General features: G+C 37.2%; 3 protein-coding genes across 4 annotated transcripts; all 3 read left to right on the plus strand.

Moving 5' to 3' along the window:
• Positions 1-8,485: 8,485 nt before the first annotated feature.
• On the plus strand, positions 8,486-9,720 carry LOC138907878 (uncharacterized). Its single transcript, XM_070198499.1, has 2 exons — positions 8,486-8,630; positions 9,089-9,720. The coding sequence occupies exons 1-2, from the start codon at positions 8,486-8,488 to the stop codon at positions 9,718-9,720; spliced, it is 777 nt and encodes a 258-aa protein (XP_070054600.1).
• A 15,328-nt stretch (positions 9,721-25,048) lies between these two features.
• LOC104084455 (phosphoinositide phospholipase C 2-like) lies at positions 25,049-31,855 on the plus strand. Of its 2 annotated transcripts, none has more exons than XM_009588305.4 (9): positions 25,049-25,556; positions 26,214-26,410; positions 28,905-29,040; positions 29,109-29,279; positions 29,378-29,604; positions 30,117-30,234; positions 30,883-31,035; positions 31,141-31,227; positions 31,396-31,855. In XM_009588305.4, the coding sequence occupies exons 1-9, from the start codon at positions 25,254-25,256 to the stop codon at positions 31,687-31,689; spliced, it is 1,686 nt and encodes a 561-aa protein (XP_009586600.1). In that variant the 5' UTR covers positions 25,049-25,253; the 3' UTR covers positions 31,690-31,855. The 2 variants fall into 2 exon arrangements, with proteins under 2 accessions (XP_009586600.1, XP_009586601.1); XM_009588306.4 differs by having other exon boundaries at positions 29,381-29,604.
• Positions 31,856-33,387: 1,532 nt separating this feature from the next.
• On the plus strand, positions 33,388-41,663 carry LOC104084456 (NF-X1-type zinc finger protein NFXL2). The gene is made up of 13 exons (XM_009588307.4): positions 33,388-34,663; positions 34,761-34,874; positions 34,956-35,011; positions 35,969-36,035; positions 36,963-37,055; positions 37,231-37,316; positions 37,401-37,563; positions 37,712-37,882; positions 38,078-38,268; positions 38,581-38,662; positions 40,695-40,901; positions 41,083-41,172; positions 41,252-41,663. The coding sequence occupies exons 1-13, from the start codon at positions 33,518-33,520 to the stop codon at positions 41,405-41,407; spliced, it is 2,622 nt and encodes an 873-aa protein (XP_009586602.1). The 5' UTR covers positions 33,388-33,517; the 3' UTR covers positions 41,408-41,663.
• Positions 41,664-72,089: the final 30,426 nt, after the last annotated feature.

The raw sequence follows: 72,089 nt of genomic DNA on the forward strand, positions 1-72,089 counted from the left end.
AAGGCCACTAGCCTATGAATCTTAATGTAAGGCGTGTGTAGAGAAAAAAAAGGCAAGAAAAAGATAAAATACAAATACTGTGGATATTCAAAAAAAACTCATAATCTTAGTAATTCGTGCTAGTGAGGATGTAAAAATGCTTAATTGGAAAAAACAAGGGGGGGGGGTATGTTGTGTATGATTTGTGGTAAGTGGATTGATTTGAGAAGAATATGTGCTCGACTAGTGAGTGTAGTGTATTAAAGTGCTTAGGAGGGTTAGTCACTATTCCTAAATGTATCATACCCATCCCTTAGCCTACATTACAACCCCAAAAGACCTAATTGATCCTAGACTAGGCTAGCTTAGATTAGCAGAGATGTACACTATAGGCAAGCTCATGGTATGACCACGGGATGCACATGAACTTCTTTGTGAGAGTAAGTGACTTTTGTTCAATTGTGTGATGTCCTTAATTTATGTTCAAATTTTTATTTGAATGTGTGGACTATTTCTATATTCACTCTCTCTTATTTGTTAGGGCACATGGTCTCATGATAGATTGGTGATGTTGTTAATTTCTCTTGTTGGGTGAGTGTGCAAGTTGAGGGTGCTCAGTGGTAACGAGTCGGTTCTTGAGGTAGGGTAGTTGTAGTAGATTGTTTGATTTGGTTGAATTGAATTGCTTATACTTGGGCATGTTTAAAATGGAAAGAATGTGAATTTCGTATGCTCATGCTTGATTGCCGGTATCGACCGTAGTCAAGTGTTGAAAAAATTAAATTGCTCCTCCATAGATGATGTGTAAGTTATTGGGGTGTAGTTGATCGTTCCATTGCTCGAGGGCGAGCAAGAGTTTAAGTGTGGGGTGTTGATATTTGGCTTAAAGTATGTATATTTATATGCATATTGCCTCGCATTTTACTCATGTTACATGAATTTCAGATGTGTAATGTAATGATTTATTCTAATTTGTAGTATATTTATGTGTAGGAGTCACTCGAAAGCAATGGGGGATAAAAGTGCATGAGTTGAAGCAAAAATAGAACAAAAGAAAAAATGGGATAGTGTAATGCCCGGGACAGCGCGTCGCACTGCCTGGGGTGCAATTTACAGTTAGGTTTTATTTACTATCTATGCTATGCTTGGGAAATCTAGGTCTGGATAAGAGAATAATTGAAGAGGGTGTGATATTAACTTTGAGTGGGAGAGGATTTGTGGTTAGGGTAGGAATATACCTTGTTACCATGCTTAATTGAATATCGTAATATTAATGTGTTCTTAATAGATTGATTCCATAGGAATATAGGCGTTAATCTATTTTGAATAGGCGAGTACTAATCTGGGAGATTGCGAAGAGAGAAATTACTCGATTAATTAGCAACCATGAGCGAATTGTATGAAAGAGAGAGTTATTTATAACACAATAAGATTGGTGAATCGATCACAACCCTGGAATGTTTATCTCTACTGAATTATCAGCAACCATTTTCTTCTTGATTAATTAGTTCCTTGTTACATTCATTGCTTAGCTATAATCACACTATTAAACTCTGATTGACTAGACTGAATAACAATTTGGGTAAAATTAGTAAGTAATTAACACAATTCTCTGTGGGTTTGACACTCTTCTTATCATTATATTACTTGTACGACCATGTATATTTGTGTGTGCGTTTCGGAGTAACACCGAACCTCATCACACCCTTCATGAATGCTACATCACGAGCCTTATGATCAGCATAACTCTTCTGTCTTGACTATACTTTATGAAGCCGGTCTTGAATCAACTTGACTTTCCCCAAGGCATCCCGAACCAAATCAGTTCCCAACAACCTAGCTACCCCTGTCTCAAACCAACCAACTGGAGAATGACACTCCCTTCCATATAAGGCTTCATAAGATCCATCTGAATACTCAATTTGTAGATGTTGTTGTAGGCGAACTCTGCGAGCAATGAACTGATCAAATGAACCCGCGAAAACTATAACACAGGCACGTAGCATGTCCTCCAAGATCTGAATGGTGCGCTCGGAATGCCAGTTTGTTTGGGGATGAAATGTCGTGCTCAGCTCGACCTGTGTGCCTAACTCATACTGCACAGCTCTCTTTAAATGCAATGTGAACTGCGTGCCTCGATCGGAGATAATATACAATGGCACACCATGAAGGCGGACAATCTCACGAATATATATATCTGCACTAGCTGCTCTAAAGAGTAGGTAGTCACAATTGGAATAAAGTGTGAAGACTTGGTCATCCTGTCGATAATGGCCCATATTGCATCAAATTTCCTCAAGGTCCGTGGAAGTCCAACAAGAAAATCCATGGTGATACGCTCCTACATCCACTTCGAAATATCAAGCCTCTGAAGCAAACCACCTGGTCTCTGATTCTCGTACTTCACCTGCTGACAGTTCAAACACCGAGCCACATACTCCACTATATATTTCATCATTCTTCTCTACCAATAGTGCTTCCTCACATCCCGGTACATCTTCGCGGCACCCAGATGAATGGAATACCGCAAACTGTGAGTTTTCTCAAGTATCAACTCACGCAATCCATCAATATTAGGAACACAAATCCGGCCCTGCATCTGCAACACCCTATCATCTCCAATAGTAACCTCCTTGGCATCATTGTGTTGCACCGTGTCCTTAAGATTAAGCAAGTGGGGATCATCACACTGACGCACTTTGATGCGCTCATAAAAGAAGACCAGGAAATCACGTAAGCAAGAACCCGGTTAAGCTTCGAACATCTAACCTCACGAACCGATTGGCCAATGCCTGAACATCCAATGCTAGCAGTCTCTCTCCAACCGAAATATAAAAACGACTCCCCATGCTCTCAGCCTTCCTACTTAAGGCATCGGCCACCACATTGGCCTTCCTGGGATGATATAGAATGGTGATATCATAGTCTTTTAATATCTCCAACCACATCCATTTCCTCAAGTTCAGATCTTTTTGCTTAAAAAAGTGCTAAAGACTCTTGTAATTTGTAAATACCTCGCAAGACATGCCGTAGAGATAGTTCCTCCAAATCTTCAATACTTGAACAATGGTTTCCAACTATAAATCATGCACTGGGTAGTTCCTCTCTTGGGGCTTCAACTGACATGAAGCATAAGCAATCACTCTACCATCTTGCATCAATACACATCCAATGCCAATTCATGAAGAATCACAATAAAAACTATTAATAATCCGATGTTGAAGACAAAACCAGAAATGAAGTTGTGGTAAAGAAAGTCTTGAGCTTCTGAAAGATCTCCTCACACTCGCCGGAACACCTAAATGGGGCACCCTTCTGAGTCAATCTAGTCAAAGGATCTACAAAAGATGAAAATCCCTCCATGAAATGATGATAATACCTGGCCAAACCTAGAAAACTCTGGATCTCAGTAGCAGAAGACGACATGGGCCAACTCTGAACTATATGTACCTTCTTCAGATCCAGCTTAATCCCCTCACTAGATACCACATGGCCCAAAAATACCAACGAGTCAAGCCAAAACTCACATTTGGAGAATTTAGCATATAGCTTCTTCTCCCTCAAAATCTGGAGCACGATCCTCAAGCGCTGCTCATGGTCCTCATGGCTATGGGAATACACTAATATGTCATCAATGAACATGAGGATGAAAGAATAAAGATATGGCTGGAATATGTTGTTCATCAAATGCATAAATGCTACTGGGGCATTGGACAGCCCAAATGACATCACCAAAAACTCATACTGACCATAGCGAGTCCTGAAGGCCGTCTTTGAAATATCTGAATCCCGAATCATCAACTGATAGTAGCCCGACCTCAATTCAACCTTTGAGAATACCCGATCACCCTGACGGTAACCTTGTTCAGCTGCCTGTAATTAATACACATTCTCATAGAGCCGTCTTTCTTCTTAATAAATAGAACTGGAGAACCCCAAGGAGAGACACTCGGTTAGATGAAACTCTTATCAAGCAACTCCTGAATATGTTTTTTTAATTCATTCAACTCCATTGATGTCATACGATATGGTGGAATAGAAATGGGCTGAGTGCCCGGCACCAAGTCAATACCAAAATTGATATCCCTATCTGATGGCATGTATGGTAGGTCTGTTGGAAACATATCTAGGAAATATCTCACTACCGAAATTGACTCAACGGTAGGAGTATCAGTACTGAAATCCCTCACAAAGGCTAGATATGCTTCACAACCCTTCTAAACCATTTCATGTGCCTTTAAAACGGACACCGCCTGCTAGGGATATAATCCAATGTACCCCTCCACTCCAACCGCGAAAACCCTGGCATAGCCACTGTCACGATCTTGGCATGACAGTCCAGAATAACATGATAGGGTGACAACCAATCCATGCCCAATATCACATCAAAGTCCACCATGCTGAATAGTAAAAGGTCAAATCTGGTCTCATAACCCCCGATAGTGACCAAACACGACTCATAACTACGGTCTTCAATAATCGAATCTCCCACAAGTGTAGACACATATACAAGGGAACTCAAAGAATCATGATATATATACAAATATGGAGCAAAGTATGATTATACATACGAATAAGTGGAACCTGGATCAAATAAAACTAATGCATATGTCATGACCTAAACCGAAGGCCCGCGACGGGCACCCGGTGCCTAACTCAACTGAGTACCAACGTAAGGTTCCAATACCTCCGTAGAGTGATTTTTGTCTTAGAAGCGTGTCAAGATGTTGATTTGGATGTCCATAGGTCATATCGGCGTAAATTGGCGAAAGTTGGAATGTTGAAGATTTTGCAAAATTTGGTTTTAATCGGAGTTGTTTTGGTATGAATCGGCATTAGATTTGGAATTCGGAAGTTCATAAGTTCTTAGGCTCGAATCGATGCGCAATTCGTGATTCTAGTGTTATTTTATGCGATTTGACGCTTCGAGCATGTTCATATGATGTTTTAGGACTTGTTGGTATGTTTGGTTGAGGTCCCGGGGGGCTGGACTTTGGTGCAATTTGGACCATGTTCAGCGCATTACGGATCATTTAGGAACAACTGAAGTTATGGTTTTCCTCGAGTCTGGTTTCTTTCTAAGCGATAGAAAGGTTTGGTCAGTGATCGCGAAGAGATATTTATGGACTGAAGGTTTTTAATCTATGCGTTCGTAGAGAGAGGGACGCGATCACGGAAGGTTGTTTCTCAGTGAATCGCGAATGCATAGTGAAGGTCGTGTTAGCGTAGAGGAATTGGGGGGCTGTAGGTTCGCGCACTTTTCTTCATCGCAGTCGTGTGGTGTGTTACGCGATCGCGTAGCTTGATGAGGCAATGTTACACGTTCATATGACGTTTTCCGTGATCACTGAGTGTTATTTTGGGCAGCAACATTTTTGTGCTTCGCGAACGTGAGGCATTTTCCGCGTTCGTGAAGAAGGAATCCCTGGGCAGTAGACTTAAGTTTCAAAATTGAGGGTTTATTCCATATTTCACATTTTGGACTTGGAGAGCTCGGTTTGAGGCAAATTTTCGAGAGATTTTAAGAGTAATTGTTGGGGTAAGAACTCTTAACTCGATTTTGGTTAAATTACTCGAATCTATCCTTGTTATTACCATGTAATTAGGGATTAGAGTTGGAAAATTGGGGGAAAGTGATAGAACTTCTTAGGCTATATTTTTGAGTTTTGAAAGGCGAAATGAGGTCGGATTTGATTAATTCTTGTATGGTTGGGCTCAATATCGAATGGCAGTTCGGTTTTTGTAATTATGGTCGGGTTTCGAGATGCGGACCCGGGGTGACCTTTTGGGTCGATTTTTCAATTCTTTGCAAAGATCGTAATTTCATTGTTTAAATTAGTTTCCTATAGTTATATTTATAGTATGAAATTATTTTGGCTAGATTCGAGCCGTTCGGAGTTGAAAAATCGAGGAAAAGGCAGTTTGAGATAAGTGAATTATCTAACCTTGTGTGAGAGAAATTCCCTTTAGGATTTGGTATTGTGTTAATAATTGTGATATGTGAAATCTGTGTACGCAAGGTGACGAGTGCGTACACGGGCTAAATGTGAAATATCTGATTTTAACTATGTAGTTCTCTTTCATGCCTTAATTGAGTTATTTTAACATTTTGTAGTCCTCATAATTAGTCTAATTTCACATACCTACTTGTCTTATCTCTTTTTTGCAACTTGTCCTACGTGTTTAGTTGAATTACTTTCTTTCTTTTATTCTGTATCCATTATTTAACTATTGAATTCTTACTTGAAATTGTTGTTCTTGGAATATCATGTTGTTGAATTTGGTATTGAGTTGCAAAGGTCGTGGTTCCTATTAAGGCAAAGTGTAAGTTGTGAGACATCATTATATTGAGTTACTCTCTCCGGTTGTTATTGTTGAGACTTGTGTACATTGTGGTTGAGTCATGGGCTTCTTGTTGTGAAATTTTTTTATTTTTGGTTTTCTAGTAAGTTGTGATATTTGGGCACTTGAGGTGCGAATTATGATACATTGAGATATTGATACGCATGCGGTGGTATAAGGTCTGGGTGTTGAAATGCATACGGTGAGATAAGGTGGGCTTGATACCCGTGGCTAGTAGGGGAACTACTAGAATCCATGAGGTATGATAAGGTGGGCTAAAACACGGGATGCTATTTCGGGAAAATGATTTTTTAAAACTAAATGTAAAGTCTCCCGCGTTGATATAAGTAAAGGTTGTGAGTTATCTTTATGATTTGGGACTACGAGGCGGTACCTAGGTAGTGGCCCTTGTTGATATTTCTTTATTTGTTGTAGTTGCTTTTGGTTGTTTGTTTTCTTAACATGTTAATCCTTGCTTCCTTTCGTATTATATTAACTATCTTGATTCTCTGTTGTTAATTTCCGTAAATTTCCTTATTTCTTTATTTCCATTGTATTTATTAGTATGTCATTTTATCTTTCGCCTTGTTTCTTATTATCTCTAGTAGGGCCTTCACCTGACCTTATCACTACTCTACCGAGGTTAGGGTTGGCACTTACTGGGTACCGTTGTGGTGTACTCATACTAAGATTCTGCACATCATTTTATGTAGATCTAGGTACTTCTTATCAGTCCCGGCATTAGTGAGTTGAGGTTACTTTGGAGACTTCAAGGTACACATGCTCGCGTCTGCAGGCCTCGGAGTCCCCTTCTATCCTGCTTTTCCTTATTTCATTACATTATCTTAGACAGTGATGTATAGGACTATTCAGAATTGTTACTATAGCTTGTGACTTATACTTCATCAGGTTTTGGGAGTTCTACATTTTGAGTTACATATTATATTTATGCAGTTGTTGAAGTTTTAAGATTTTTATGTTGTTATTTCAAATATTTCCGCATGTTAATAGGCTTACCTAGTTTTAGACACTAGGTGTCGTCACGACTTCTTACGGAGGGAATTTGGAGTCGTGACAAGTTGGTATCAAAGCTCTAGGTTCATAGGTGTTAAGAGTCACAAGCATGTTTAGTAAAGTCTCGCGGATCGGTACATATACGTATGTACTTATCTTCGGGAGGCTATGGAACTGTTTGGAAAAGCTTCACTTCTTTGATTCATTATCGTGCAAAATTGTTGACTTCGAGATTCTAAACTTCTATCTTTCTATTCTCTCACAGATGGTGAGGACACGCACAGAGGTCGGGGCCAGAGTAGAGGCCGAGGACGTCCATGTGGTGCAGCCAGAGCACCTACACGAGCTACAACAGAGGAGCCACAAGTAGCTCCATCTAGATAGCATGCACCTAAGACGCATGTTACTTCCCTAGCACTTCAGGAGACCCTCGCCCAGTTTTTGAGAATGTTCGGCACTTTAGCTCAGGCAGGGTTGATCCCACTTGCTCCTGCCATGTCTCTGGTCGGGGGAGGAGAACAAACCCCCGCCTCCCATACCCTAGAGCAGTGGGTCCAGGTTGACCCGGTCCCAGAGGTCGTACTAGTACAGTCGGTAACTCCAGTTCAGCCTGAGGCTAGGGCAGCAGCTTCTGAGGAGGAGCAGCTCAGGCTTGAGAGATACAAGAAGTACCACCCTCCTACTTTCAGTGGCTTGGCTTCAGAGGATGCCCAGGGTTTTCTTGAGGAGTTCCACCTTATCCTCTATACTATGGGTATTGTGGAGTATAGTGGGGTTGTTTTCACTACGTTCCAGCTTAAAGGAGCAACTTATCAGTGGTGGCGAGCATATGAGTTGGGTAGTCCGGCCGAGGAAAAATCACTCACTTGGCCTCAGTTCTCAGATATGTTCTTGAGGGAGTTTGTTCCCCAGAGAATCATGGCGCGCAGAGTTTAAGAAGTTGCACCAAGGTTCTATGATCGTATCGGAGTATGCGGTCTGGTTCAATGATTTTTCCAAGCATGCACCAACCTTGGTTGCTACTATTAGAGAGCGAGTTCGTCGATTTATCGAGGGGCTCAACCCTAGTATCAGATTTAGCATGGCCTGAGAGTTGGAGATGGACATCGCATACCAAAAAGTAGTGGAGATCGCTAGGTGATTGAAGGGTATGTGGGCCCAGGAGAGAGAGGAGAAGGAGGCCAAGAGGCCTCAAGATTTTGGCACATATAGTGGTGCTCGTGCCCCAGTTTCAGCTCGTCATGGTAGGGGAAATGTGAGCCACCCTGTTCATTTGGCACTTCTAGCATCCAGTGGTATTCCGGCCACTCATAGGCCCCGGGCTCCCTATTATGCATCGCCATTATCTAGTGAACCTCCTGCACGGGGTGCTTTCAGTGGCCAATCTAGCCGATCATGCTCGAGCAAGTCACTGCAGTCACGTCCTCCAAGAGCTTGTTTTGAGTGTGGTGACACTCTCCATATGGTGAGGGATTTCCATAGACTTAGGAGGGTGCACCTCTACCGACTACTCAGGCTCCGCGTATTCCACCGAGTCCTCAGGCTTCTCAATCCATGGTCATCGCACCAGTTGCCACTCCACCTGCACAACCAGCTAGAGGTGGAAGTCAGGCAGGTAGAAGTCGCCCTAGAGGGGGAGGCCATGCTAGATATTATGCTCTTCCTGGTAGGACGGAGGCAGTTGCATCTGACTCAGTCATCATAGGTATTGTTCCGGTCTATCATTGAGATACATCAGTCTTATTTGATCTAGGCTCCACTTATTCCTATGTGACATCTTACTTTGCTATATATTTGGGTGTATACCATGATTACTTGAGTTCTCTTGTCTATGTGTCCACGCCTATGGGAGATTCCCTTATTGTTGACTGTGTGTATCGGTCGTGTTTGATTGTTCTTAGTGGTTTTGAGACCATAGCAGATTTATTGTTGCTTAGTATGGTAGATATTGATGTTATTTTAGACATGGAATGGATGTCGCCCTATCATGCTATTTTTGATTATCACGTCAAGACCATGATGTTGTCTATTCTAGGGTTGCCACGGTTAAAGTGGAGAGGTACTTTAGATTATGTTCCTAGCAGGGTTATCAAATTTCTAAAAGTTAAGCGGATGGTTGAGAAGGGATGTGATACGTATTTGGCATATGTGAGAAATATCAGTGTTGATACTCCTACCGTTGAGTCAGTTCTGGTAGTGAGGGATTATCCAGATATATTCTTGGTAGATCTTTCGGGAATGCCGCCCGTTAGGGATATCAACTTTGGTATTGATTTGTTACCGGGCACTCAGCCCATTTCTATTCCCCCATATCGTATGGACCCACCAGATTTGAAGGATTTAAAGGAGAAATTGCATAAGTTGCTTGATAAGGGTTTCATTTAGCCTAGTTTATCACTTTGGGGTGCTCCGGTCTTGTTTGTAAAGAAGAGAGATAGTTCTATGCGCATGTGTATTGATTATCGCCAGTTGAATAAGGTTACAATAAAGAACACATATCCATTACCTCGTATTTATGACCTATTTGATCAGCTACAGGGTGTCAGGGTGTTCTCTCATATTGACTTGCATTCAGGCTATCAACAGTTGAAGATTCAGGAGCCAGATATCCCGAATACTGCCTTCAGGACTCGATATGGTCATTACAAGTTCCTTGTGATGTCTTTTGGGATGACTAATGCCCCTGGCGCATTCATGCACTTGATGAAGAGTGTATTCCGACCCTATCTTGACTCATTCATCATTGTGTTTATTAACGACATTCTGGTGTACTCCGAGAGCCGGGAGGATCATGAGCAGCACATGAGGACCGTGCTTCATACCTTGAGAGAAAAGAAGTTATATGCAAAATTTTCAAAGTGTTAATTCTAGCTTGATTCAGTGGAATTTTTGGGTCATGTAGTGTCGAGTGAGGGGATGATCCGAAGAAGATTGAAGTAGTGCAGAGTTGGCCCAAACTGTCTTCATCTATAGAGATCCGGAGTTTTCTTGGTTTGGCGGGGTATTACCGTCGATTTATATATGGTTTCTCATCTATTGTAGCACATATGACTAGATTGACCCTGAAGGGTGCTCCATTCAGGTAGACGGAGGAGTGTGAGGATATCTTTCAAAAGCTCAAGACAGCTTAGACTACAGCCCTAGTGTTGGTGTTGCCTTCGGGTTCGGGGTCTTATACTGTGTACTGTGATGCGTCGCGTATCGGTCTCGGTGCGGTGTTGATGCAGGACGGTAGGGTGATTGCCTACGCTTTTAGATAGCTGAAGGTGAACGAGAAGGACTATCATTTCCACGACCTCGAGTTAACCGCTATTATTCATGACTTGAAGATCTAGCGGCACTATTTATACGGTGTCCCTTGTAAGGTCTATGCCGATCACCGAAGTCTACAGCATCTGTTCAAACAGAAGGATCTTAACTTGTGACAGCTGAGGTGGTTGGAGTTGCTTAAGGACTATGATATCACCATTCTATATCATCCCAGGAAGATCAATGTGGTGGCCGATGTCTTGAGTCGCAAGGCGAAGAGTTTGGGCAGCTTAGCATATCTACCGGTAGCAGAGAGGCCATTAGCCTTGGATGTTTAGGCCCTGGCAAACCAGTTTGTTAGATTGGATGTTTCTGAGCCAAGCCGAGTTTTGGCTTGTGTGGTTTCTCAGTATTTTCTTTATGATCGTATCAGAGAGTGTCAATATGACGACCCTCATCTGCTTGTCCTCAAGGACATTGTTCAGTACGGCGATGCCAAAGAGGTCACTATTAGGGATGACGGTGTATTATGGATGCAAGGCAGACTATGTGTGCCCAATATAGATGGCTTGCGTGATTTGATTCTCCGTGAGGCTCACAGTTAGCGGTACAACATTCATCTTGGTGCCTCCAAAAGGTATTAGGACTTGAGGCAGCACTATTGGTGGAGGCGGATGAAGAAGGACATAGTGGAATATATATCTCGGTGCTTAAACTATCAGCAGATGAAGTATGAGCATCAGCAGCCTAGTGGATTGCTTCAAAGGTTAGAGATCCCAGGGTGGAAATGGGAGCGGATCACTGTGGATTTTGTTGTTGGGGACCCACAAACTCGAAGGAAGTTCGATGCAGTGTGGGTAATTGTAGATAGATTGACCAAGTCAGCTCATTTCATTCTATTGGTGACTACTTATGCTTCAGAGTAGCTGACTCAGGTTTATATTCACGAGATTGTCAGGCTTCGTGGCGTGCCGGTATCTATCATCTCTGGCCGGGGTACGCAGTTTACATCACAGTTCTGGAGATCCGTTCAGCATGAGTTAGGCATGCGGGTGGAGTTTAGTACAGCCTTTCACCCTCAGACGGACGGACAGTGCAAACACACTATTCAGATATTGGAGGATAAGGTTCGTGCATATGTGATGGAGTTTGGGGGTTCTTGGGATCAGTTCTTGCCGCTTTCGGAGTTTGACTACAACAATAGTTACCAGTCAAGCATTCAGATGGCCCCGTATGAGGCTTTGTATGGTAGTAGGTATCGGTCTCCAGTGGGTTGGTTCGAGCTGGGTGAGGCTAGGCTATTGGGATACAGACTTGGTTCATGATGCTTTGGAAAAGGTTAAATTGATTCAAGATCGGCTTCGCACAGCCCAATCCAGATAGAAGAATTATGCAGATCGGAAGGTTCGCAATGTTGCATTCATGATTGGGGAGCAGGTCTTGCTCCGGGTTTCACCCATGAAGGGTGTTATGAGGTTCAAGAAGAAGGGCAAGTTAAGCCCTAGGTATATCGGGCCTTTTGATATTTTTGAGAGAGTTGGAGATGTGGTTTACAAACTTGCACTTCCACCCAGTCTAGCTGCAGTTCATCCAGTATTTCATGTTTCTATGCTTTGGAAGTATCACGCCGATCCATCTTATGTGTTGGATTTCAGCTCAGTCTAGTTGGAAAGGATTTATCTTATATTGAAGAGCTGGTAGCCATTTTGGACAGGCAGGTTCGGAAGTTGAGGTTGAAGAACATTGCTTCAGTGAAGGTTCAGTTGAGGGGTTATCCAGTCGAGGAGGCTACTTGGGAGATCGAGCATAATATGCGTAGCCGTTATCCTCATCATTTCACCATTTCATGTATATCTCTATACTCATTCGAGGACGAACGTTTGTTTTAAGAGGGGGAGGATGTAACGACCCGGCCAGTTATTTTGAGTGTGTTAGCCCCGATCCCCTATTTATTACCTCCTCTGTGTTATAATGTAGTTACGTGACTTGTCGGGGTGGTTGGTTTTGGTTTCGGGTGAGTTTCGAAGTGAAATGGGACACATAGTCCCTAAGTAGGAGGTTTAAGTTGTAGGAGTTGACTGTAATTTGGCTTGTGTGAAGGTGACTCTGGAATTGAGTTTTTCCGGTTTAAATAGCTCTGTAGAGTGATTTTGGTCTTAGGAGCATGTCCGGATGTTGATTTGGAGGTTCGTAGGTCGCTTCGGCGTAAATTGGCAAAAGTTGGAAGATTTTGGAAAGTTTGACCGGGAGTGAACTTTATTGATATAGCGGTCGAATCCCGAATTCGGAAGTTGGATTAGGTCTATAATGTTATTTATGACTTGTGTGCAAAATTTGGTGTCAATCGGAGTTGTTTTGGTATGAATCGACATTAATTTTGGAATTCGGAAGTTCATAAGTTCTTAGGCTTGAATCGATGCGCGATTCGTGATTCTAGTGATGTAATTTGACGCTTCAAGCGTGTTCGTATGATGTTTTAGGACTTGTTGTATGATTGGTTGAGGTCCCGGGGGCCTATCCTCGGGTGCAATTTGGACCATGTTCGGCGCATTTCGGATCATTTAGGAACAATTGAAGTTCTGGTTTTTCTCAAGTCTGGTTTAGTTATATGCGACCGCGAGGTTTGGTCCGCGATTGCGAAGGGATTTTTGTGGACTGATGATTTTTACTCTACGCGTTCGTGGAGAGAGGGGCGCGACCACAGAAAGTTGGTTCCCAGTGAATTGCGAAAGCGTGGTGAAGGTCGCGTTCGCGTAGAGGAATTGGGGGGCTGCAGGTTCGCGCGCTTTTCTTCATCGTGGTCGTGTGTTGTGTTACACGATCGTGTCTCTTGATGAGGTAGTATTATGCGTTCTCATGAGGTTTTCTGCGATCACGGAGTGTTATGTTGGGCAGCAATATTTTTGTGCTACGCGAACGCGAGGAATTTTCTGCGTTCGCGAAGAAGGAATCTTTGGGCATCAGACTTAAGTTTCAAAATCGAAGGTTTATTTCATATTTTAGACTTAGAGAGCTCGGTTTGAGGCGAAATTTCGAGGGATTTTCATAGGATTTGTTGGGGTAATAACTCTTAACTCGATTTTGGTTAAATTACTCAAATCTATCCTTGTTTTTACCATGTAATTAAGGATTGGAGTTGGAAAAATTGGGGAAAAGTGATAGAACTTCTTAGGCTAAAGTTTTGAGTTTTGAAAGGCGAAATGAGGTCGGATTTGAATAATTCTTGTATGGTTGGATTCTATATTAATGGGTGTTCGGTTTTTGTAATTTTGGTCGGGTTCCGAGATGCGGGCCCAGAGTGACTTTTTGGGTCGATTTTTTAATTCTTTGCAAAGATTGTTTAAATTAGTTTTCTATAGTTATATTTATCGTATGAAATTGTTTTGGCTAGATTCGAGCCGTTCGGAGTTGGAAAATCGAGGAAAAAGCCTTCTAGTTGATTGATTTAGCGTGGTTTGAGGTAAGTGACTTGTCTAACCTTGTGGGGGAGGGGAATTCCCCTTAGGATTTGGTATTGTTGTGATAATTGTGATATGTGAAAGCCGTGTACGCAAGATGACTAGTGCGTACATGGGCTAAATGTGAAATTTTTGGTTTTTAGCTATGTAGTTCTCTTTCATGCCTTAATTGAGTTATTTTAACATGTTGTGATCCTCGTGATTAGTCTAATTTCACATGTCTACTTGTCTTATCTCTTATTTGCAACTTGTCCTACATGTTTAGTTAAATTACTTGCTTTCTTTTATTTCGTATCCATTATTTAATTGTTGAATTCTTACTTGAAATTGTTATTCTTGGAATATCATGTTGTTGAATTTAGTAATGAGTTGCAAAGGTCGTGGTTCCTATTGAGGCAAAGTGTAAATTGTGAGACATCATTTTATTGAGCTACTCTCTCTGGTTGTTATTGTTGAGACTTGTGTACATTGTGATTGAGTCGTAGCTCCTTGTTGTGAAATTTTGTTATTGTTTGATTTTCTGGTAAGTTGTGATATTTGGGCACTTGAGGTGCGAATTATGATACGTTGAGATATTGATACGCATGCGGTGTGATAAGGTGGGTTAAAATGCGGGATGCTATTTCGGAAAAATATTTTTTTAAAACTAAATGTAAAGGCTCTCACGGTGATATAAGGAAAGGTTGTGAATTATTTTTATGATTTGGGACTACGAGGCGGTACCTCGGTAGTGGCCCTTGTTGATCTTTCATTATTTGTTGTAGTTGCTTTTGGTTGTTTGTTTTCTTAACATGTTAATCCTTGCTTCCTTCCGTGTTGTATTAACTGTCTTGATTCTGTGTTGTTAATTTTCGTAAATCTCCTTATTGCTTCATTTCCATTGTCTTTATTAGTATATCATTATATCTTTCGCCTTGTTTCTTATTATCTCCAGTGGGGTCTTGACCTGTCCTCGTCACTACTCTATCGAGGTTAGGCTTGGCACTTACTGGGTACCGCTGTGGTGTACTCATACTACGCTTCTGCACATCTTTTTATGCAGATCCAGGTACTTCATATTAGTCCCGGCATTAGTGAGTTGGGGTTGCTTTGGATACTTCAAGGTACACTCACCCGCGTCCGCAGGCCTCAGGTCCCCTTTTATCATGTTTTTCCTTATTTCATTACACTATCTTAGACAGTGATGTATAGGATTGTTCAGAATTGTTACTAGAGCTTGTGACTTATACTTCACCAGGTTTTGGGAGTTGTACATTTTGAGTTACAGATTTTATTTATGTAGTTGTTGAAGTTTTGAGATTTTTAAGTTGTTATTTCAATTTTTTCCGCATGTTGATAGGCTTATCTAGTTTTAGAGACTAGGTGTCGTCGTGACTTCCTATGAAGGGAATTTGGGGTCGTGACAAAAATCTCACCTTAGGTATCGTGATGGCACCTAGTCTCTAAGATTAGGTAAGCCTAACACATAATGAGAATTTAGCCGGAATAATGACTAAGATATTAATTTAAACTGATAAATACCACAATAAAACCAAAACGGAACCAAAATCATACAATCCCAAAACTAGTGGTACAGAGTCATAAGCTCTAAAGAAGTACACAAGGAATCTCCAAATACAATACAGTTTTGATATGAGGATAAGCAGTAGTAAAGACAATAACATAAGGTGACTTCGAAACCTGCGAGTGTCAAGTAGGTATACCTTGAAGTCTCCAAAACGTTTGAATTAACTCACTGGCGTCCGACATGATAAAAAGTACCTGAATCTGCACAAAAATATATAGAAACGTAGCATGGGTACACCACAACGGTACCCAGTAAGTATCAAGCTTAACCTCGGTGGAGTAGTGACGAGGTCAGGTCAAATACCTATTAGACATAGAAACCTGAACAGAATATTAATATAATCTAACAACTGGAACTAAAAGCGCTAATGACAACAGAGCAAAAATATTAGTATAAGGCTAACAATGAAAGTAAAAGAAATAAATGACAACAAAGAGTGTACAAATAATAAAAATAACAAATTATCAAATCCAGTCAAAATACAAGTGAAATGAATTAAGGGAAAATAATAACCGTTAAAACCAACAAAAAGCCTTTCCAACATAGAATGTACAACAAGAATCACAACCGAGGTACTAAACCTCATATTCGCATTTCACAACTTACTATCACAATCTTTCTTATATCTCCGTGTGAGCCTTGTATTTATTTTAAAAGGCTAAATAGATAAATGACCCATTAAGTTGTCCCCAACGATCAATTAGACATTTTAACTAAGTCCATTTTTAGTTAGATACTTCATTTATTTTCAAAGAAGATCAACTAAACATCTGAGCGTGTCAACCCCCATCGCGTCAAATATACTCTCAAGATGCAAGTTGCATACCTAAAATTAGGTTTACCTTTTACTTTTCCTAAAAATAATGTGGACCTCACCTAATTTCACACTTCATTCTCCTCCAATTTTCTCCTCCACCATCTAACACTATCCTCTACCCTACATCACCTCTGCCACCATATTTTCTTCATTCACTTCACACTTTAACACTAAATTTTTTTAAGTCTTAAATCACCCATTTCATAATTCAAGACTCCTTCAGATGGCTTCAATGACTAAAACTTAAATTTTGTAAAACGTTATTCAACAAAATTCCTCTCACCCTTACCAACTACTCCGTTCATTTCAATTTATATGAACCTATTTTTTTTTTAATTCGCGTAAAAAAGAATGACATCTTCCTATATTTGGAAATAATTTACCTTTATACAATGATTTATGGTCACATAAAATATATATGTTTCATTTTACATCACAAGTTCAAAAGTCTACTCATTATTTTTAAACTCCATGCCCAATTAAATAGGTTCACATAAATTGAAACGGAGGGAGTATATATTTCTAATACTATAAAAAATTTAGGTTTTGACATTTACCCATTTTCTTTCTCAAACCTACCATTTTCTTGTTCCGCATACCAACCACTTGGCTTTCCATGGCTTGATTTCTTTTTATTCAATTTTTAAATATACGAACTTTTATGTTAACTAAGAGAACTTATGATTGAGTTTTTATTCTTATCCAGATTACCCATTGTGACAAAGAAGAAATTGAAGAGTGCAGTGAGCATTACAAAACCGAGAGGTCATGGAACTCTTTTTTTTAGGGGGGGAGAAGAAAGTGGGTAGTTTTAATTTAAAAACACTACTGTTCTTTTAAAGAGAGTTACTAGTATATTTTTACAAAAATAATCATCGTGTCATCTATTGCCTGGTTCGTTAGATATGCCATTCGTGACTGTAACTCACATATGAGGTTTATTAGACTAAGGTGTTTAATAGACACATTTTTGTGAATAAAATGTCTAGTTGAAAATGTGCTCAGTTGAAGTATCTAACCGGGCGTTAGGGACGACTTAAAGGGGCGATTTATGTATTTCGCTATTTTAAAAATATTTTTCCGAAATAGCTTCATGCACTTTATCCCCCTTATCTCGCCGTGTGCCTTCAATTAATTCTCTTACTAGCAACACACGCATAAATCCCACTTTATCTCGCCACATGGACATCAATATCACCACCCTTACACCGCCGAATGCGCATCACATTAAAATACAATAATCAACTCGCACCACATGTGCTCATATGCCACAATGTTTTCACAACAATACCAATATCACCACAACACATAGTGCATGACTCAACCACAAGATGTACAAGAATCTCAATATAACAAAATGAACGGGAAATAACTCAACAAGGAAAGATATTCCAATAACCAACAACTTCAACCACAAAACATGTGAATAACTCTCAATACTACAACTTCGATTCAAATGCATAACATAAACTCAATAATAGAGAATATAGCATGTAATAACAATTACGGCTAAATGCATGAGAATAACCCAATAATAGAAGAGATAGCATGTTAAAATAACTACTACTAAATGCATATAAGAGTAAACTTGACAATAAAAAATAAAACATGTAATAACAACGTCAAATAAAGTATATAAAAATAATCGTGACAACAAAAGATAGAACAAATACTAGCAACTTCAATTAAATTCTTATAAGTGACCTAAGAGTCCAAACCAGTAAAATTTTATACATAAACCCGTGTATACACTCATCACCTCATGTACACGTCTTTCACATGATTCAAATAGTCAAATCAAACCGAATCCTATGGGGTAGTTTCCCCACACAAAGTTAAGCAAGATAATTACCTCAACTAGGCCAAATCAACACTCAAAAATGACTTTTCCCTTGAAATTCGCCTCTTCACGGCTCAAATCTAACCAAAATGACTTAATATCATCAAACAGTGCAAGAGAAACCAATTGTGATTAATAAATCTAGGATCTTTATACAATTCCCCAAAAGCCAACAAAAGTTAACCTCGGGCTTGCCCGGTCAAAACACGAGTCCATGGGTAGATCTCGACTACCCCAAAACCCACGAGTCCATATATGTGTTTTGTATTCAAATCCGAGTCCAATTCGACTCTTCAATCTCAAATTCTCATTTTTCAAAATATAGACAAAATTTTCCAAAATGTATGTTCAAATTTCATGGATTAGAGGTTAAATCTCATAAATAATCATGTAATATAATTGAAAATTGATAAAAATCACTTAGCCAATAAATATAGGTGAAAATTTCTCCTCAAAATTGCCTTTTACCGAGTCTAGGGTTCTAAAATATAAAAATGAGACTAAGTCCCATTTTTCAGACCTTTTGTTTAGGTGCAGAAGTCACAATTACCACCCTGGGTTCGCAAATGCGAATAATACCTCGCAAATGTAGCGCCTGACAGCCTAGGGGAATGTTGCAAATGCGAAGTCAGCCGCAAATGCGACCTACCCAGTCTAAGCCTAAACTTCGCAATTGCGAGTAAGGCATCACAAATGCGATAACCCTCCCCGCCTACTTCACAATTGCGATACTTGAGGCACCAGCACACCAACAACCTGGAATGAGTTCTATCCAATCTGAAACGCGTCTGAAACTCACCCAAGCCCTCGGAGCTCTACACCAAACATCCACACAAGTCTAAAAATATCATACAAACTCGCTCGCGCATTCATAACATCAAAATAATATCCAGAACCATGAATCTGACATCAAAACGCATGAAATTCAAAAGGAAACTCAAAAACCATTAGAATTGCAACAAAGCGTTTGATTCCTATCAAACCAACTCGGACTGACACCAAATTTTGCCAACAAGTTCCAAAAGCAAAACGGACCTATTCCAAGTTCCAAAACTAAATTTCGAATTCGATAGCCATAAAGTCAACCTACGATCAAATCTAAGGAGTTTCTAATTATTCAAATTGCCAACTTTTGGAAAAAACAAGTCAAATCAACTTAGGGACCTCTGAATTCAATTTCGGGCATATGCCCAAGTCCAAAATCATGATACGAACCTATTATAGCCATCAAAATGTCGTTCCGGAGTCATTTTCACAAAAGTTTAATCTATGTTAATATTTCCAACTTAAACTTCTAAACGAAGAACCAAAGGAACCAAATCATTCCAAAACTTCCCCGAAACGAAATCAACCATCCCCGTAAGTTATAAAACCATAAAACAATCGGTCGGGTCGGGTAAACAAGGCTCAAATACATAAAACGGTCGGTCGGGTCATTACAAATGATAACTTTCGGGGTGCATAGTTGTAAGACCTCATTCCTTGCAACGAATTCACACATTCTATGAAACAATCCATTTCATCATCATCAAAGTTGAGTAAAACGGCTTCCAACATGTCACCAACATTGATTGTAGTACTTATATCATCAACAATAATATCGATAACCATCTCCCAATGGTATGTTTCCAAGTTCATTGTTCGCTATTTAGAACCTATAAGTACTTCAACAAGTTAGAATCACAAAAGTAAAAGAAGATATTTTAAGAAACAAATTCAAGTATATAGCTAACACCGTAAAATCCCCCGTCAACGGCACCAAAAATTGATCACGTCCAATTCACACCCCAATTAAGCGAATATGAAATGGTCGTCACAATAATAAACCCAACACGAGTCGGAGTCGAATCAATAAGGAGTTTAGAATGGGTGTTGAGGTAAATACGCAAGAGAGAAACTCGAAATAACTAGATTTTGCTTCCAAACAAAGATGGGTATAAATATATCTATATTAAACTACTAAGGAATTTGACTAACTAATGAACAAGTAATAACTGAAATATTTTAAAGGTTTTGTCAAATAGAGAAAAGCCTAGGGTTGTAACCCTAACCTAGGTGTAAACCTAATAGGCAGAGTAAATCTATATTTGCTTGGTATATCGGGGTTGTTATTACTCTCATTTCTGAAGTACTCACCCAATACCTCTTTGTTAAAGAGTGATTATGTTTAAATTGGCTCTCTCAAGTCCAAATGGGTAGCAATAAAAATAATTAAATATGAGTCCAAGTTGGATTATCATTATCTCTAATTTAAATTCTTTAATTAAACTAATCGATATTTCAACTAGTTCAATTTCTTGTTAGCCAAATTTTCTTAGACTAAATTCTTCTTTCTCAAGTAAGAATAAAATTAAATAGGCATGAACAATGTTTGCAACCATTATAATTCTAACTTTAAAGCATAAACAAGGCTAAATAGCATTAACCCAACCAATAGCAAACACTAATATTAAACACCCATAAATTTTACACTCATCACTAAACTTACACTTCAAGTATTCTGTATTTGACCTACTCAATTTGAAACCTTTTAAAGTCATTTTTTTAAAACATTTTTCTGACAAAAACAAGTTGATCTCAAATGCTACTGAATTTGTTATGAAATGGAACTTTCCCATTGGTGTCTCCGCTTTGCCTACCTTTGATTTGTCTTTAATGGAGCTACTTGGCCGTTCGACCACTAGTAAGAATCTTGAATGGTATGGAAGCGAAAGTGATTCTTCTTATTCTGATGATGATGATAATGACTTTCACCGTGGCGGTGGTGGTGCTTATACATTGTGAAACTAGAACAAAGTCCACTTTGTTTTCTGTACTTTTCATATGCCAATTACACTTTATTTTGTTTTGCCAGCAGTGAAATTGTTTGAATCTAACGTATTGAATCATCTATTTTTATAGTAGTTCACATAATTATTCTCTAGATGATTTGACAAACTGCGGATGATATACATTTGTTCCTTGATCTAGTTGGCAAAGCTAGCAATACAAAATGGAAATCTTAAGGAAATGTCCAAAATAAGTCTAAATTTACCGAGCTCTAGCCATTGAGCACATATTTATCAAAACTAGCCAAGCGTATATAAAAATAAAAAATCTAGATAAATAAAGATTCTCTCTCTTCAAGAATCAGACGCAAAGATCTCCTTCCATATTTTTAAGCACGATCAACAATATTAAATACAAGACGGAAATAAAATTTCATGAATGAGGCACCAAATATGACACAAAGAAAAAAATATACAAGATTCTAAAAATCTCAACAAAAAGGGATCTTTTTCAATGGGTATGATTGAAATTCATTGAAAATATATAGATGAGTTAATATACAAAATTTGAAGAAAATTGAAGGTTATTTGGATTAGTTTTGAATCAAAATTCGTAGTTAAAATCGAGTTTAAAAATTTATGTACGATATATGAATCAAACATGTATCTCACATACAGGTATACATGAATATACATGAGATACACAAGAAAAACATATTTGACAGACAAAGGATATACGGAAATACACATTGAGATACACATATCATCTTCTTTCGTGTTCATCTTGTGTACTTCAAATTTTGCCAAAATTTCAATTCAAACTACCTAAAATTTTCACCAAATCGTCCAAAAATTGAGATTCACACTCCTTAAAATATACCCAATTTATCCCAACAATACTCACTCGAAATAAATTCCAATTTTAAAAATCCAATTTTTTTAATTCAAGCTTAAATAAGCTTCAATGTTTGTCCATGACGTTTTTAGTTTAATATTTCGGCCAAATCCAACAAACTAATGTTTAATAGTGATTTCTAAATCGAATTAAGGTGCTCGAGTCTTTAAAACTCACTTTAGCTCATAGTATGCTTTACAAACTAACATTAATTGAAAACTGTTTGGATTAAAATGATATTTGGGCCTTTTCTGGTAAATATTTTGTTTTTAGGCTTGCTTTGGTTGAAATTATTTAGAGCTTCTGATATAAGTGGCCACTCGGCCAAAATATATATCAGTCGATGGCCATAGTTTTACATTACAATTTATAGCCGAAAACAAATAACATATGCTAACCACCAAATAGTTTTAAGCGCCCCTCCCTCCTTCACTACTCCTTTCCTTTTGACCAGCAATAACAATTTCCTGATAAACAATTAGTTGATTTTAGATAAAAACAAATGAAAGCATTTCAAAAACAGTAAAGTTAAATTTGTAATGAGAAATTACTATTTTGATGCACCTAACATAGAAAAATCAAAGGACCTATAACTCTTCCTCGTTGGCGGCCTTAGCCATTATCGATCACATTAATTTCTCTTTTACAATTCCATCTCTTCTTTTTTTTGGCTCACCAAAAATAACCCAAAAACTGAAAAATTCTCATAGTTAAAAGTCGTCCATCGTCCGCTTAGGTGATAGCCTTTAGATATTCCTGTGAGTTAGGCCTAATACTCTACTATATATGATATGATAGGCTCCTTCCTCTATTCTTTTTAATATACACTAAATCGAAAGTCTTGGTTTCAATGACTCTCCAAGCGTTGACCTATTTGATCCTTCAGAACCAACTTCAGCATTGAATAAAGAAAAGAAAAATTCACTATTGAATCCTTCGGCCGTTGTATGTATATATATGTGTGTGTGTGTATAATCAATGTATACTGTATAAAAACTCAAAATGCATACTTATATTAGGTTGGGTCATTCCTATTTTAATTTGGTTATTATTTGTTAGACTAAAAATAAACAAATGCTACCGAAAAGTTGTAGTTTTCGGTCATTATGTTTTTTGTGTGAGTTACTAGCAGTTTTTATGATTTTTATGTGAGAAAATATAGTTGTATGACTTTGATAAAAAAAATCATAATTATATGACCATTTGTGAAATTTACCCTTCACTATCACGAGCATGTCCTTTCTCCAAATATATATATAAAAGCATATCGTTGCATGGGAAAAATCCTTTATGTAAAAAAAAATGTCAATCGCTAAAATGCAAGTGTGGCAATTAGAGTCATTTTCTTTCAAGAAATGACCTAAATAGAGGAGTAGAGTATGAAAATAATATATATTAAATTAGTTTTAACTCTATGGTGGAGTATCAACGTGTGCAAAACATGGTTGCATCATTAATTTGAAAAATAATCTTTACTATACAAAACATACTATCACTATACAAAAGATATACTAAATATACTGTCACTAAACAATTTATATACAATATACTGTCACTATACAAAATATATACTTTGTCACTACACAAAAATATACAAAATAGATTGTCATTGTACAATTTATATACAATAGACTGTCACTATACAAAATATATACTTTGTCACTACACAAAAATATACAAAATAGTTTGTCACTATACAATTTATATACAATAGACTGTCACTATACAAAGTTTATACAAAATATATTGTCACTATACATAATATATACTAAATAGACTGTCATTATACAAAATACACTGTCACTATACAAAAAAAATACTAAATAGATTGTCACTATACAATTTATATACAATAGATTGTCACTATACAAAGTAGACTGTCATTATACAAAAATATACAGAATAGATTATCACTGTACAATTTATATACAATACACTGTCACTATACAAAAAATATACAAAAACTATACAAAATATGTACAAAATAGACTGTCATTATACAAAAATATATACAAAATAGACTGTCACTATACAAAAAATATATAAAATAGATTGTCATTATACAAAAAATATACAAAATAAATATTTCAGACTATTAGATGTAATATGTTTGGGCCGGATGGATATTTCGGGTCAATGAATAAAAATATGGGCTATTAAAATTTTAAGGGGCTATAGAAGGTAGTTTTCTCAATTATTTATGGAGTGATAGTTTGAGTAGTTTTTTATACAAAAATATATAGATGATTTAATATACAAAATCTGAGAAAAATTGCAGGTGATTTGGACTAGTTTTGAGTGAAAAGGAGCGTCAAATTTAACATATCTCACCCAAGTCGTCCAAATTTGGGCAGAGTTGGGCTTAAAATAGTTTATTCCATTCACGGATTTGTTTGGGCCCACCGAGAGAATGCATTGCTTTACATAGGACACGTGTAAGCTAGAATGAAGGAAGTCCGACGCGAATGGAATTCTTTCGAAGGGAATTGCTATTTGTCAACTCAATCAAATGTACACAAAGAAATATTGAATGTACCATTTGAAGCAATTTGAAATTCCAATATTGCTCTTGGTTGTCCAACTCTTTCCTTTTCTATGTACTCTTTCTCCGTCCCAATTTATGTAATATTTTATATTATTTAGTTAGTACTTAAAAAAAAATAAATTATATTTAGTGAAATAGTTTTTATCCATATAAATTTTTATGATTTATTTTAAATTGTAAATTTCAAAAATCTTTATTTATTTTTTAAATTTCGAATACAATAATCTCACGGAGGAACTAATAGAAATACACACACTTAACGTCCTCATGACCCCCATGTTAACTTGATTTTTCACATTAATTGCATGTTTGACTTCTATCATATTCAATAGGGACTTCTAACCCTTTTCGACCAAAAATGAAGGGAGATATAACTAAAATCCATTATCGAAAATGTCTATCAGTAAATCGGTTAACTATATTTTCTAGTATTATACAGTATCGTAGGCCAATAAAAATAGCACACTAGGCTTCTTATAGTCGGCATATGACAATATAAATGCAAAGTGTGTTATGTGTAGGGTCGATAAGTTGCCTAATTATGTTAAATGGTCGGTCGCCTTATTTTTATGACACGTTGAAAAGATCAACCCCAATTCATTTTCTTTTTTCAACTCCTCGCTCCCTATTAGACATTTTTTAATCATATAAAATACTCACGCATAACGAAAAGTTTGTTAAAAAAAACAAGTCTCACTACGATCGGATCATTCTTGTCTTCCTTTGACAAAAACGGTTGCATTGAAAATCTGGAAATTCATTTTCCGTTTCACTTAACAATGTCGAAACAGACGTACAAAGTCGGTTTCTTTTTCCGTCGGCAGTTTACGATGGCCGCCGCCGAGGCTCCGGCGGACGTTAAGAACACGTTCAGCCATTATTCCGACGGTGCCGGAGTCATGAACGTCGAGAACTTTCATCGGTTCTTAATTGAAGTTCAGAAGGAGAAAAATGTAACCTTAGATGACGCTCAGGCGATAATCAATAAGTACGGCGACCCTAAGCACACAGGCCTCCAACTCGATGCTTTCTTCAAATATCTCTTTTCTGATATTAATCCTCCTCTCGATCCTACACTCGGGGTACTAATTTAATTTTGTGAATTTTTTTATTTATTTATTGTCTTTTTAGTGTTTGATTTGGAATATATTTTGCACCAAAATGAGAGTAAAAGTCAGCTTTCTTTACAACAACAACAACAACATACATGTTCTAATTTCAATCAAATAGTTAGACTTTGTGATCAACATTTAATATCGAAAAATATCATCGCTATACCCAGTCCTATCAAATACTGAAATATGATCCAGGAAACGATTGTATAAGGGGAAACATTTCCGCCATACCAACCACACCTGTCTCAATTATTTATATATCACTTTAGCCCTTGTAGAATATTTGACACCATTCTATTTCTGTACGACTTTCATAACTGTCTAAAATTCAAAATTTTATTATACTGCTCAATTGGATTTCTGATCTGATGTTTCTTTTTTCTTCTAATATTGGCTTTGGCTAGTAGTTCTTGTTGTTTTAGTAGTGTTACTTATTTAATGTGTATGTTAAATTAATATAAACTCTTATTACAGTGAAACACTATCATATAAATGAGTATGGCGGGGTAATATATCAGAAGTTTCATGTATATTTAATGTCATTCTTCATAAAGTAGTATATTAGATGTATTCTTCTTCTTAATGAATTCACTAATGGAGTAATGGATCTTTTTTGGATTGCAGATTCACCATGATATGACTGCACCTTTGTCTCATTACTACATATACACAGGCCATAATTCTTATCTAACTGGGAATCAACTGAGCAGTGATTGCAGTGATGTCCCCATAATACAAGCTCTGCAGAGAGGTGTCAGAGTAATTGAATTGGATATTTGGCCAAATTCAGATGAAGATGATGTAGAGGTTCTACATGGAAGGTATGTGCATTAATGTATGAATGTTCTAGTTTATTTGTGGAATCTATGTCCCTTAGCTATGTATATGTTCAGTTGAGTTTATGGTTGCCATATGATCTGTCAAATGAATATATTCTCAAGTGAATTGGCTAGTTCGTGGATATTTCTTAGTGACAAACCAAGAGGTAGACTCTAAAATTTTGAAGAAGCTATGGGCACTTCATTCATTTTCACTTTCTTTGGCCGGTTCCTAACTGAAGCCCGATAAACAAGGTTATGCTTTTGCGCATAATTTACAGGCATATCTACTTTTTGTTGTTTCAGCCCGGTGCACAAAACCAAATGTTTATATAACTGAAGCCATTAATAAGTTTATGCATTTTTACAAATTTCCACGTGTATACCTGTACTAAGTACTAAACCAAGAGCACTGCAACTGTCACAACTGATTAGTGCAAGTTTACAGCTGGCAGGAATATGAACAAGTTCTACTAACAAACTCCACATTATGAGTGTGCTAATGCTTTTGGAAGTCTACATGTAACAGTCGTGTGCAGTGGCTTTAGGCGTCTTGTTTCTTTTGTTAATGAACTACTTCTTTTCATTTTTTAATCTTTGGGAGGAAATTTGCATTTTATGTTCCTATAACACATACCACGAGAGTTCCAGATCGTGATATTACTAAGATACTAAATTTTACCATTACCTAGTTAGATGAAGATGAGGAAATCATTTCAGAAGGGAAGCGTCAACAGATTATTAAATGAATGGAAGTGCTCCTCTCAAAGTACAGTTTAAGCTTTTAGATGAGGTGGTTCATTCAATTTAACTGAAATTAACTGAAAGTGCCTACAGTGACCATCTCGTAGGCACCTGTTTAGACTGTACAACACCCGAGGAAAAAGGGACCTGCAGTTATGACCAGACTGAAGCTGTTTGGCTTGTGTTAACTGGACACCATACAGTCAGTACAAGAAATTTCTGTTGATAAATAAGTCAGAGATGCAGTGTCCATTCAAATACCCAATGAACAGATAATAACATGGAAAATCTCTTCTTTCTTTTTGAGAAATAATGACATGGAAAATCTCATATAATGTTTATATCTAAGTTAAATGGTGAAAAACAAGTCTACTTAAGTTCATCTTCAATCTGGTGCGGGGGAAATGTTCATTAATTGCCTGCTACACGTGGTATGGATGGTAGGCATCATCTTGCCTTCACACCAGCAAGACTGTTGGGGAGGCCAAAAGGGGTTACTATGTTAACAAACAGGCATTAGGAGATCAGGGCAGTAGATTGGTGGTGAAGCAAAGTGGAAGGAGAAGCATTTCATTTTTTGTCACATGGTGCAATATAAATGGATGATTACAGGATGATCCTGGACGCACTTCCCGTTTAAGAATTTTCTTAAAGATGTCGTCATGATTATTGCTCGAGAAGAGTTGAAATATTAAGATTTCTGCAGAAATGTCAAAGAACAACATTCACAATTACATGCTTGATCCTAAGTTACTTGAAAGCTAGAGAAATGACAAGTTTTTTCTCTTATGACTCATAAGATAAAATAAAGTACTCCAATAGACTAATCAAAGCTGTGAATTTATGAATTTAAGAGCAACATGAGCTTTTCCTAATTGTAAAAGAGAATTATGCCTGCCTCTTTTGTAAAAGTGAACTACCAAACTGAGCAAAATACCAAACCATGTAATCCAGGATGAAAATTTCTAGTCAAGTGCTAGGTCAGTCATCACAGCAGAATTTAAGAATGTGATTTAACAAAAGAGTAGTTCTTATGCATACACGAACAATCTTTTATGATCTGAAAGAGAAAAGGAATAACTCTTGGGTTACCTTAATGCTTGAAATTTCTGTGAAATATGCCTTTCACCTCAAGTTTGAATTCAGAGACTGCTGCAGACTAGTAAAAAAATTTCTTTTATGTAACAATGTTACGAGTGAATTAACACAAGGAAATTAAAAATTAGAAAGAGAGGAGAAGATAGAGATAGAAATAATAGAATCTAATAGAAGAAACAACTAGTCAACCCAAGTAATATATACTTGAACCTGCTAAGTAGCAATTTATCTACAACAAATCAATCCAATGGGGAAGAGAAATTGAACTCGTACATGAATATTGACTAGAAGAATCCAAGGGAGGTTCAATTGAAGAGGTAAGGGATATTCCCGCAAAGGGATGCTCTCTCAGGAGAGTTCTTCATCAACAATTCATAAACCCTAAGGAGTCTATTTATTCTCTTGAGCCTTGGCCCTCCTCCTCATGTACATCCATTCTAGCGTATATGGACCTTGAAGTCTTCTTTCCATGCTCTTCTATAACATCCCAAGCTCTTGATGGTTGGATGGAGGATTCCAAGCCCATCATAGACACCTTAGGTGCTATCATAATGAAGTCTTGGGTCTTCAAACATGTGAATCTTGATATTAAGTTCCCCTTATAGTGCTTGTACTTTTTCATGTTGTAGTTTTAAGTGTTAGATTTTTTACACAGGACACTGACCACTCCAGTGGCACTCATCAAATGCTTGAGGTCTATTAAGGAGCATGCCTTTTCTGCTTCTGAGTATCCTGTTGTAATAACACTTGAAGATCATCTAACTCCAAATCTTCAGGCAAAAGTTGCTGAGGTGCGTATGTGCATTTTCTGGATATGATTACCGCCTTCTTTGATCATAATAATGCTTTTGTGTACTAGATGATCACTCAAACATTTGGAGACATGCTGTTTTCTCCTTCAGAGTGTTTGAAGGAGCTTCCTTCTCCAGAATCACTGAAAAAACGTATTATGATATCAACTAAGCCACCGAAAGAATACTTACAAGCCAAGGAAGTTAAGGAAAAAGATGACTCAAAGAAAGGAACGGAGGTGAAATAAATGCTCTAATTATTAAGCCTCTATTATTGAGCATGCCCATTTTTTAACCGACTTCTTTGTTTACCCTATTCTAACACACTTTTTCCCAGCAGGATGATTCTGATGAAGGAGAAGATGATGAAGATGATGAAGGAGATCCAAAGTCAGAGAACAATGCAGCTTCAGAATACAAGCGTTTAATTGCCATTCATGCTGGAAAGGGGAAAGGAGGACTATCTGATTGGCTGAGGGTTGACCCCAACAACGTAAGACGGCTTAGTCTCAGTGAACCAGCACTTGAAAAGGCTGTAGATACTCATAGCAAAGAGATTATCAGGTATAACTCTGTATTCATCCATCCGAAAGTTCCTCTGTTATTTGTGATGTTATACACTCGTGGATTGATCCATATGCATGTAGCTATAACATCTCAATGGCAGATTGGAAGTTGAATAATTAACGTAGAGTTTATGTCCACCTCTTAAATTTGCTCCCATTTTTTATTTCCTTTTTGTATGATCAATTGAAAGAATTAAGATGACCGAGTTCAACATATCTTATACTTCAAAATCTTGGGTTATACATTCAAAATCTTGGGTTACATCAGAAATGATTTGTTATACTGTATCATATACTAGTTGATTTTCAATGTACATGTACATGCATGTGAAGGTTTCGGCAATTTACTTATACCATGTATATGTAACTTACCAACTGTGCATATCTGGAGATAACTTTGTAATTAATTGTATAAGAAATTTACCCGTAGCATTTGTAACTTGCCAACTGTACATATCTGTAGTGAACATTTTAATTAATTGTCTGTATTCCTATGATGTTTCTTTTTAGGTTCACACAGAAAAATTTGCTGAGAGTATACCCAAAGGGAATACGTGTTGACTCGTCCAATTATGATCCTTTTGTTGGGTGGACGCATGGAGCTCAAATGGTAGCATTTAATATGCAGGTTGGTCTTCTGTCTCCGATTCTGTAGAAAAAATCTAGAACTGGGTATTATGAAGCTAGATTGAAAGAATAAATTCTCATGTGATTTTAGTTCTCCTCTCCTTGGTTTATCATTGCTGGTATACATTAATATAGATTCCAAACATGGCTTTTTCCCTCTTGAAGATTGTTTTTCTATTATCTCGATGCAACATTTGATTCTTAGAAGAAAGCGGTAGTATTGATCCTTCCTTGTTTTTTCCAAAGTGTAATAATATTATAATAACTACGTATAATTATTTTTTTAGATGTCTATGTTGTGAGGATCTAGAACTCAGACGTTGTGGGTGTTGAATGAGAGAGTAGGTCCTCCAATGTATGTGTAACTTTATATGTACTTGTTCTTCGTACATATATGTAAGCTTTGATCTCGAAGCACTAGGTTTTACTGAACCTGCAAACCCACTACCACACTCTCCATCCTTCTAATGTTTAAGCCGATTAAAGAAATCTTTGATTAAAATTCTATGGATTACGTGAGTCGGAGGGTTTAATTCCTGTAACACATGAATTATGACATGATTGGTGTTGTCATTCATCCTCTATTCCTTTTAGTAATTACTTACCAAATTTCCGAAGAAATAGGTACTGAATAAGTGTCCTGCGGCAGGGTTATGGAAGATCACTTTGGTTGATGCATGGTATGTTCAGGGCTAATGGTGGCTGTGGATATGTTAAGAAACCTGATTTACTATTGACAGCTGGTCCCAACAATGAGGTCTTCGATCCTACAAAAAAATTGCCTGTCAAAACTACACTAAAGGTACATGGGGAATGGTAATTTGCTAGTTGACTTTGTAGGATAGCGTTGTTGTTTCTCATGTTCCATTATTCTTGAAACTGATCTAACCCTTCTTGCATTAAGCAGGTGACTGTATATATGGGTGATGGGTGGGACAAAGACTTCGATCAGACACACTTTGATACGTACTCACCTCCAGATTTCTATGCAAAGGTAGATGAATAATACTTGCTTTCCTATTAATGTCTTTATTATGTTTGGGAAAAGCGGGAAAAGTAAAGAAGATTAAAAAGAAGTAGCTTTCAAATTTTCTGTCGTATAGCGTTTCAAGTGGATTTTAATAGGAAAATATGAATGGTTAAGATGTAAAACTAAGTGCAGGTAGGAATTGCTGGAGTTCCTGCTGATGCCATAAAGAAGAAAACAAAGACAATGGACGACAATTGGATACCAACCTGGGATGAGCAGTTTGAATTTCCACTAACAGTACCTGAATTGGCTCTACTTCGCATTAAAGTTCTTGATTATAATAGGTCTGACAAGGATGAGTTCGCTGGCCAAACATGTCTACCTGTGCCAGAGTTGCGACAAGGTATCCGAGCAGTCCCCCTCTTCGATCGGAAGGGAGAGAAGTACAGTTCTGTGAAGCTTTTCATGCGTTTCGAATTCGTTTAACTTTGAACCATTGTAGTTCTTGACAATGGGAGCTTCGCAAGTTTCTTCTCCTTCTCTGTGATGTATGGCAAATTCTGTTAAACTATATGCACCCATATTCAACAGTGTAAGATATTTACTATTATCTACAATAAGACACATAAATAAAGAAGTTCGAGTTGAGAAATATTTTGCCTTTAACTATGTCGGTACCTGCATTTGTTGTGATCAATGTTTGAACTTTAGTTGGAATTCCATAATACACCATGTATTATGCTCTCCCAATTTGGATAACTCCATAGAAGATAAGGTGTAGAAATGGCACTACGTAGCCACTGAGCACTCCTATATCCTGTTTTTTAAAACAATTTAAAGTTTAGCCAGTTTTGATGAACTTCAAACTACACAGTGCTTACCACATGGTGAACTGTAAATACCAAAATCTTACATTAATAAGGACAAAGTTGTTTACAAATGGAAATAAAATTAAGAAATTCACTCTGTACTTTTGGCAAAAAGGAGTGCCTTCTTCAGTGCTGGGGTCTTTGCATTAGCAAGCATTGTAGCTATTGAGCATGGAGATCGAAAGAGCAAGTGATGCACATTCACTTGACTATATGTTCATGGATATAAATTATTCATGCAATTTCATATGTAAGAAAATAAGATTTTAAAATAAAATAATATGAATAATGATATCTCATCCTCGCATATTTTCTAATAAATCTTGTAGGAATAAGAAATTATGAAAAAGAAAAGAAAGAGGCTAAAAGACATGAGAATGAAGCAAAGTCATATGTGGAATCTATATACGCAAAGGTTATATTTGCATACATGTAACCTACATTTGCAAGTCTAACCCATGAAGTCACGAATGAAAGCAAAAGAGCTATTGATGCATGTGGAAACTATATACCCAAATGTCATATTTGCATACATGGAACCTACGTTTATAAGACTAACTTAGAAAATTAAGAGTGAAGCAAAAGTGTCATAGTTGCATATATAGAATCTACGTACACAAAGGCTACCATTGCATACATGGATTTCATATTCACAAAAATAGCCATAATATTTCGTTTCTCACTTTTACAATAAATTGCATCGAAAAAATATAAGATATCATGTTGATTTCATACTATATAGATAACCTGCAAAATGTGAATCAAAACGTACTAACATATCAAAATTATCAACTTTCTAATACACAAGCATAAAGTCTTTGTTCATTGCAAATATCTTTTATTTTCTTTGCATCATGTCTAGGATTAAAGAAAATTTCCAAATATATTAATAACAAACAATTATCCATCATTATACAATCTCTTATGTATATCAAATAGCCAATAACTTTTGTATATGACACATTCTTTGTGATTTTCTTTCAACTTCAGTTTTTTTTTTTTTTTTGGGGGGGGACATTGAGCCGTATTAAGTTTGTTTTTCTTTTTGACATCATGTGCAAAGTTAGTAAACACAATCAGTTTAGACAACTAAGCACAACTTTCTACTTCATTTAACTATTTAAATTTTTAGAATTTGTTGTAAATCTTATCTTTGTTCACTAATTTTTAATAAATACTTAAATATTTCCGGTAACTACATTAATATAATGGCGCATAAATCAAACTACAAATATTCAAATTTTTGTGTCTAATTAAAACAATAAATTATACGTATATAAATGAGACGAACATAGTATAATCTCGTTCTCGTACTTAACAAAAAATGAGCGACAAATGGCAAGTTTTCTAGAAACAGAGAACAGAATTGGGTCCAATTCCAAATCGCACATTTGGTCACAACTTATAACGTCCTTCTCAAAACTCTGACTTCCCAAATTCCCAAAATGACCTCCTGGTCCGCCACCGTTGCACCACCTCTCTCGCCGCCATCTTCCGACTCCGATTCCGATTCCGCCACCACCTCCGACTCCCATCACCACCGCCATTCCGACCTCTCTTCCACCATCTTCAAATCCTATCTCGAACATTCCAGCGGCGACCACAACAACCAACAACAGCAACAACATGACCTCATCAAAATCCAATCTTTCCTCACTTCTTCTCGTTCCGGTGCCCTCTCATGCCTCATTTGCCTCGAAAGAATCCGTCCTTCCGATCCCACATGGTCATGTTCCTCTGGCTGTTTCGCCGTCTTTCATCTCCATTGTATCCAATCATGGGCCGTTCAATGCTCCAATTTGGCCGCCGCACGTGCCGTCACGCGCGCCGCCACTCCGAATGACAGTTCTCTTTTATGGCACTGCCCCAAATGCCGAGTTGAGTATTCCAAATCGCAGATCCCTAAAAATTACTATTGTTTCTGTGGGAAACTCCCGGACCCACCTCATGATCCTTGGGTTTTACCTCATTCTTGTAATGAAATTTGTGGGAGGCCATTGAAGTACAATTGTGGACACCATTGCTTGTTGTTGTGCCACCCGGGCCCCTGCCCGTCTTGTCCAAAATTGGTTAAATCCAGGTGCTTTTGTGGAGCTGTGGAAGATGTCAAACGATGTGGGTTCAAGAATTTCTCGTGCAACGGTGTTTGTAAAAAGTTGTTGGATTGTAAGACTCATAGGTGTACTGAAACTTGCCATGAGGGTGATTGTCCTCCTTGTAAAGCAAAAGGCATTTATAAGTGCCAATGTGGGAAGTTGGAGATGAAAAGAGAGTGTTTTGATAGGGTCTTTAGGTGTGAGAATCCATGTGATAAGTTACTTGGTTGTGGGAGGCATAAGTGTGAGAGAGGTTGTCATGAGGGTGAATGTGGAGATTGTCCACTTCAAGGGAAGAGGACTTGTCCTTGTGGGAAGAGAGTTTATGAAGGGATTGCTTGTGATGCTCCAGTTTCGGTATGTGGAGCAACATGTGGTAAAATGTTGAGTTGTGGATTTCATAGGTGCCCTGAAAGGTGCCACAAAGGCCCCTGCATTGAAACTTGTAGGGTGGTCGTTACTAAATCGTGTAGGTGTGGGAGTTATAGGAAACAGGTAAGATTTAGTTATACTTATTTTGATTAATTGACTTGAACTTTTGTGATTACCTTTCGGTTCTAAGTTTATCAACAATAAATTGAACTTAGAATAGGTTCCTTGCTATCAAGATTTGACATGTGAAAGAAAGTGTCAGAAAATGCGGGACTGTGGAAGACATGCCTGTAAGCGCAAATGCTGTGATGGGGATTGCCCACCTTGTTCTGAGGTGTGTTTGGCCGGTTCATATTTTGACAATTTTGTTACTTACTATTATTCCTAATGTGTACTTAAATCTGTCAAGTGACAGATGTGTGACAGGAAGCTCCGTTGTAGGAATCACAAGTGTCCAGCTCCATGCCACAGGTCTGATATACTTCTTTCTGTTTTTCTGAGTTGCGATCCCCAGAATTTTCATGCTATTCCTCTTACAGGAAAAGTTATTGTCTTATTGATATATTAACTTTTTGGTAGGTTCAGTACATGAAAGAATTCATACCATTTTGTGAAGCTCTATTCCTAATATGTACGTGTTGGAAATGTGTACTTGTGGTGTCTCTAATGCATATTTCCGTATTTTAGGAACAAAAATCATTACAAATTTGTGAAATTGGAACTGAGAAGGACAAATATGATAAATATCAGAAATCATTCTTGTTGCCTTTCTCAGAAAAGTAAATATTAGAAATCATTCACTTGGATTTTATTCGACACCTATCATCTAAGAAGGATAAGCTTTAGCCTTTTTGAAGTTTAAGATACTTGGAGTGATTCAGCACCCAAGGTTGTGGCCTAGTGGTTAATAAAATGGGAGGAGGATCATGAGGTCTCATGTTCAAATCCCAATAGAGGCAAAAAATACAGGTGATTTCTTCTCCTAAGCCTTGGTGGGCTAGGTTATCGGGTATTTGTGTTGGTGCCCAAATTGGCCCAGACACTACCATTATAAAAAAAAAGATACTTGTGGTGATTTAATAATTTATCTTGCTACAGTGGAGCCCGTCTTGAATCTGCGGATGAGGACATCGGAGGGAGCGTGGAAAAGAATTGAATTTTGGCACCTATTGTTTGTCAATGCTATTGCCTGCCGAACTAAACACCTGATCCTATGTAGGAAAAGTAAACAGTTTATATATGTTGGTCTCTTATGATTTAAAGTAGTGTTACTTGAGTGTTGATTTGCAAAGACAAAATTGTATGAGCTAAATAATCCCAATTCTTGTTTATATATTGGATATTTGGGTGACTGTGACAGTCCTTGATCTTGTAATCCTTGCATCAGTTATTGAACAAAATGTGACCAATTTCCTTTGGTTACTGCAGAGGCGCTTGTGCACCCTGCCCAGTGATGGTCACAATTTCATGTTTGTGCGGGGAGACACATTTCGAGGTAGGGGTTCAGCTACTATATGTACCTTGTTTGAAGTTTTATATCTCCTATAGTGGAAGAGATGGTTGTGTTTTCTATACAAGTATCTGTCTGTTTTATTGATTAGAAAGAATAGAAGTGGCATAGAGTTTTCTGTTGTCCAGTCGTTAGGACTTTCCGTCTGTCTGGTGAGCATTGTTTTATACTGGGAGTCTTCACCAGTACTTTTTGACGAGTCGATGACATCCTTGAGCTTTTCACCTTAATATCTTTATGCTTCAAACATCTGAATCTTCTAGCTTAAGAGATGAAGAAGGAGCCTAGGAATGAACATTTATCTATGAATAGGTTGTAACTCATGGTGCTTGCTTATATTCCTCTTTACCTACACTTGTTTATATTCCCCTCATTAATTTGTTAACTTGTGGCCTTCTCCTTCTATGATAGCATGATGCGCCTGGTGACTGATGGTAACAGGTGCTCATTATTGGATGTACCATGGCATGCACCAAAAGCAATCATAATACTAAAAGCATGACAATTTACCTCTGTAAAAATGACATCAGCCTCCCCAATCTATCCTCTTTCATCTTGTCAGATGACTTGACATCGTAAACATATTTTCTGTCATCACCTTATTAAAATAAGAAAAATAAATTTCTGTCATCTCCATTAAAACAAATCAACTTGCAATCTCTCTAATGATGGCACTGTTACTATCCTCACATTGCTTCTCACCACTGCCAGATTTCTGTTTTCCAAATTCTTCTTTGAATTTTTTATGCTGTAAGCAATAAAGTAGAAATCATTTAAAAAAGTTTAGCAAAAAGGCTCTAGATTACAACTAGAAAATGTGTTTTGTATTTATATATATGGTGCTAATATTGTAAATCCTTTAGCGAAGATTCTTGCTAACTTGTTTCTGGTAATTTTGTTCACTTTGGTCAGGTTCCTTGTGGTGCAGAAGCTGAACAAAAACCTCCAAAATGTCGTAAACCATGTTGTGTAGATCGTTTATGCAGGCATGCTTCTAATTGCAAGGTTGTATTTGTTGCATGTACTACTTACCATGTACTAGGTGATTGTATGAATATTTTAGATCGTTATTCTAGGAATATTAGCAGGGTTATCACTTGATGCCACTCTTCATCCAACTTCTAGCATGAAATAAAATACTGTTTAACGTGGAGGCTAACAGGTGTACTCATTTCTCTAGCCACATAGGTGTCACTATGGAGCTTGCCCACCATGTCGTTTACTTTGTGATGAAGAATATCCTTGTGGGCACAAGTGTGAATTAAGGTTTGCCTTTATTACATTTCTGGATATCTACTAATGTATACCAGTTCATTCACTGAATCTTTGTTATTCGTCGATTGTAAACAGGTGCCATGGCCCTACACAACCTCCTCTTCCAGAGTTCACTTTGAAACCAAAGAAAAGGAGACCGAACAATCAGACGGAACCTACTTCTGGTTCATCATGCCCCCCATGCCCACAACTTGTTTGGAGGTCTTGTTTGGGTAATCATGTAGGAGCAGAAAGAATGGTGGGAATCATATCCTCCACTCGTGGATAATACTTACATTTATCTTTTGTATATTCTCTTCAGGAGCTATTTATTATTCTTTAGTCTCTGTAAAAAGCTCTATATTTACTTACCAACAGATATTCACTTGAGCTCTTTCTCATTTCAGATGGTCTGCTCAGACAGGACAGTATTTTCCTGTGACAATTTGTGTGGAAATCCTCTTCCTTGTGGAAATCACTACTGCACTAAAGTTTGCCATGCCTTGGTTAGTAGTACAAAATTATATGGTAGTAGAAGACCCGAATCTTGTGAAGAGTGTACTCTTCCTTGCCAACAGGTATTAATATATTTTCTATCCATCTCATCTGTTGGTCGTACTAGTTTTTTCTTTTAGGGCCTAATTCAGCAATCAATACTTTCGATGACATGTTTGGTGGCTCTATCATTTTGATGATTGCACTCCTTTATAAGTTGGCACTTTATAGTTTAAAGTTCGGGTATGAACTGTTTACTTTTATTGATCCTTATTTAGGAAAGAAAACCTACTTGTCCTCATCCATGTCCCTTGCGTTGTCATCCTGGAGAATGCCCCCCTTGCAAAGCACTGATAAAGCGTTCATGTCACTGTGGTTCCATGGTTCATGTCTTTGAGTGCATATACTACAACAGCTTGTCCGCTAAAGAGCAACTTACTGTTCGATCATGTGGAGGACCATGCCATAGGTAGCTTATTGAACTTTGCTCAATATTCCTTCAAATCTAGGATAAACAAAAGCTGTAATTTCATTTTTTTTATAGGTAAACTATATTTCTTTTTATATCACCTTCAGCAAAAATGGTGTGCACAATGATGGCTACAGAGGCTTATCAACTTATTTGCGCAACCCCCCTTCCCTTTAGGCTTATAAAGTTGAATTACGTGCATTTTTACCTTATCAAAAGAAAAAAAAGTTGAATTATGTGCATTTGAAATACACCTGAAACTCCCTAACTGATCTTGATGAACCCTTCTTTGTTTGGATGCGAAATGTGCAGAAAATTACCTAATTGTACGCACCTTTGCCCAGAGACATGTCATCCTGGTGAATGTCCATCTCCTGATCAATGCTCCAAGAAGGTAATTGATTGATATACTCTCACTGTGTTGTTTCTTGACCTAATTATCTTGGTCAGTAATTCTTAGTCCGAATTACAAAAAGCTTATGTTCTTAGCATCATGTTTTAAATCAAAATCATCCCTATGGCCGTATTTATATTGAGGGAGGAAATAGCACCTATTCCCACCAAAGTGAATTTTCTTTCGATCTCATTTTACCTTTCGTTGCGAAGTAGTCGGGGAGGGGGAGGGGGAGGGGAGGGCATGTTACTGGTTCAGGGAGGTACAATATCCATTCTGATATCCATTCACTCCCAAACCAAGAACTCTGTGAAGCCTATAATGAGCAGATCGGCTGACCACCCCCAACGCCACAAAAGAAAAGCAACAGTGAGAGAAAACCTCCTTTCCCTGCTTGGAGCATGTCAGCATGGGGCAATGGGGTCACAGGAGTAGCAAAAACTGCTAAGTTGCTCTGACACGGCAGTTTAGGTGCCGCACCCGTGTCAACACGACACTAGTATGGGCGGGGGGGTATGGGATCTGTACCGGATGTGGTCAAACAATTTTGGGTACTTTGACCACGACATGCGGAAAAATTCGAGACGAGATACAATTTGATTCCCAAAATCAGAACTAAAACTAGGGTAACTTTGAAGAAAATAGCATACCTTATCTAGGAAATCAACCCTCTATCTACAACTTGAGAATAAAAAAGGAATCCACACTTTACAAGTTGTACGTAAGTATTCCACAAAATTTCTCACAATTTAGAGATATTTTTATTTGTTTAAATTATTTTTAGCCGGATTCCGCACCGTATCCGTATTGGGATCCGTATTCCCGAATTTTAGAATTTACATCTCGAATGACGACCTCTAGATCCGCACCCGTATCAGATACATGCACCCGTGTTCGAGCAACTTAAGCAAAAAGTATAACGTAGGGTGATAAAAGTGTTATATATATATATACACAAACTCACATATATTGACACATACTTATTTGTAGGTACATATATGAATATGTATGCATGAAATATAGCAAAGAGAAACAGAAAACATAATCAAGAAATATTTTTTCCTATTTGGTCCATAAAAGGTTGTAATTTCCATGATGCCTTCGAACAAGGAACATTTGCCTGTTCAATTTCTTTTACATGCTTTTCTAGCCGAAGGAAGGATCTAACTTCAATATCTATCAACATTGCCCGTATGTTACAGTGTTCCTTCTAGTATTTTCTTTGCCATGCTATCCTATCAAAGCATCACTGATTTGGGATTTGAATGAGCTACACTTGATGCCATTTAACACTCCACTAACTGGTGTGTACAAAGAAAATCATCTTTATGAAGCTGCACGAAAGCCAATTGTCTGAGATGCCATTGCTTTCCATCAGCTACTTTTTATTTGGATGTGTTAATTATCTATTGAAGTTTAAGAACCACGAAAGAAAGAGAGTTCCGTTGTCAGTGAGAAAGGAAAAAACTTGATAAAAGAAAAGAGAAAAAGATTTAACTTCTGTGAGCTACACTTACTATTTCAGGAAAGGGAAAAAAAGAACTTCTATGAGCTCATCCAAAATAAAACTAAACTCTATCCCAGTAAGTTGAACATGAATTTTTCTAGTGTGCCAGATAGCACCTTTCTATTAGCTCTATTAACCAGATAACTTATTATTCCAAAATGTAAAATCAATTATTTTTTCATTGATTGATGGCATATAGTATAGGCTCATAGTTGATGAGCCCAAAAAAAAAAGTTCCAGTTATTTAGCTTACTGAGTCACTTTTATCAATTTTTTTCCATGTCCTATCCTCTATTTTCTTCCTGTCTACTGTTAAATGTTTAATACAACAACAACAACCCAGTATAATCCCACTAGTGGGGGTCTGGGGAGGGTAATGTGTACGCATACCTTACCCCTACCATGAGGTAGAGAGGCTGTTTCCAAATGACCCTCGGCATCCTTCCCTCCAAGAACTCCCCACCTTGCTCTTGGAGTGACTCGAACTCACAACCTCTGTTAAATGTTTAATGATTCTTTTATTAGGTTACTGCTCGCTGTGGATGCCAAACTTTGAAAAAAGAGTTGGTCTGTAAGGATGTGCAAGCAGCCTATAGAAGTAATGGTACTGATCCCAAAGATGTATCTAGAAACCAATATGGACTTGGCATCCTTCCTTGCAATTCAGATTGCAGGAGCAAAGTGAAAGCTGCTGAGGGGGAGTTGCAACATCGTAAATTAAAAGCGCCTGAGGTAAATGCATGTCATGATCTGCTGTATTTTGTGGAGTTTAACAAGAAAGATGGTTACTTCTCTTGCCTTAGCGTTGAATAGTTCATTTTTTGAGAATGAGAATGATTGCGTTCAATAGGTTATTGATCCAAAGTATCCCCCATAATTAGTTGAAATTTAACTCAAATTTGCTCTTCGTCAGGAAAAGGAACCTGAAACAAAAGATAATGTGACGAAGCGAAGACGGAGAAAAGGAAGGGTGCTTGAAGACAAGAAAACTTCAATACTGCAGGTCTGTCTTAGAATTAATGATACATCCGTTTTCCTTTCAAGCTTTTAAATGCTAAACTGCAGTTATTTTAACTTGACAGAGAATTATTGCTGGCATCAGGAGATTTCTTCTATTTGTTATCATCATAATAGCTCTGATTGCTTCAGTATATTTGGGTTATAAAGGCCTATTGTGGCTCTCTGATTGGATGAATGAAGCTGAAATAAAACGACAAAGAAGATACTCGCGAACATAGTTCGTCAGAATCAACTTCATACAGAATTGTTTAATCTTTGGTTGAACGGCGAGGAGGAAGCATTCTTTATTTTCCCTTAAAAGAATCAACGTAAGTTAGATTTTGTCAAGGTTTCTATATAATAAAACGACGCATATATCCACTTAGTTGACAATGGGATTATGCATGTCACAGATTTCATATAAAAAGAACTACTTGTGGAAAAGGGAACTCTGAATATGGATATTTATTGAGTTGAGAAGTTTTGAGTTTGTTCTTTCTGTTTGTGATAAATGGTAGGATTGCTACTTTTTACTTTCTGCCATGTACTATTGCTGGGCTTACTCACTATTGGATTTTGTTTTTCATCATTTTCACATTTCTTTTTGGATGTAAGTTGAATAGTGTGATGCTTCAACGGGTTGGAAATGGAATTGCAATAATCTTCTGTTTGCCAGAAAAAGGTATGATAGTGATGTGGAAAATTGACCAAGCCTATAGACTACGTTTTTCTGTGGGAGGACACAAACACCCACGCGGAGTAAAATAATAACGGTTGGTGCCCCTGTTTGCCAAATTATCCAAAAGAAAAGGTGGAGGATCTGCCATAGCACACTCCAAGGCATTGTCCTCGAGCACCGTAAGAGATCGTTTGGTTTGAATACAGCTTATGCCGGAATAAATTATGTTGAGATTAGTTATCGTGGTATTGTTTTTTATCTACTGTTTGGTATGTTGTATTAAAAATGACAATTGTATAATTTCTAAGAAAAATGTATAAGTTATTCCGGCACTAATTGCCCCACCCTCTAAAAGGTATAAGTTATCCGTTACTAATTATAATTCCGGGATAGTTTATATCGGGTTTGCTAACCAAACAAAGTATTAAGGTGATATTAAAATTTTATATCAGCACTAAACATTCTTATACCTCATACCAAACGACCTCTAATTGTACTAAGAGTAATTCTTTATCCTTTACATTGGTAAAAATTGCATGGGGCGCCTTATTTGGTCGCCCTTTTTTAATTTATACCCATTTTATTTTTCTGTTTGCATTCGTACCTATTTGTTTTTGTTAAAAGCGTTTTAAAAAGACGATTTTACCCTTTAATAAAAGACTATTGACAAACTGAAAGATAAAAATTTAAGCATGTTTAGGTTGAAGTTTTAGCAAATAAACTAAAAAACTTCAGCTGGTTTAGACTGAAGTTTTGGATAAAACTCAGGACAAAACAGACAAAAACTTAAGCATGTTTAGTCTGAAGTTTTAGCAAATGAACTAAAAAATTTCAGCATGTTTAGTCTGAAATTTTAGCAAATGAACTAAATAACTTCAGCATGTGTTAGTCTGAAGTTTAGCAAATGAACTAAATAATTTAAGCATGTTTAATCTGAAGTTTTAGCAAATGAACTAAAAAATTTCAGCATGTTTAGTCTGAAATTTTAGCAAATGAACTAAATAACTTCAGCATATGTTAGTCTGAAATTTTAGCAAATGAACTAAATAACTTCAGCATGTTTTGTCTGAAATTTTAGTAAATGAACTAAATGACTTCAGCATGCATTAGCAAAAACTCATTAGAAAATTACATACTACAAGACAAAAATTTAAGCATGTTTAGTCCGAAATTTTAGCAAATGAACTAAAAAACTTAAGCATGTTTAGTCTGTAACTTAAGCATGTTTAGTATGAAGTTTTAGCAAATGAACTAAATAATTTAAACATGTTTAATCTGAAGTTTTAACAAATGAACTAAATAACTTAAGCATGTTTAGTTTGAAGTTTTAGCAAATGAACTAAATAACTTCAGCATGTTTAGACTGAAGTTTCGGATAAAATTCATGACAAAACTGTAGACTGCAGGATAAATAACTTCAGCATGCATTAGCATGAAGTTTTAGCTTTAATGTGAAATAACTTCATGCTACATTAGCATGAAGTTTTAACTTCAAGGTGAAACAACTTCATGCAAGTGTGATTCTGAAGATGAATCTGGACAAGTTTCTGATTTTTTTATAAAGTTGCTGAGAGGAGAGTAGGAAATCGTTTTATATCTTTTGTCAGGGGTGTAATTGTCATATTATTACGAATTTTTGTGAGATAACTACCAAATCAATAATTTTAAAAAATAGGGTATAGGTTAAAATGTGACACAAATATAAGATACGACTGCAAATCTCATTTACATTGTCTCTTAATTCTTTATCCTTTACATTGTCCTTTTACAGAACTTTCAAAATTGACAAGACCACTTGAAATGTTCCATAAAGTACTACTCGAGATTACTTTTGAAATTTGGGGCAAGTTTTAAGGGATAAAAGCTTGGTAGAGCCATAATATTTGTGTGGCTATAAAAAAAATTCATTAAGTGTAAAGTGGATAAATTGAAAAGTTTAAAATTAAATTATTTCTAAATATAAATGTGTCATTCTTTTTGAAATTGACTAATAAGAAAAGTGTGTCATTTAAATTGAAATGAAGGGAGTAATAAATTTTATTTTATCATGTCTTTGTTACAATATCATGAAGAAACAGTTGAAGAAACATTTGTCACGAATTTTCTCTTTGAAATATTTGCATTTCTTATCCTAACTAGTAAAATAATATTTTTATAGAAGTTCAGACAATATTTAATTGAGGTAGAAAATATATTTTACACAACATAGTAACACACACTTGAGTGTGAATGGATAAAAAAATTACTTGAAATATATGACCAAACGTGAAATATTTACAAGCTCATTATTTATTTATTTTTGTTGGTGGAAAATTCTTTTAGATAATTAATATTGGAAGCTAATAAGGTTAAATGATGTGTATAATTGGCAAATTTTTTAATTTCTTTTTTTACTGTATTTTTATATTATAGTAGCTTAGTTGATGATAAAATAAACCTGCATGATACAAAAATAATGCTTTTGCATGATACCCTACCGTATATAATTTATTTAAATTTCTATTTAACAAATATTATACTATTTAGTATAGCAATATACTTTTAGTATTGGAAAATATTTTTGTCATAATTAAATATTAATATACTATTTTAGTATATTGGTATACCTTTGAGTTAGGTTTATGCTAAAACAAAAATAACATACTATTTAGTATACCAGTATACTATTAAATCATGGTATTCTCATTGTGACGACCTGATAGGTCATTTATAGTTTTACCCTTTATTTCTGTGTTTCGAGACCTCAGATAGCTCTGTTTAGTATTTCTCGATTTGCGTGTGCAATTTGTGTCTTTTTTCAAAAAAATTTTATATGAAATTGATAGAAATATGAAATTTTACCTTAAAACTTATTTGAGTTAACTACGGTCAATGTTTTGTATAAACGAACCTGGATTAGTGTTTTGACAATTTCTGTGGATCCGTATCGTGATTTGGGACTTGGGTGTATGCCCAGAATTGAATTTGAAATTCCCTAACTTGATTTAACGTGATTTGTTGAAAACTAGCAATTTAAAGGTTTAAAGAATTTCTAAGTTTGACCATAAGTTGACTTTGTTGCTACCGGGTTCGAATTTCAGTTTCGGGACTTGGTATAGGTTCATTTCAATATTTATATCTTGTCTGCAAATTTTGGTGCAAAACAGAGTTGATTTGACGTGATTCGGACGTCCGGTTGTAAAATTGTATGTTCTTGAGTTTCTTTAAAAACTTCATTCGCTTAGGTGTCCAATTCATAGTTCTAGGTGTTATTTTGGTATTTTGATCGCGCGAGCAAGTTCGTATGATATTATTATACTTGTGTGCATGTTTGGTTTGGAGCCCGAGGGGCTCGAGTGAGTTTCAGCTAGGCTACAGACTATTTGAACTTAGAAAAAATTATTGGTTTTGGCTACTTCTGATATCTGGTGTCATGTGCTTTGCAATTGCGAAGCCTCTCTCACGATCGCAAAAGGGAATCTGGGCTGGGGAGAAGTTTCTTCTTCACGAACGCGAAGTAGTGGGGGGTTTACCCTTCGCGAACGCGTAGGTTTATGGGGTCCTGGGAGGGAGCCTGTCAGTTACTCTTCGCGAACGTGTTCACTGGATCGCGAAGGCGAAGGCAAGGGGGAGTAAGCCTTCGCGTATGCGAAGGCCATTGGCCGTTGCTGCTTCGCGATCGCGTCAGGTGTCTCACATTTAAAATGTTTCAAATACGGGATTTCACCCATTTTTCACCATCTTCTCATTAGAGCTCGACCTAAAGGGGATTTTGAAGAGAAATTTCATCATCATTTCATAGGTTAGTATACTTTAACTCATTTTCTTCCATTTTCATCAACACCTACTGACTTCTAATCTTAATCTATGTTCTTTCATGGTAGAAAATTAGGGATTTGGAAAGAATTGGGGGTGAGGGGTTTGTAAAATTGATATTTAGACCTTAAATTGAGGTTGGATTTCGAAACTAATTGCATAATCGGGCTTGGGGTGAATGGGTAATTGGATTTTGGTAAGAATCTTGGATTTTGACCAAGCAGCCCCGAGATTGACTTTTGTTGATTTTTTGGGAAAAAGTGTAAAGATCTTAACTTTAAGAATTGTAATTGATTTCCATAGCATTGTTTGTTGATATTAAGTCAAATTTTGGTTATATTCGGTTGGTTCAGAGGCGAATTTTAGAGGAAAAGCCCAGTTGAGCTTTGATTTGCTTGAGAAGCGAGGTAAGTGTTGGGTCTAACCTTGATTTGAGGTAATTAGGAACCCTTGAACTATGTATTATATAAAATACATGTGTAGCGGCGTATATGCGAGGTGACGAGTTTATATACGTCGTCAAAATAATTATTTCCATGCTTTCCCGTATTTCATTAATTATTTTATTCCATGTCTTAACTGTTGCATGCTTTAGTTGCTTCCTATGCCTTAACTTGCTACTTGCCACTTATTTACTCTTGTATTAAAATGTTCATTTCTTCCATGATTCTTTTATTAATTGCTACTTGTCTTACTTGTACACATTAATTGTCATATATTTGGCTTGTCCTGTTACTTTTTATTAACTGTAGCATTCCTTGATTTGGTACGAGGTTCCTTTATGGCTTTGCTTTCATATTCTTTAATGGTAGAGATTCTTGTGAATTGAGTTATTGAATTGATAACATTTATTGATATTGTTTATGGATCGGGTTGCACGCCACAATGGGTGGAATAAGGGAGGATTGATATTGATGTGATGGGATCGGGTTGCACGCCGCAATGGATTTTATATCTGTTTTTGATATGGTGAAATAAGGGAGGATTATGATATTGATTATGATTATATGGTGGGATCGGGTTTCACACCGTAACGAGTTTTACATGTTATTGTTGATATTGATATGGTGAAATAAGAGAGAATTGTGTTTGTACGGTAGGATCGGATTGCGCGCCGCAACGGATTGTGTGTTTTGTATGCATTGTTGCACTGTGTTAGCTTTCAGTATTTTCGTACGAGATTATGAGGAGTGATGTTTCTGGATGTACTGATTTCGAGGATTGAGTTTATTTTCATAAGTTAGCTGCCTTACTTTTCCTGTGTTTCCTTTCCTGTTATTATTATTATTATTATTATTATTATTATTATTATTATTATTATTATTATTATTATTATTATAAAATAATAATAATAATAACACTAATCACAAGAATACTGCGTACATGTTATTGTAAGTGATCCGCGTTAGCCTCAGCACTACTTCGTCGAGGTTAGGCTCGGCACTTACGGAGCCCATGGAGTCGGTTGTACTCATACTACATTCTACACTTCTTGTGCAGATTTTGGAGTCGGTCCTAATGGGTGTCAGTAGATTACTCGGATTGATTACTTTACAGAGACTTAGGTACAACTGCACGACTTCCGTAGCCTTGAAGTCCCCTTTCATATCTCTCTAGCTATTTTCTGTATTTTAGACAGTTATGCTTTCATTCAGACCTTTATTTGTAGTACTCTAGTTGCTCGTGTACTGGTGACGCCAGTTCTAGGATTGTATCTAGATATCGCTGTTGTTATGGTTTTCTCACTCTATTTCAGTTTATTCAGTTTCTTGGTTATTATTTAATTGGATTTGTTAAAAATAACTAAAAACTATTCTGACATTGGCTTGCCTAGCAAGTGAAATGTTAGGTGCCATCACGGTCCCGAGGGTGGGAATTCCAGGTGGTGACACTCATATTATTGGTATACTATACATTAGTACATCATAATTATTGTTAAATCATGGTATTCTCATTTTTTTTGGTATAATGATTAGTGTTAGCTCATGGTACACTTTGTTTGAGTATATTAAGTGATATACCTAATATTTTTGGTATACTACAAGTTGGTATACCATGATTACTTGAATCATAGTATTCTCATATTATTGGTATACTACTCATTAGTATACCATGATTAGTGTTGAATTGTGTATACTTTATTTGTGTATGTTAAGTGGTATTCAAATATTCTTAGTGTAATGTGTAGTATACCATGATTATTGTTGAATTGTGATATACTTTATTTGAGTATATTAAATAGTATTCTCAATATTCTTGGTATACTATACATTAGTATACCATGATTCAACAATCATGGTATTCCCAATATTCTTGGTATACTCATTTTTGGTATATCATAATTACTATTGAATCGTGGTATACTTTGTGAGTATGTTAAATATTTTTAATATTCTTGGTATACTACACATTGATATACCTTAATTACTATTGAATCATGGTATACTTTATTTGAGTATGTTAAATAGCATACCAACTATTTTTGGTATATCATGATTTGTGTTAAAGTGATCATGTGTCTCTTCATCATCAGTTGTACAGAGGACACAAGCAGACGGTACTAGTATCCCCCATTTGGTTAACCTATTCATTGTTTCTCATCTTTGGTGAATTGCCATTCACAAGGTGAATTGATGTCGAGGCATAATGCCTTGTGTCATGAATAGTGCCTTCCATGAAACCTTTGAAAATTGTAATTGGATTGACGTATATATATGTGCCTTGTGTCAGTGATCCCTAAAACTAACCATTTTCTAGCCTCAAAGATCTTCCTTACCAACCAACTAGCCTGCTTAGGTGTATCTATGTTCTCTAAGCCCTTCGTTTTTATATAGTGATTGTGGATCCACCTGACCCAGAGTTTGTCTTTCTTTTGAGCGAGTGCCCACAATAGTTTGCCTATTACTGTTCTATTCCATAGAGTAAAATTGATAATGTTCAACCCTCCTGCAGACTTTGGCCTACATATGGTGTCCCATGCAATAAGAGCTTTCTTGCCTTCAGTAACTCCATGCCAAAGAAAGTTCCTACATATTCCTATGACCATATCATGCACCTTCTTTGGGAGAAGAAATACCTGTGCCCAATAAGTTTGCATTTCAAACAATACACTTTTAGTTAGTTGGACTCTTCTTGCATAGGATAAGAATCTAGTTGTCCAACATCTCATTCTTTTTGCAATTCTGTCCACCAATGGCATTGTAACGACCCGACCGGTTGTTTTGAATAGTTACACTCCTTTCAACTATTTAAAATCTTGAATAGCTTCATACGATGTATTATGACTTGTGTGGATTATCAGTTTGCGTTTTCAGGTGTTTCAGAATTTGTTCGGAAGAATGAATTTTTATATTGAAGCTTTGAGTTGGAAGAGTCGACCAAGTTTGAATTTTAGTATTCGACCTCGGATTGGAGTTTTGATGATTTCAATAGCTCCGTATGGTGATTTTGGACTTACGAGCATGTCCGAAAAATTATTTTGAAGTCCATATATAGTTGATTTTGGCTTGAAATGGATAACATAGAAAGTTAAATTTGAAAGTTTGACCGGGGAGTTGACTTTTTGATATCGGGGTTGAAATCTGATTCTGGAAATTGGAATAGCTCCGTTATATCATTTATGACTTGTGTGCAAAATTTGAGGTCAATCGGACTTGATTTGATAGGTTTCGGCATCGATCGTAGAAGTTGGAATTTCCTTAGTTTTAATAGGCTTGAATTGGAGTGTGATTCGTATTTTTAATGTTGTTTGATATGATTTGAGGGCTCGACTAAGTTTGTATCGTGTTTTAGGATTTGTTGGTACATTCAGGCGGAGTTGCGAGTGGCTCGGGTGTGTTTCGGGATGTGTTTTGAACGAGTTTAGGCATTTTGACACTCTAATGTTGTTCTGGAACTTTTGAAAGTGTGGGGGCACATTTTGGAGTGCTGAGGCAAATCCTCAAGTGTGGACCCCAGAGGAAAAGTGTGGACCGTAAAAGAAAAGTGCGGACTGCAGAATTCTTCTTGCGGCCGCAGAAAAGGGATTCTGCAGGTTCGATGGTCCGACTTCAGAAGCTTATATCTTTTAATATATAAGGAATTTGGAGAGGATTCAAAACCAAAGGTTATAGTCCTTTGAATCTAGTTTCCGGAAAGGTATACCATTAAACATTTGGATATTTGTAGAGAAAGTTATGGTCAATATACTGAATCTTGGTAGTGTAGAGGCTGCTGAAGTGCGGCCGCAGAACCGGGATGTGCGGTCACACAAAGAAATGTGCGGTCAGCACAATAGGGATCATATTTCATACTATATGAACGAGGGTTTCATCTCATTTTTTATTTTTGAACTTTGGGAGCTCGGTTTGTGGTGATTTTTCGTGAGATTTTCAAGAAATTCATCGGGGTAAGTGATTCTAACTCGAATTTGGTTAATATATATGAATATATCATTGTTTTCATCATTTAATGAGTAGTTTGAGATAAAAATTTGGGAAAAATTGTAAAAATTTCATAAAACAAATTTTTGGGATTTGAATACCGATTCAGAGTCGGATTTGAGTGAAATTAGTATGGTTGAACTCGTAATTGAATGGGTTATCGGATTTTGTGAGTTTCGTCGGATTTTGAGATGTGGGCCCCACTGTCGATTTTTCAAGCGGAGTTGGAAATTTTTATAAATTATTAATTTGCAAGCATTGGAGTAAATTATGATTTATTTGCACGTTATTTGAATAGATACAGATTATTTGGCTTGAATTGGGGAGACATGAAGGCGTATGGAGGTTGATACGCGCGAAATGGAATTTTTGGAGTATTATTTATCTTGCTCGGCATTGTATTTGGCTTGTTCGAGGTAAGTAACACTTCTAAACTTAGTTCTGAGGGTATGAATCCTTGAATTACGTGTTGTATGAATTGTTTGGAGATGACGCACATGCTAGGTGACGGGCGTGTATCATAGGAATTGTTAATTAATTGATTCCGTAGAGTTGCATAATTAAATAAATGTCATTATCCGCATATCCTCCACGTGTTAGAGAAATTGACTTGAGACTCATATTAAAGATCATTTTTAGGCTACACGCCGATATATTTTGGGACCCACATGGGTCGTATTGCTGTTGAACTATTTGTTTGAAATATAATTTTGTACTCAGTCATATCTGTCACTTGCATATCATATTTCATTCTCTGTTGTCATTTATTGGTACATAATATCATCATGTCAGGTTAATTTTCATGTCTATGAGAGCCTGAGAGACTGGAAATTCTTAGTGATAATATATATATATATATATATATATATATATATTGAGGGATGGATCTTCCCCGGGCATTGATCTTGCCCAAAGTATTTATATTGAGGGATAGATTTTCCCTGGGCATGAATCTTGCCCGAAGCATTTATATTGAGGATGGATTTTTCCCTGGGCTGGATTGGCCTTATATAGTATTGTGCGACTGACTGTCAGTTAATGTGTACATATATAGGAGGGATGGATCTTATTTGGGCTGGATTGGCCATATACAATACTGCGCGATTGAGTATTTTTAGATTGTGAGTACACGAAGTTTTCACTAAGGTGCATCACATACGGTATGTACATTGGCATGTGGATACAAAGATGTAATATTCCTCATATTGTTAAGAATTAATCTATTTTGACATGTACTGAGTTTAACTGTTGAACTTGAGAGCATGCCTACATTTATGTACCGTTATTTCTATACTGGACTGTACCTGCTAAGCTCGTCACTACTTTCAGTCCAGAGGTTAGTCTTGTTACTTATTAAGTTGGTTGTACTCATACAACACTCTGTACCTCGTGTGCAGATACAGGTGCTCCCGGATATGGCGGTTGCTAGACTTGGTGATTTATCTGTTGGAGAATACCAAGGTACCTGCTTGGCGTCCGCATACCTTGTCTCTCTTCCCTTAAGTTATTGTTCTGTTCTATATTTTTCAGACAATATTCTTATCAGTCAGACTTTATTATTATTTAGATGCTTATATACTCAGTGACACCGAGTTTTGGGAGTGTATTTTACATCAATATGTGGGATTTTTCTATTAAATTTATATATTATGTTTTCAAACTTAAAAGAAATTGTGGCTTATTGAGGTTGTCGGCTTGCCTAGTATTGAGATATGTGCCATCATGATATGCGGATTTGGGTCGTGACAAGTTGGTATTAGAGCCTAGGTTGCATAGGTCTCACGAGTCTTGAGCAGGTTTAGTAGAGCCTTGAGGATCGGTACAGAGACGTCTGTACTTATCTTCGAGAGACTGCCGAACCCTTAGGAAAATTTCACTTTCTTATATTCTATCGTGCGGAATTGATTCACCTTGAAACATAACTCTTTGAATTCTTTCCACTCATTCGTATGCGCATGTGAGCGCTCAGTATCAGCTGTGCATCGGTGGCTTGTGATTCCATGAACGAGGTTCGAGATGTGTATTTTGTGTTTTGGTGATGGACCAGTCTAGAGGACTTGAGGCCAAGTTTAGACCGCAGCTTAGACTCGATAGTTTCGGTTGTGAGAACTTGTACATTTGGACTCATATGTCCGGTAATGTTCATACGAGAAGAATTTGTGGCTCGATGAGCAGTTAAATGGTTATATGATAAGTATGATATGATTGTAGGATGTGTTAAGATGGTTTGAATGTGACGAGAAGTGTTTTCCTTTTGACGAAAAAAAGGAACTTGGTGTCTGTCTTGATTTGACGTATAGTCTCGAGTATGAATGTGTTGAAGGATCTTTCACGTTGTTAAATTGCGTGAAAAATTAAATTCTCATGTCTTGTTAATGAGTTTGGACTCAAAAAGATTAAGTGATTGCATAGTAATTGTGGCTGCGAAAGGGTATAACAAGATGACAATTTGAGGCTAAGCAGGTGGGTTATCTCCTGCGGAGTAATCTACGTAGGTGTGTTCCTTATAATGTTGAGTAAAGAGTTTCTTTTCTACCAACAGAGTGTATGCATTGAGATTTGAATTTGAATCTGGTTGACAAATTTGACTTGACTGTCACGAGAATGAAGGCGAGCTTAGTAGATGAATTGAGGTGTTTTATGGGTTGTGTTACTTGAGCTTATGAAGAATTTTTGTTGAACTGGCTGTAGTATTATGGCAGTAATAGAGTATGGATATTGTGAGTTATGGAGTGTTTTGTTCTATGACTTTGAGCCACGTAGGCATGCTTTCAAGTTCAATAGTTAAACTCAGCACACGTAAAAATAGATTAATTCTGAACAATATGAGGAATATTAAATCTCTGTATCTATATGCCAATGTACATACCGTATGTGATGCACCTTAGTGAAAACTTCGTGTACTCACAATCTAAAATACTCAATAACTCAGTACTGTATATGGCTAATCCAGCCTGGGGAAGATCCACCCTCATATATATGTAGACATTAACTGACAGTCAGTCACCCAGTACTGTATAAGGCCAATCCAACCTAGGAAAAGATCCATCCTCAATATAAATATTTCGGGCAAGAGCCATGCCCAAGGAAAATCTATCCCTCAATATAAATGCTTCGGGCAAGATCCATGCCCAGAAAAAATCCATCCCTCAATATATATATCTATGGCAAGATCCATGCCCAGGAAAGATCCATCCCAGATATATATATATCAACTGCGCTCATTGTGGGGGGTGCAGACTCCGGAGGGGCTCCTTCATCCCAAGAGCTATAATAGCCAGATCCATGCATAAATAAACAAACATAAATATCACTCAGAATTTCCAGTCTCTCGGGCTCTCAATTTCTCTAACACGTAGAGGATATGCGGATAATGACATTTATTTAATTATGCAACTCCATGAAATTAATTAATTCACAATTCCTATGATGCACGCCCACACGCCTATCACCTAGCATGTGCGTCATCTCCAAACAATTCATACAAGACGTAATTCAGGGATTCATACCCTCAGAACAAAGTTTAGAAGTGTTACTTACCTCGAACAAGCTGAATCCATTGCCGAGCAAGATAAATAATACTCCAAAAATTCCATTCCGCGCGTATCAACCTCCATACGCCTTCATGTCTCCCCAATTCAAGCCAAACGATCTGTATCTATTCAAATAACGTGCAAATAAATCACAATTTACTCCAATGCTTACAAATTAACAATTTATGAAAACTCCCAACTCCGCTCGAAAAATTGATAGTGGGGCCTATATCTCGAAATCTGATAAAACTTATAAAATCTAACAACACATTCAATTACGAGTTCAACCATACTAATTTTACTCAAATAAGACTTCGAATATGTATTCAAATCCCAAAAATTTGTTTTATAAAATTTCTACAATTTTCCCCAAACTTCCATCTCAAAATACTGATTAAATGATGAAAAGATGATATATTCATGTATATTAACCAAATCTGAGTTAGAATCACTTATCCCGATGAAGTTCTTGAAAATTTCACGAAAAATCGCCACAAACCGAGCTTCCAAAGTCCAAAAATAAAAACTGAGATGAAACCCTCATTCATATAGTACGAATCCGCTCCCCATTATGCTGACCGCACATTTATTTATGCGGACGCACATCCCAGGTTCTGCGGCCGCAATCCAAATTGTGCGGCCGCACTTCAGCAACCTCTACACTACTAAGCTTCAGTATATTGAGCATACCTTTCTCTATAAATTTCTAAATAATCAGTGGTATACCTTCCCGGAAACTAGATTCAAGGGGCTACAACTTTCGTTTTTGAATCATTTCCAAATTCCTTGTATATTAAAAGATATAGGCTTCCGAAGTCAGACCATCGAACCTGCAGAATCCCTTTTCTGCGGCCGCGAGAAGAATTTTATGGTCCGCACTTTTCTTCTGCGGTCCGCACTTTTCCTTTGCGGTCCGCACTTGAGGCTTTGCCTCAGCACTCTAAAATATGCCCCCACACTTTCAAAAGTTCAGAACAATATTAGAGTGCCGAAATGCCCAGACTCGTTCAAAACTTACCCCGAAACACACCCGAGCCACTCGGAACTCCATCCGAATGTACCAACAAGTCCTAAAACATGATACGAACTTAGTCGGGCCCTCAAATCACATCAAAAGTACGAATCACACTCCAATTCAAGCCTATTAAAACTAAGGAAATTCCAACTTCTACGATCGATGCCGAAACCTATCAAATCAAGTCCGATTGACCTCAAATTTTGAACACAAGTCATAAATGACATAACAGAGCTATTTTAATTTCCAGAATCAGATTTTGACCCCGATATCAAAAAGTCAACTCCCTGATCAAACTTCCAAATTTAACATTCTATTTTAGCCATTTCAAGCCAAATTCAACTACGGACTTCAAAATAATTTTTCGGACACGCTTCTATGTCCAAAATCACCATACAGAACTATTGGAATCATCAAAACTCCAATCTGAAGTCAAATACTAAAACTCAAACTTGGTCGACTCTTCCAACTCAAAGCTTCAACATAAAAATTCATTCTTCCGAACAAATTCTGAAATACCTGAAAATGCAAATCGACAATTCACACAAGTCATAATACATTGTATGAAGCTATTCAAGACTTCAAATAGTTGAAAGGAGCGTAAATACTCAAAACGACCGGTCGGGTCGTTATATTCTCCCCCACTTAAACATACATTCGTCCTCGAACGTGCCAAGAGTTGTTTCCACAGTTAAAGTCACTAGCAAATTACATACCCTATTATTTAGAAACCTTTATCTTGCTTCTTTCCGGGAGAAAATCACAATACACAACACGTTTCCCACACCGGTAGAAAATATCCGCCTTAAACCATGGTAGAAACTATCAAGAACTCTTTGAAATCCATTTGCACATAACCAAGCTATTAGAACTGAATTCCTCTAACTCGACCAAGCCACACAGGTTGCTAAATCCGAGAGTATTGCCACAAAACACCTATAAAGCCCCATCTCATCATAGGAACTAAAAGAACCGAGCGTACCATTACCATACTGATCCAGTATGTTACCCATTTGTCCTATTTTCTCAAAGTTTCTTCTAAATTACCCTCAAGTTGGCATTTCTCCTTGTCAGAACACTACTATCCTTACCCAAATCTCACTACAAGACATCCTAACATAAAACCACACCTCTTTAATGCCCATACACCACTATATTCTTCTTAAGCACCCCCATAAGTACCACAACTGAAACGCCCCACTCTGAAAATACCTTATGTGAATTTAAAATTATTCTTTTACCTTTCTTATACTGGAATGTAGAATTCATAGTCATACAGAATTACCGCAAGTCCCGGCACCATCAAATGTAAATCTCAGTTTCTATCCATACACAAATCCGAAAAAATTCTCGATTGCTATATGTAAATCTCGAACCCATTAGAACCTTCTAGAGAGTCATCCATTCTCCTCAAATCTAAATTGCACCGCCCAAACGGGATGAAAGATACATACTCCCTTAGATTTACAACACTCAAAGAGGTAACCCTGCCTTAACACCACCAATCAATTAATACTCCGTGCGTACTACATCTAACAATAACAACTCGATCATCCCATGATTTTCATATAGTCATAAAGTGCAATATAACCTGTATCCAGGAATTTCTTTACTTGAGTCATCCTCGATCTCAATCTCTGCAAGTCATAACCGATTCACATGTATGCCTCCCTATTATTATTTAGATGCTCATGTACTCAGTGACACCGGGTTTTGGGAGTATATTTTACATCAGTATGTGTGATTTTTCTATTAAATTTATATATTATGTTTTCAAACTTAAAAGAAATTGTGACTTATTGAGGTTGTCGGCTTGCCTAGTATTGAGATAGGTACCATCACGACATACAGATTTGGGTCGTGACATGCATACACTGGCTGGTAGTGAGCTTCTTGGAGGACAATGACACTCCTAAATCTTTGAAGGGTAGGGCTCCAGTGGTGAAATGCAGTTCCTCAAGTGTTGCATCCTTGCATTGTGTCGACACACCTACTACATACAATGAGCTTTTTTCCATGTTTGCGTGCAATCCTGAGGCAGCAGAAAAGTGTTCAAACCGTTTCATCATAAGATTAATAGATACATTGTCTGCTCGACAACACATCAACAAGCTGTCAACAAAACAAATATGTACCACTCCCAACTTTGAACATTTAGGATGATAGTTGAAGTCTGGATTTGATTTGAGCTTCTTCAAAGATTTGTTCAGATATTCCATCACCAATACAAAGTGGTAAGGTGACATAGGGTCACCTCGCGTCAACCCTTTTCTTGCCAGAAACTTAGGGGTTAAGCCTCCACTAATTAGTAGAGCATAAGTAACTGTGCTTACACACTCCATAATGAGATTAACCATTTTATATGGAATCCCAAGTTCCAGCATAAGTTCTCTCAAGAAGCTCCATTCAACAAAGTCATACGCCTTTCTAATGTCCACCTTAATCATACATCTTGGTGATACTGCTTTCTGTGTATAACCTTTGATCAGTTCATGAGCTAGTATTACATTGTCCAAAATATTTCTCCCTTCTATGAATGCAGACTGGGAAGGCCCCACCAGGTAATCAACAACCATTTTCAGCCTAGCAGTAAGAATCTTAGCTATAATTTTGTACATTGTAGAGGAGCAAGCTATAGGTCTGAACTCTTTTACATAATTTGGATTTGCCAGTTTGGGGATGAGAGTGACAGTGGAACAGTTGATCTCCCTTAGCAGTTTCCCTATTTCAAAATATTCTAGTACTGCTTTTGTAACATCTTCACCAATCACTTGCTAGTTTTCTTTAAAGAATTAAGCTAGATAACCATCTATCCCTGGTGCTTTGTCTAGTGGCAAGCCTTGCACAACCTTTAGAATCTCCTCTCTTGTCACATGCACTAGAAATTGTTGTTGCTGTGCAAGTGATAAGCAAGGGTCATCCCTAACTATGTTGATATCAATTCCAGAGACATTCATGCTTTTAATATAGTATATATTTACTTTGAAGAAGAGTATGACAATAAACTTGTATTTACTTGTTGCCATTTATTTCACTGATTTTTCACCACCGAGCAATATGGTATGATGGTTAGGATTGTCCACACCTTTATCGTTTGGTGTTTGTGTTTTCGAAATGAAGAAATTTTTGGTGAGCGTCTTTTCTCCCTTAGTGAGAATCCATACTACTAAAACTTATAGCCCGTTTTTCCTCAAAAGTAAATTTTTTTTTGGAGGTGTTTGGCCGATAGTAAAAATGCTTTTGAGTACAAGTGAAAAAAGTTTTTTTTGTTGTTGGGAAGAAGCTACAAATTTTTATTTGTTAAACAGAAGCAAAAGTAGAAAAATAATTTTTTCAAGACAAAAATATTCTTATCATATATTTATATTTATCAAATATTTTTTTTAATTAATTTAACCCGTAATTATAAATACTTTGGTTTCTACATTTCTTTTCGTTTCTCTAGGTTTTCTACATTTAATATTATTGTTGTTTTGGTTTAGTTATATATAGTATTGAATAAATTTTTTTAAATGTATATTTTATTTTAATGTTTTAAATTTTAATAAAATAAAAGAAAACCTACTTAGTATCTTTCATAATAAATATTTAGAATAATGTTTTTGTTTAACTAATCCTAATTGTAAAATATACTTTGATACTTATCTTTTTTCGTAATTCGACGCTCAAAGACATTTTTTGAAAACATTGACTAAACACAATCTGCTTATTAAATACTGTAAAAGCACTTCTGAGACGAATTGGTCAAATATAATTTTTTTTCTTCAAAATTACTTCTCATAAAAGCACTTTTCAAAATAAGCAATTTTTAATAGCTTGACCAAACATGCTCTTGGTGAGCTTCGTGTTGGATAATAAATAAAAATTTAAAAACTACCTTTTCACTTATATAGCCAGTTGCTTTTCTCCTTTGGCTGGATTTCCAACCCTGTTCAAATAAATACTCAAAAGCATTTATGATTTTTCTCAGTTTAAAAGCTTTTTAAGCTGACACGTGATTTACTTTGTTATTTCTTATACATTTTTATAATTCCGTATCCCCAACTCCGCTCTCCTTTCTCTTCCTCCTTCTGACTCGAAACGTAAGTATTCTCATTGATCAAGAATTCAAGTACAATCATGGGCACTTTTGTTACGTGGATCGGTCTTTCCCTAGTTAACTTGTTTGTTACTTGGTATTTCCAGATATGTTTGGGATTCTTTAATTTCCCAGTAGATTTGATTGAAAAATGGATTAGATCTAAAAATGCTTGTCTTTGACATTAGAAATTACAATGGGCGCCATGAAGAAAAATAAATAATAATAATAATTGAGAAAACTACATAGTATAGGCATTCCTAAAAATAATAGTCAGCAATATATATATACTTTGTATATTAATATATAATATAGATATAATATACATATTTTTTTTTATATTAGCTAGTGGATGTAATTCTTTTTGGCCAAAGGCTAAATGTGTAACTTGCACAATACAGTCAACCCTCTCTATAACAACCTCGTTTGTTCCAATAATTTTTGGTTTTTATAGTGAATGGTTGTTATACACCTATAACAACATTTGACTTTTAAATATTTTTGACTGTTATAAATAAAAGTTATCCAAAAATCAATTATTTTTCCTTTTTTAAATGTTATATATAAAAAATAAGAAAATTATTCAAATTTAAAATCTCAAAAGATATGCATATTTCACTAGTTAAATGTTTAAAAAAGCTAATACATTTTAATAAATTCATAACTAAACGTATAAAGATTTAAACTCTTAGACAGACAATTCAAAGTTATTCAGAAAAATAAATTCTTTCAAGATTGATGGAAGAACTTTGTAATTCTAGCTTGTTTCGTAGATTTCATTCTCTTACTAGCGATATAACGCTTGAATTGGCGAAGATTTGTGTCTAAATTTCAGCAAAAAAGTATTCAATAGCTTTCCCTTGAAGACAATCTAAGAGCTTGACAGATAAATTTTCTATCTAAATTTTTTTCAAATTTGTCCAATTGAAAGATATCATGTGCAAATCTTCAAATCTTATATCTTATGCAAGATAGAAACTTTGTTTAATGAAAAGAATTGTATGCATATTTTTAAAATTATTATTTGTAATCCTAATGATTCTATATGGTTGTTGAATATAGGTAATTTTACAAAGAGCGTTCAACTATAAATATGGTTGTTGCTGTTATAAGTAAAAAACTGTTATAGAGAGGTAAAATATAACTTAAAATGTCACGATCCCAATTTTCCTCCGTAGGATGTCATGATGGTACCTAGTCTCTACGACTTGGTAAGCCTAACATTTGATAATACTTGACAGAAATAATCAACAAAATACTAAAAACTAGTCTGATAAACTGATATAAACTCCTGTAATAGAATCTCAACAAACTCTCCCAAAACCGGTGGAACTGAGTCATAAGCTCTACAGAGTAATATTAGAGTGTCTACTACATCACTGTCTGAATGAAAATACAATAGGAAATAAAGAAAAAGGAAGGTGACTCTGAGGCCTGCGAACATGGAGCAGGTATACCTTGAAGTCTCCAAGAACAGCAACTCAAATCAACTTTAGCATCCGACACGGGCAGACATACCTGGATTTGCACAAAAGATATGCAGAAGCGTAGTATGAGTACACCACAATGGTACCCAGTAAGTATCAAGTCTAACCTTGGTAGAGTAGTGACGAGACTAGGTCAAGACACCTACTAGGATATAATAAGCAGAAAGAAAACGTAATATCAAGAAATAACAGAAATACAGAGCAATGAGTAATATGACGCAAGTTAATAACAGAGAATAACGAAAAAAAAGTGTAAGCATAGAGATAACAAAAGGAAAGCAATTGAAAAGAACCACAATGTTCATATACGGATAATAACTGACAGAACAATGAAGAACAAATCAACAAGAAGTGCTCCCACCAAATAACTCTTTACAACACGAGATAAACAACAAGAATCACAACGAGGTACCTCCTCGTGTACAAAGAATCACAACTGAGGTACCACCTCGTATTCACAATTCAAAATCTCAATCACAATCTTTTCTTATTCCTCCACGTGATCCTTACATTAAAATAGGTTTTGAAAGCAGTTTTTCCGAAATAGTTACACGCACTTTAGCCCACCTTATGACGCCGCGTGATTTCACGTAGTTCCCCTACAAGCAACATGCACATAAGTCCCACCTTATACTGTCGCATGCACATTAACCCCAAGCCTTATACCGCCGCATGCGTGTCAATATCACATCACAATAACAACTCGCACCACAAGTGTCCATATATTACAACTTGCCAACAATCAACAATATCAATATTTCCATAACATTAGCCCATGGATCAACCACATTGTGTACAAGAATATCAACAACAACAATGAATGTAAATTGCTCAACCGGAAAGATGTTTCAATAATAACAATTTCGCCTCAACGTGATAACGGCTTCCACAAATTCAACACCAATAACTCAACAATGAGAGAGATAATGTATAACCACCATATTAAATAAGAATAAGTTAATGACGAAAGAGATAACATTAACAATAACTTCAAATAATGATTATCAATAATGGAAGAGATAATATGAACAATAATAACAAATAATGATAATCAACAATGAAAAAGATAACATGAACAATATCTTCAAATAATGACAATTAACAATGAAGAGATAACATGTGAAAATAAAAGAGGCAAGAAGTTCAACTAAAGCATGGGAGCAATTTACCAATTAGGATGTAGAACAAGTGTTAACGAGTCACTTAAAGCATGAAATGATAGACTAACAGAAATAAGAATAAGTTGACTATGAGAATTTAGAGCATGATATGTCAATCAATTAAAGCATGGAAAGAGTCTAAGTAGCCTAAACCGGTCAAATATCACGTACAACCCGTGTATCCACTTGTCACCTTGCGTACACGACTTTCACATAATACATATGAATCAATCAATACCAATCCTAAGGCAATTTCTCCACACAAAATTAGGCAAGATACTTATCTCAACTAGGCCAATTCAGCCCTCGAAAATAGTTTTTTCCCTAAAATTTGCCTCCACACGGCTCAAATCTAATCAAAATCGACTTAATATCTTCAACAATGCAAGAAAAATCAATTACAATAGATAAAGCTACAATCTTTACACTTTTCTCAAAAAGTCAATAAAAGTCAACCCTGGACCCGCCCATTTAAAATCCAAGTCCAATGATAGATTCCGACTACCCATGACTCCACGAGTTCATATATGTGATTAGTTTCAAAATCCGAGTCCAAATAGACCCTCAAAACTCAAATTCTTATTTTTTAAAAACTTGACAAAATTTTACTTTGATTCACATGATTTTGATGTTAAAACCTAAGATATATTAATGAAATATGATTAGAAATAGATTAGAATGACTTACCCAAAGTTTGTAGGTGAAAATCCCCCCTCTAAATCGCCTCCTAGCGAGTCTAGGGTTAAAAAAAGAGTGAATATTTTCAAAATTCCGTCTCCCAGCCCTTTGTACCAGCTGTAGTTCTTGCATTTGCGACTGTCACGATCCCAATTTCCCTCCGTAACTAAGACTAGGTAAGCCTAACACTTACTGAACTAAAAGACAGAATTTAACCAGAAAAAATTAATAAGCATGAAACTGAAATTTCTATAGTAAACCAACAATCCCGAGTGCAGTACAATACCCAAAATCGGTAGTACAAGTCATAAGCTCTACTGAGTTTACTAGGATAAATCTTCTAAGTATAATTGTTCCAGAATAGAAATAGATAGTACAAGTACAAAATCAGAAGGTGACTCTAAGGCCTGCGAACGCGACGTCAAGTGTACCTTATGTCTCCACATCAAAACTCGGACAACTAGCTAGTGATCAACTAACTCCGAAGTACCTGGATCTGCATAAAAATATGCAAAAAACGTAGCATGTATATACCACAACAGTATCTAGTAAGTATCCAGACTAACCTCGGTGGAGTAGTGACAAGGGACAGTCAAGACACCTACTAGACTTAACAACCTGTACAAGTATGATTGTGAAACTAACAGGGAAACAATGTCAATATAAAACTAAGCATGGTAAAGATAACAAAGCTATACTCGCAATAGGACACTAGAAACAACAACTAGCAATAGGGAGCAACAGGTAGTAATGCCGTGAAGTAATGCTGAACACAGTTTAAGTCTGGTGAAACCAAGTAGAGAAAATAAGTAACAACTCAATAAGAGCAACCGATTTCACACAAGATTTGTTCAAGGATTTTCCCCGAGGTACTTAGCCTTATAGTCACATTTCACGGATCCCAATTCATGAACCCTAATCACTTGGCATTTTGTGCCCACATTACAGTTCATAACCGCACAAATGACTCACGTGCCAAGGGAGTGACAATATCTCATAACCGGTGTCAGGTTTCAGGTGTCAACAATAATAATGACTCATGATCGCACGAACAACTCACGTGCCAATAGGACAACTCTCACACAGAAGGCAAGTAAACAAGAGTATATGTAAATGGTCACTAACGTCAGGATTCATCTTCTTAAACCAATATGGGTGATTAATTACGTGTATACTTGTGCAAGTGTTCTATCACTAATCAAGTCAACAAGTAAGAGTAGAGGCAATGAATGGTACATAGGAAACAATCATCACAAAATGTACAATGTATAACTCACATAAGGTAGGCACACCACCACATAAATATCATCAATAACAATTCCTCCAGTCCATCACAAGTCATCACACATCATTCCCGACATAGCCCACCTTGTCTCGCCGCACGTGCATAATAACAATAGCACGGACAACTCACGTGCGAACGCCCCGACAATCCTCTCAGCAACACCACGCGTGCTAGAAACATCACAACACAATATAATGTCTTTCACCACATGTGCCCATATGCCACAATATTTCCTCAAAACAACTTCAATACCACAACCACGCATAGCCCTCAGCTCAACAACACTGAGTACATCAACAACAACAATAATAACATGAGAGTACGATAATTAAATCAACACAAGAACTACAAAACACAAAGAAACGGAAGAACGAGCTCACAATGAAAGACACAACAGGTAATAGTGGTTTCAACAAGAATAGATCAACAAGGGGAGATATAATGTATAACAACGATTCCACATACGTACAACTGGGCGATAAAAGAGATAACATGAATAAATGAATTCCAAATAAGGATAAGTCAACAATGAAAAGGATAACAAAACTTCAATTAAGGTTAAGCAATTATGGAAGAGATAATAATAACTTCAATTAAGGATAAGAAATTACGGAAAAGATAGTCATAACTTAAATTAAGGTTAAGCAATTACAAAAAAGACAGTATGGAAATACAAGAGGCGACAACTTCAATTAAGGCACATAAGCGATTATTGGAAACAACGGTAGAACATGAATCAATCAACTCCAAATAAGACACGTAAGGGTGAATTTAGTAAATGGAGAATTTAACATGATAAGACAACTTCATTTTTAATGAACATAAGAACCTAAGATACCTAAACGGTCAAATTTCCACAAATAAGCCCGAGTACATACTAGTCACCTCGCGTACACGGCTTTCACATGACACAACTAGCAGAAATGACTCAAATCCTAAGGGGTAGTTCTCCCACAGAAAGTTAGACAAGATACTTACCTCAAAGAAGCTAGACCGATACTCTAAAGTGACCTTATCGCGTAAAACAACCTCCGGACGACTCATATCTAGCCAAAATAACTTAATCTCATGAATAAAAACCATAGGAAACAAACCAAGATAATAAAGCTTGAATCTTTAATAAAAACTAAAAAGTCAACCCAAAAGTAAACCACGGGCCCGCACCTTGGAACCTGATAAATTCATAAAATTCGAACACTCATTCCGATACGAGTCCAACCATACCAAATTTATCCAATTCTGACATCAATTCGTCGTTTAAATCATCATTTTATATTTTTGAAAGTTTTCACAAAATTCCCGTTTCCTCCCAACTCAAACCACTAATTTAATGGTAAAAATAAAGATGGAATTATGAAATAAAATCAAATCCGGGTAAATAACACTTACCCCAATCCAACAGGTCAAGAACCCTTCAAAAATCGCTCAAATCCGAGGTCTACAACTCAAGATATGATAAAAATGGCCAAACCCTCAAAATAGAGTACTTTATATTTTTGTACGCGAAGAAGAAATAATACTGCCCCACGAAAAGCACTATGCGAACGCGGAACAAGGGACACGAGTGTGGTTCATCACTGACTCAGTCGCGATCGCGGGCCATTCTACGCGAACGCGAAGAACAAAAGTGTTTGCCTCCCCAGCATGGTCATCACTACGCGAGCGTAAAAGAACAAATGCGAACGCGAAGGAGTAACACTCACACGCACGCGCTTGCGGACCAAACCATGCAAACGCGAAGGAGGAAAAAGGACCAGTCACCAATAAACCTTCGCGATCGTGGTTGTACCTTCACGATCACAGAGAAGAACATCAAACACCAGCAACCAACATTCGAAAATAGAAGAAAATGGCCCATAGTCCATCCGGAACACACTCGAGGCCCCCGAGACCCCGTCAAAACATACCAACAAGTTTCATAACATAACGCGGACCTACTTGATGTCTCAAATCACATCAAACAACATCAAACTACGAATCACACCACAAATCAAACTTAATGAACTTATGAACTTTCAAGTTCTACAACTCGCGCTGAAACATATCAAATCAACCCGAAATGACGTCAAATTTTGCATGCAAGTTACAAATGATACAACGGAGCTACACCAACTCCCGGAATCGAAATCTGAACCCGATATCAACAAAGTCATTTCTCGGTCAAACTTCTCAACCTTCCAAACCTTCAACTTTCCAATTTTTGCCAAACTGCATCAAATCCCTCCAAATCCAAATACGGACACACGCCTAAGTCCAAAATTACCACATGAAGCTATTAGAATCATCAAAACACCAGTCCAGACGTCTACACAAAAGTCTAAACTCCGGTCAATTCTTACCTTTTAAGCTTCTAAAACAAGAATCCCTCTTCCAAATTCTTACCACTTAAGCTTCTAAAATAAGAATCCCTCTTCCAAATTGATCCAGCATCATCTGAAAACCGAACCCGGCCTTACACGCAAGTCATAATACATAACATGGATCTGCTCAAGACCTTAAGCCACCAAACGAGACGCTAATTCTCAAAACGACCAGCGGAGTCGTTACATCACCCCCCCTTAAACAGACGTTCATCCTCGAACGTGCCAAGAATCGTTCCGAAGTCATCAATTACTAGATAAACTTACATGCATACACCCAAGGGGTGACCTCACGTCACCCCAAATCCACATAAGCCCGACAACACCATCTAAACCGAAGATATTTTCTTCCACCAACACTAATAAGCCTTAGAACCAAATATTTCACCATACGATCATTTTCTAAGACCCAATTTCCACATCAACACACGGTATCAGCCTTAACCAGCTGCTACAACTCTTACATACACCCATAAGGTACAACCACACGGTATAACACATCATGCATATGCCCATAACCACATCTCTAACCGCCAAAGCTACCCATAATTAAATGCAACATCGACAAATAACCTCATCTCAGCTAAAACCTTGTCCCAAAACTTCACCATGCTGACAATGATGTAAGAAACATGTGGACCTCATAACCATTCACCCGAATCAATAAGTCACCTCTAATTCCACCTGGGCACCCACCTCACAAGCAAAAACACAATAAGCACAATGCGAAAATGGATGAATATGCAAAGAGAAACACATGAGAGAGCTATCGAATAAGCCCGACATGCACAACTCCCTATCAGTACCATACTTACAAATCAATTCCACAAGGGAGAATCAAAACATATGAACTAGCCACAAGGATCACATCCTAATATAACTCCACCGTGGCCCACAACCCGATTCAAACACATTAAACCATATGAAAACGTGAGGATCCCATCCTCAGATCTGCATCACAAGTAGTATACACATCATACCAACCGAAACCTTCCACTTATTCAATTTTGCTAACAACATCACAACACATATTGAACTCCCACACCGGTAGAGCATCTAAATCACAACTCGTAACCAACCACCTAGAAATCACATCAAGACCTACCGTAATGGGTAACATAAAGTCACTTCTAGTCTCATAGCTCTCGATAGTGGACAAAACAAAATGAAAGACACGGGATACCACTATAGAATCTCCCAATAGGGGTAAACACATAGGTAGAGTACAAAATCACGAAACTCACCCATATGTGAAGCAAGATAAGAGGACTCACCTCGATAAGTAGAACTATGCTCTTCTATAACACATCGAAACCATACCTGTAATGACATCATCTGGTGCAACAGCCTCTGCCCTCTACTCGCCTGACCTACACCCCTCGCTGGCGGTGTAGGGATAGCAGAAATTGGAGCAAAGTTCATAGTCTGAATATCCCGCTGTGACATATCTGTTAGGAGTCTGAGACAATCTCTCACCATGTGGCTGGTATCTCCACACTCAAAGCAACCCTTCTGCTGGTATGGATGTGGAAACTATCCGGTGCGGGTACTGTGAGGCCCATGGGTATCTGGAACATCATGTGAAGCCTGAAGTGCAAACTAAATTGGCTGACCCATAAATACTCTACCATGCCGTACCCTGCCTCCAAAATAGGGACTCGTAGATCCTCCCGATCTACGAGGCCTCTTAGCCTCCCTGGCCTCTCCCTCCTGAACCTTCATGCCCTCTAATCTGTGAGCGATCTCTACCACCTGTTAGAAAGGAACATCCATCTCCAACTCCCGGGCCATGCTGAATCAGATACCATGACTGAGCCCCTAAATGAATCTGCAGACTCTCTCTCTAACCGTAGAAACCAAGGCAGGTTCATGTCTTGACAAATCACTGAATCTAACGGCATACTCTGACACTGACATAGTGCCATGGCGCAACTCCTCAAACTCCACGTGCCATGCATCCCGAAGGGTCTGGGGAACAAACTCTCTCATGAACATCTCTGAAAACTGAGTCCATGAAAGTGAAGATGCACCGGCCGGGCTACCCAACTCGTACGCTCGACACCACTGATATGTCGCTCCCTTAAGCTGAAATGTAGTGAAAGCAACCCCACTCGTCTCCACAATACCCATAGTGCGGAGAATACGATGGCACTCCTCTAGGAACCCATGTGCATCCTCTAAAGCCAAACCACTGAAAGTAGGAGGGCAATACTTCTTGAACCTCGCAAGCCTAAGTTGTTCCTCCTCAGATGTTGCTGCCCTAAACACGGGCTGAACTGGAACAACAGGCTGTGTCGGCATGACACCTGGAACCTAACCAATATGGACTCGCTGCTCTGATGTACAGGCAACGATATCGAAGTCTGAGCTCCTTCCCCGGTCCACGAAGTAGCCGGTGCAATCAGAATCAACCCCGCCTGAGCCAATGTGCCAAACATGCTCAGGAACTGTGCTAAAGTCTCCTGAAGTCCCAGAGTAGCAACAGTCACCTCCGGTACCTGTCCCTCAACCGGGGCTACTGGCGGCTCCTCAACTGCTGCTCTGACATGCGCTCTAGATGCAGCACTTGCTCCTCCTCGAACTCGGCCTCTGCCCTGACCCCTAGCAACACCAGCTCTGGGGGTAGTGTCATCAGTAACTACGACTAGCGTACTCACCATCTGTGAGACAATAGAATGACAAAGGCTCAAACTCTAAGATTAATAAACTCGCACGATAGGAATGAAGGAAGTGAAACTCTCCTAATAGTTTCGTAGCCTCTCGAAGATAAGTACAGATGTCTCCGTACTGATCCGTAAGACTCTACTAAACTCGCTTATGACTCGTAGAACCTATGAACCTAGAGCTCTAATATCAAATTGTCACGACCCTAATTTCCCTCCGTAGGATGTCGTGATGGCACCTAGTCACTAAGACTAGGTAAGCCTAACACTTACTGAACTAAAAGACATAATTTAACCAGAAACAATTATTAAGCATGAAACTGAAATTTCTATAGTAAACCAATAATCTCGAGTGCAATACAATACCCAAAACTGGTAGTACAAGTCATAAACGCTACTGAGTTTACTAGGATAAATCTTCTAAGTACAATTGTTCCGGAATAGAAATAAATAGTACAATACAAAATCAGAAGGTAACTCTGAGGCCTGCGAAGGCGACGACAGGTATAACTTGAGTCTCCACAGCAAAACTCGGACAACTAGTTAGTGATCCACCAACTCTAAAGTACCTGGATCTGCATAAAAATGTGCATAGAGCATAACATGAGTATACCACAGTGGTACCCATTAAGTATCCAGACTAACCTCGGTGGAGTAGTGACAAGGGACAATCAAGACACCTACTAGACTTAGAAACCTGTACAAGTATGAATGTGAAACTAATAGGGAAACAATGTCAATATAACACTAAGCATGGTAAAGATAACAAAGCTATACTCGCAATATTACACTAGAAACAACAACTAGCAACATGGAGCAACAAGTAGTAATGCCGTGAAGTAATGCTGAACACAGTTTAAGTCCAGTGAAATCAAGTAACAACTCAATAAAAGCTACCGCTTCCACACAAAATTTGTTCAAGGATTTTCCCTAAGGTACTTCGCCTCATAGTCACATTTCATGGGTCCACATTCATGAACCCTAATCACTTCGCATATTGTGACCACATTACAGTTCATAACCGCACGGATGACTCACGTGCTATGGGAGTGACAGTATCTCATAAACGCATGTAATACTCATGTGCCAACAATAACAATGACTCATGATCGCACAAATAACTCACGTGACAATAAGATAACTCTCACACAGAAGGCAAGTAAACGAGAGTACATGTAAATGGTCACTAACGTCAAGGTTCATCTTCTTAAACCGATATGGGTGATTAATTACGTGTATGCTTGTGCAAGTGTTCTATCACAACTCAAGTCAACAAGTAAGAGTAGAGGCAATGAATGGCACATAGGAAACCATCACCACAAAATGTACAATGTATAACTCACACAAGGTAGGCACACCACCACAAAAATATCATCAATATTAATTCCCCAGGCCATTACTAGTCATCACAAATCATCCCCGACATATCCCACCTTGTCTCGCCACGTGCGCAACAATAAAGTAAATGCCCGCCTTGACTCGGCGCACGCGCATAATAATATTCCCACCTTGTCTCGCCACATGCGCAAATGCACATATATATAGCCCGCCTTGTCACGCCGCATGTGCAAATATCAATAATAACAATAGCACAGACAACTCACATGCGAACGCCCCCAAAATATTCTAAACAACACCATGTGTGCTAGAAACATCACAACACAATATAAGATCTTTCACCACATGTGCCCATATGCCACAACGTTTCCTCAAAACAATTTCAATACCACAACCACGCATAGCCCTAGGCTAAACAACACTGAGTACATCAACAACAACAATAATAACACAAGAGTACGACAAGTAAATCAACACAAGAACTACATAACACAAAGAAATGGAAGAACGAGCTCACAATGAAAGACACAACATGTAATAATGATTTCAACAAGAATAACTCAACAAGGGGAGAGATAATGTATAACAACGATTCTACATAAGTACAACTAGACGATAAGAGAGATAAGATAAATCAATTAATTCCAAATAAGAATAAGTCAGGAATGAAAGGGCTACCAAAACTTCAATTAAGGTTAAGCAATTATAGAAGAGATAATAATAACTTCAATTAAGTTAAGCAATTACGGAAGAGATAAAAATAACTTCAATTAAGTGTAAGCAATTACGAAAAAGATAATCATAACTTCAATTAAGATTAAGCAATTACAGAGAAGATAGTATTGCAATACAAGAGGTGACAACTTCAATTAAGGCACATAAGCATTTATTGAAAACAAGGGTAGAATATGAATCAATAAGACACGTAAGGGTGAATTTAGTTAATGGAGGATTTAACATGATAAGACACCTTCATTTTTAATGAACATAAGAACCTAAGAGTCCTAAACGGTCAAATTTCCACAAATAAGCCAAAGTACGTACTCGTCACCTCGCGTACACGACCTTCACATGACACAACTAGCGCAAATAACTCAAATCCAAAGGGGTAGTTCCCCCACACAAAGTTAGGCAAGATACTTACCTCAAAGAAGCTAGACCGATACTCTAAAATAACCTTCGCGCGTGAAACAACCTCCAGACGGCTCAAATCTAGCCAAAATAACATCATCTCATGAATAAAAATCACAGGAAACAAATCTCGGATAATAAAGCTTCAATCTTTAATAAAAACTAAAAAGTCAACCCAAAAGTGAACTCCGGGCCCATACCTTGGAACCTGATAAAATTCATAAAATTCAAACACTCAATCCGATACAAGTCCAACCATATCAAATTTATCCAATTCCGACATCAATTCGTCCTTCAAATCATCATTTTACATTTTTGAAAGTTTTCACAAAATTTCCATTTTTTCCAACTCAAACCACTAATTTAATGATAAAAATAAAGATGGAATTATGAAATAAAATTAAATCCGGGTAAAGAACACTTACCCCAATCCAATACCTGAAGAACCCCTCAAACATCGCTCAAATCCAAGGTCTACAACTCAAGATGTGATAAAAATGGCCAAACCCTCGAAATAGAATACTTTATATTTCTGCCCAGGTAACATGCATCGCGGAAACTCATATGCGATCGCGAAGAAGAAAATCATCAGCTGCCAAGAATGTGCTACGCGAATGTGAAAAGAGAGAAGCAAACGCGAAGAAGAAATACTACTGCCCATGAAAAGCACTATGCGAACGCGGAACAAGGGACGCAAGTGTGGTTCATCACTGACTCAGTCGCGATCGCGGGCCATTCTACGCGAACGCGAAGAACAAAGTTTGCCTCCCCAGCATGGTCATCACTACGCGGACGCGAAAGACCAAATGCGAACGCGAAGAAGTAACACTCACACGCAAGCGATCGGGGACCAAACCATGCGAGTGAGAAGGAGGAAAAAGGACCAGTCACCAAACAACCTTCGTGATCGTAGAGAAGAACATCAGACACTAGAAACCAGCATTCCAAAATAGGAGGAAATGGCCCGTAGCCCATCCGGAACACACCCGAGGCCCTCGGCACCCCGTCGAAACATACCAATAAGTTCCATAACATGACGCGGACCTGCTCGAGGTCTCGAATCACATCAAACAATATCAAAACTATGAATCGCACCACAAATTGAACTTATGCACTTTCAAATTCTACAACTAGCACTGAAACATATCAAATCAATTCGGAATGACGTCAAATTTTGCATGCAAGTTTCAAATGACACAAGGGAGCTATACCAACACCCCGAATCGAAATCCGAACCAAATATTAACCAAGTCAACTCCCAGTCAAACTTCTCAACCTTCCAAACATTCAACTTTCTA

This window comes from Nicotiana tomentosiformis, chromosome 3 (assembly GCF_000390325.3).
Source record: "Nicotiana tomentosiformis chromosome 3, ASM39032v3, whole genome shotgun sequence".
In the NCBI taxonomy this organism is placed as follows: Eukaryota; Viridiplantae; Streptophyta; class Magnoliopsida; order Solanales; family Solanaceae; genus Nicotiana; species Nicotiana tomentosiformis.

Excerpts from the sequence above, each read along its gene's own strand:
- LOC104084456 (XM_009588307.4), top strand. The coding sequence starts at position 33,518 with ATGACCTCCTGGTCCGCCACCGTTGCACCACCTCTCTCGCCGCCATCT. Across the intron at positions 38,269-38,580 it reads TGTGGAGGACCATGCCATAG|AAAATTACCTAATTGTACGC; the intron begins GTAGCTTATTGA and ends CGAAATGTGCAG. Across the intron at positions 41,173-41,251 it reads AGAAAACTTCAATACTGCAG|AGAATTATTGCTGGCATCAG; the intron begins GTCTGTCTTAGA and ends TTAACTTGACAG.
- LOC138907878 (XM_070198499.1), top strand. The coding sequence starts at position 8,486 with ATGTGGGCCCAGGAGAGAGAGGAGAAGGAGGCCAAGAGGCCTCAAGAT. Across the intron at positions 8,631-9,088 it reads GGCACTTCTAGCATCCAGTG|GCTCCACTTATTCCTATGTG; the intron begins GTATTCCGGCCA and ends TATTTGATCTAG.
- LOC104084455 (XM_009588305.4), top strand. The coding sequence starts at position 25,254 with ATGTCGAAACAGACGTACAAAGTCGGTTTCTTTTTCCGTCGGCAGTTT. Across the intron at positions 26,411-28,904 it reads GTAGAGGTTCTACATGGAAG|GACACTGACCACTCCAGTGG; the intron begins GTATGTGCATTA and ends TTTTTTACACAG. Across the intron at positions 31,036-31,140 it reads CTGTCAAAACTACACTAAAG|GTGACTGTATATATGGGTGA; the intron begins GTACATGGGGAA and ends TGCATTAAGCAG.